At 46.0% G+C, this 61382-nt stretch overlaps 1 long non-coding RNA gene across 1 annotated transcript; it reads left to right on the forward strand.

Moving 5' to 3' along the window:
* Nucleotides 1-28237: 28237 nt before the first annotated feature.
* On the forward strand, nt 28238-59965 carry LOC136610886 (uncharacterized). Its single transcript, XR_010790189.1, has 3 exons — nt 28238-28577; nt 52642-53010; nt 59400-59965. It is a non-coding gene; the product is annotated as an uncharacterized lncRNA (long non-coding RNA).
* The last annotated feature ends 1417 nt before the right edge of the window (nt 59966-61382 follow it).

Consider the following 61382-nt stretch of genomic DNA (forward strand, 5'->3'; position numbering starts at 1 on the left):
CCTGTGTTTGCAGCTGCAGCTCTGCTGGAGATCATGTAATAGCAGCCATGGGGTGTGTTCACATGGCAGAGTTTGATGTGGACTTTTCTGCCTCTAAGGGTTTCTTTACCCGAGCATATACACAATTACATGTGACTCAGTGCAATGTGTTGGTGCCATGAACTAGTTTATTTTGCACGTGTATTGGCGTACCTTTTGCACCCGCAGGGCAAGTTCATTTGCACACGGCAGATAAACACGCCTCAATTTAAATGGCTATTTAGACTATTGAGTTCCAGATGTGTTCTTTTTCAGCAGAATTACATTGTTTTTCACGCATCTCCTTGCTTATTGATCGACTTCTATAGGGACCTTTGATGCACAAAACTAGACCATGTGTGAAAATCCATTGACATCAATGTGTTGTATTCTCTGCATATTGTGCCCTCGAAACGTGCCCATGTGATGGAGCCCTAAGTGCCAGGCAGAAATCTGCAGCTAAGGGCGGCTTCACGCAGATGTATTTGCACAAGGCATAAAAGCCATTGATTTCAATGGGTTTATTCTCCCTATGAGTCAATGGAGGGTGCACAAATGCTCACCGGACACCCGTGTGATCGTGCAAAACACTGCACAATTTTCTTGGAAATTGTAAACATTTGGCTGCAAAGCCATTGAAATCATGACATGGGTCTATCCCACACCTATGTGAACAGTCCTGCTCTACGTAAAAGTACAGTAACAAGTGCAGACACACGGCTGATGGTGCAATGTTCATTGCACAAAAACGGTATGCTATAGCGTGCATTTTGCTCTTACTCCCATGTGAAGCCGCCCTTAAGGTTTCTTTACATGGGCATATACATTTTTTGCATGTGACTCAGCACAAAGTATTTGCTCTATGAAGGAGTCTTTTTTGCGCTTCTATCGGCGTATTTTACTCCGCTTTTGCGCACGCAGGGCTTACTAATTTGTGTGGCAGACAAACACACCCCGATTTAAATGGCTATTTGTCCTATTGAGTTGCAGATCTGTTCTCCTATTCATGGAATTCGGCCCCTTGCATATTGCACACACATTTGTTCACCCCGTGTAGACTTCTTTGTGGACATTTAGTGTACAAATACGAAGAAATAGAGCATGTACTATTTTTTTGTGTAAGCACAAAATCAGGACATTTGTCCAATCTCATTGTTATCACTGGGTTCTATTCTCTGTATATTGCCTGTGTAAACGTTGTGTGTGCAATGCGCAGAGAATAGAAGCCATTGATATCAATGGGCTCTCCCACATAAACAATTTTTTGTGTGCATTTTCGTCACTATTTTGCTGAGTATTTCCATGCAAAAGAGCCCCATAGAAGTCTATGAGAGATGCATAAATGCGCCTTTAATATGCAAAATCATCCACAAAACGCTGTGCAAAACAGCAGGTAAAAGAACGCATCAGGACCTCATTATTTTAAATATTCTTTTAACCCTTTCCAATCCACTGTCTGATGTCTAAAGACATTCTGATTGAAGGCTGTACAGCTCCGATGTCGGAAGACGTCCGGCAGGGTATTCTTACTGTAGATTACTGGCCGCTCTGTTGTCGGGGGCCTCTCCAGCATGTCCCATACTGCAGTACTGGCTCTAGCCAGCAGATGGCAATATTGTATAATAGCAGAAAGAGAAAGCCCCCTAGGAAACCCTGAATCCAAAATTGGATTGCAAAGGGTTAAATCAAAGTAGGTGGTGATGGGGTGTTTAATGCACGAATATGAACAGGCCCTGCATGTGCAAAAACGTACAGTGTTATGCACAGACACAAATCAACCTAGTTCACTGCACAAATACGTTGCGTAAATTCAGGGTCATTTGAATAAGCCCTAGGGGATACGCTGCAAATGTTCCACAGTACAGATATTGGGGGTGAGATTTCAAGCTTGGTTATAATAGGTATCTATACAGTAATCTTGGTTCTGGTACAATATCTATAGAGTAAGCTCGGTTCCAATACCATATCTATGTAGTAAGTTTGGTTCTGGTACCATATCTATGTAGTAAGCTTGGTTCTGATATCATATTTAAGGGTTCATTCAGATCAGCATCGGAGGTTCCACTCAGAACCTCCATCGCTTATTTCTGCTATAAAACAGGATGTAATAGCACATAAAGCAGCTAGATTTCTTCCTGTAAATTCTGGCAAAATAGACACTGTACACATTGGGGAAATACCACCTAGTGCTCATCGCCTTTTTATGCAATTTAGAAGCAAAACTAAACTTTTTGTAAAAAAAAAAAAAGACTCTAACCCAAGAACGGCCTAAGATGTACAACAACACCTAAGAATAAAAGTTTTTGATCTGAAGAGTCCATACGTGCCTCTTATGTCAGTTGGAGGGCTCCGTTAAATTTAGAATCACAATAAGGCAACTTGGATCTGAGTTTCTATCTCCCTTCAGTTTAACTCCAATGCTCTGAGAGTTCCGCCATTGTAAACTAAAGAACAGCACAATGTCAACCAACTGCTTCTAAAGCCAGCAGGTCATTGTCATGTATTATAAGAGGCATGGACTTGTGGGACAGGACATGACATTACCACATGGTGTTGCCTTAGATGGAACATTCTGTTCAGTTTGGGGAAACAATTCTTAGAAAGAACGTTCTGCAGCTAGAAAAAGTACAAAGATATCCTGTATAGTCTTAAAAAGTGACGTCTAAGGGGGGGAGGGGCATATTAAATTCCTATAAGTATATACACTGAATGGCCATTGTACTACCACCCCCATCAAGTAACACGTTGAACTACTTTGGCCTTCATAACTGTAGTAATTTGTTGTGGTGTAGATTCCACTATGTGTTAAAATCGTTCTGCAGGAATATCGGCCCCTGCGGACAGGAAGCTTCTTGTAGTTGCTGCTGATTATATGGAGGTGCTGACATGTTCTGATCGGCTGACAGGAAGGGGTCAGCGATTTATGCTGCTTGAGTCAAATTCTGTCCATCCCATCAGCACGGTGCAATAGAAATTTAGACTCATCTTACCAGGGGATGTTTTTCTGCTGCTCAGTCATACAATTACCTTTCTGTTTCTCTTAGGACTCCTTCACACGGTTGTAGTTTTCAAAAGTATTATGTGAGCCAAAACCAGGAGTGGGTCCAAATTATGCAAGAAATGCAAATCTTCTGTAACCCTGTTGGGGGGGGAGGAGGATATATCTATATATATCTATATATATATATATATATATATATATATATATATATATATATATATATATATATATATATATATATAACCCTTCCCAACAGGCCCTAGCAGTAGCCTGTATGGCACATGGACACCTGGCACCTTCACTAATTGAAAGAATGGGCATAATAGTGAGTTTTCTCAAGTCCGTGCCTCCACTCATGATAGAGTCTTAGACTAACAAGGGTCTCTTCCTGAGAAATACCTTAACCATAAAGGATATCATACTTTATAAAACAGTAGTTAAAGATATAATCGATGCATACATATGTTACAATGATTGATATAGTGCAGAAGTATTCGTAAATAGTCCTGGTTAAATGGTGGCTATATACTCGAGTATATGCATATACAAATGTGCAGCGAGTCTCTTGCATGATGCCTCAGACATCAGAAGGATGAAGAGTCATGATGCAGGGGCGCCTGTAGCTGGTAGCAGATGCAGAATGAACCACACTCCAATACAGGTCAGGAATAGAAGAGGGTGAGATGGACTAGGAGCTTCTATATCAAACGATAGCCACACAGGATGTCGGATGATGAAGACAACCCTAACTACACTGTACTATTCTCTCTTCTCTATTTATTCTATCAGTGTGACCGGACCTCTACTCTCCCTATGGGCCAACAGTCACCTAATCTGACACTGTTCCTAAACTGAACACTAGTCCCTGTCTATAATTCTATCTAGTATAATGATCACATTGTGGCTAATATATATCCACATACGAGCAACCAGAGCTGCTTAGGAATTAGCAATCAGCAAACAATGCATAAAGCCTAAAGAAATCAAGCAGTGATGCAGCAAAATTGGTATCACCAGCTTTGCGTAGGGAGACTGAAAGTAATTAAACAGTACAGTAGCTGTTTTTTCACTATAGTTCAAATTCAGACCAACTATATAGCTGATGTGCTGATAGCTGTTACCTACGTGATCCCAGTTTATCCGACACATTATTAATAACCCTAGCCGGTGGGGCTCAGACCGTATGTGTGAATGTTTGTCCAAGTGTAGTAGGTGCGCCACTTCCTCTTGTCTTGGCGACACCATTTGTTTGTGTTATATGTTGTGCCCTAAGTGTAGTTTTTAATGAAACTTCAATAAAATGTATCTCTTTTACGTTCGTCTTTTCTGTGACAGGAAAAGAACATAATTATTCTAAAAGGGAGGGAACTATGGGCCGTCGTGATGACTCATCCCGACGGCCCCATTACAATGGAGTAATACCAAATTATAGGCGACTTTAGGGTGGGACTACTGCCTGGAGGACTTTCCGACGTATCCCAGGTCTTTGTCCGACTGGACGTTAACCCTGTAGTGCTTGATAAAGGGGTGTGTATACTAGACCAGGTGGCTGCTTTGCAAATTTGCTCGGCAGACGCCTGGCCTTTCTCTGCCCATGAGGAGGAGAGAGAGTGTGCTCTTATTTTCCCCAGGGGATCGAGGTCCCTGGCTTTGTATGCCTCCTGGATGGCAGTCTTGATTCACCTCGCAATAGTGCCCTTAGATGCCGTCTTTCCTTTGCCCGGCCCCTGAATTTGGACAAAGGTTGTTATTCTTTCGGAAAGAGTGGGTAGCCTCTAAATACGTTAGAACAGCCCTTCTGACATCTAAGCTGTGAAACTCTCGTTCTCTATCATTACGGGGGTTTTGGCAAAAAGAGGGCAGAGTAATTGTCTGCTCCCTATGAAATTTTGACACCACCTTCGGTAGAAAGGCTGGGTCTAATTTAAATGTAATTCTGTCGTCCTGTACTAGCATGTGTGGTTAGACACAGCATAAGGCTTGTAGTTCTCCTACTCTCTGGGCCGAAGTTATGGTGACTAAAAGAGCAACTTTTAGCGTGAGTAGTCTTAGGGGGAGTTGGGAGAGGGGTTCAAAGTGGGGTTGGCAGAAACTATTTAGGACAAGGTTTAGGTCCCAAGTAGGGAAAGTTTTCCTAATAAAGGGCCGAAGCCTGTCTGCCCCTTTGAGGAATCTACGATCCCAGCGGTGTTCCGCCAAAGGAAAGTCTAGGTATGATCCTAATGCCGCTGTCTGAACCCTAAGGGTTCTTGGACTAAGGCCTTTCTCTAGACCTGCCTGCAGGAATTCCAGGATTGTGGGTATGCCACTCTCTGGAATTTTGCCTGGATCTAGTTTACAGAAGTCTGAGAACTTCCTCCATATCCTGTCGTAGATGGCTGTAGTTACAGGTTTACGACTTTGGTCAAGGTAGTAATTACTTTGTGGGAAAGTTCCTTCCCTCGAAGTATCAGGCCTTCAGCATCCAGGCCACTAGTTTCTGTTTTTCGACCCCCGGGTATGTTAGCGGGCCCTGGACCCGGGATCGTTAAAGCCTTTAGTAGGGGATACCAGGGTCTTTTGTCCCACATGGGAGCAACTAAGATCACTGATGCCCCGCTGGCATGGATCTTTCTGAGGGTGTGCGGGATCAGTGGGAAGGGGGCAGAAAGCATTGGCCATGTTCCAGCTTTGAGACAGGGCATCTACTGCGCATGGGTTGTCTCTTGGGTTGAGCGAATAAAAGTCTCGGCATTTTGTATTTCCCCTCATGGCGAACAGGTCTATCTGTGGTTCTCCCCACTGGCAGGTTAGTTGGTGGAAGACTTGCTGGTTCAGACCCCGGAAGGACGCTCTGTCTGCTTAGCAAGTCGGCAACGATGTTTGTGGACCCTTTTAGGTGAATCGCTGAAAGGGACAGCACAGTGGATTTTGCCGAGCGAAGTATCTTTGCCGTCAGTTGTTGGAGGTGTGGGTGTCGCATTCCCCCCAGGTGACGAACAAACGACAGGGCTGTCATGTTATCAGTTAAGATTTTTATATGCCTTCCTCTTAAGTGGAGTTCTGCCGCATGAAGGGTCTCCCAGATTGCTCTCCCAGAATTCTCTATAATTAGACGAGCGTATTGCTACTTGGGAGTCCCAGGTTCCCTGTAGGGTTAGGTCGGCCACTTGCGCTCCCCATCCTGTTTTGCTGGCATCTGTTGTGACAGATATGGCGGGTTCCTGTGACCAGGAGGTACCTTTTTTCAGGTTCCTCTGCGAGGTCCACCAGTGTAGGGATTCTTTAACTTGGACGGACAGGCTCACCTTCTTGTCTAGGGAGGTCTCCCGTTTGTCCCACCTGGCAAGGATTAACCTTTGTAGTTGTCTGGTATGGACTTGTGCCCATAGAATTATCTGTATGCTGGCTGTCAGAATACCAAGCACTTTCATTGTTTCTCTGATAGATACCGTAGTAGCCCAGCACAGAGAGGTTACTACTTGAATAAGGTCTTCCCTCCTGAATAGTGGAAGCCGAGATTCCTGGATGTGGGAGTCTAGTAGTACGCCCAGGTATACCTTTCGTGTACCTGGGGTCAAATCGGACTTTTGTTCATTTATTATCCACCCTAAATCATTCAGGGTAGACAGGACTACGGACAGGTCTGCGCGTATGGCCTCTGTTGTTCTTGACACCAACAAAAAGTCATCCATATATGGAAAAATAAGAATCTAGTTTCGCCTGAAATAAGCTACCATCTCTATTACTATCTTTGTGAAGACTCGAGGAGCAGTCGAGATCACAAAGGATAGAGCCGTGAACTGATAGTGATGGATTTCGTCACCGTCCCGCAGGGCGAATGTCAGGTATTTGTGGTGAACTGCAGCTATTGGGTTGTGATAGTATGCGTCTTTGAGATCTATGGTGCACATGACGCTATCGGGATCTATTAGTGATACGATGGACCTCACGGTTTCCATCTTAAATTTTTTGTAGGAAATGAATTTATTTAGGGCCTTGAGATTGAAGATGGTTCTGATAGAGCCGTTCAGTTTTTTAATCAGAAAAAATCAGAAAATCATGATTGGGAACCTGCATAATGACCCCTAGGTCCTTAAGCTCTTGGATGTCTTTTAGGAGGTTTCCCTGTTCTTGCAGGGACCCAGGGGAGGTTAGGAGGAATCTCCTAGGAGGTAGAGAGTGGAATTCGATTCAGTACTCCGCTTCAATTATCCGAAGTACCCAGGGGTTAGATGTTATCCCCTGCCACTGGCTCAGATAGGTGCTAATCTACCCCCTGTTGAGTCAGAAGAGGGTTGAGCTTCCTTACCCCGACCTCCCTTGGGGTACGACCATCTTCCCGTCTTCCCTTTTCCTTTGATTTCAGGAGGTGGCTGCCGTGTCTTCCTTGGAAAAGATGGTTTCCTCTAAGGCTTTCTGTCTGGAAGGGTCTTGCTCTTGTCTCCGACCTTTTCAAGAATTTTGTCCAAGACGGGCCCAAACATGTATTCCCCTTGGAACGGAATGGTGCAGAGTTTGTTCTTGGATGTTACGTCTGCTGCCCATGTTTTTAGCCATAACGCCCTTCTCGCGGTGTTGCAGAGGACACCAGTTTTTGCACCGTATCTAACGGTCTCTGCCGATGCGTCAGCTAAAAAGGCGGTGGCCATTTTTAGGAGGGGGAAGACAACTGGCTAACTCTTCCCTAGGAGCCCGATCTTTGATGGATGTTTCCAGCCTGTTTAGCCATAGGACCATGGACCTGGCTACGGATGTTGCTGCTATGTTGGCCTCGACGGTAAAAGACGTCGCTTCCCAGGCCTTCCTCATCAGGCCATCGATTTTCTTATCCATCGGGTCCGAGAGTTGCGAAGCGTCCTCAAAGGGCAGGAGGGTTTTTTTGGCCACCTTCGCAATTTGTATATCGACCTTTGGGGTCTCTCTGTATAGGCGGACATCTTCGGGAGCAAACGCAAGCCGGTTCCTGATCTCTCTTGAGACAGATAGTCTCTTCTCAGGTTCCTGATACTTGTCTGCGATAACCTGTTGCAGGGTCTGGTTGACCGGAAACATGGTCTTCCGTCTTGACTGGAGGCCCCCAAACATCTTGTCCTGGTCTGTCCTGGGCGGGTGATGATCTTCAATTTGCATGGTTTCCCTCACCGCCTTGATGAGGTGCCCAATGTCGTCCGAGAAGAAATAGTATTTTTTCTCGTCCTCAACCAATGATGGCGGATCTTCTAGTTCTCCCACTGACAGGAGTTCCAGGGATTCGCCAGAAATTGAGCTCGCCGACTCTGTTTGTCTTGGCCTTTTAGGGACCCATGAAGGACCTGGCTGAGGATGGGAGAGGGATGCCATGGAGGCCTGCAATTCCTCTCTAATCATACAGCGGATGTCGGTTTTAAATGCCACTCTTTCCTCCGCTAGTATCTTCCCTGTGTACTCCGCACATAGGGTTTTTTTTATAATTTTCCTCGAGCCTCTTACTGCAGAGGACAAATTTTTTGGACTTTTTCCTGGGGTCTGTCTTAGCTTTCGGACCTTCTTTATCAATCTAACCCATATGAAAAAATGGAGAGGGGAGAGAAAAAGGGGAACATATATGCATCCAATTCGGCATAAATGGCAATTTGCATGTTCCATTTTTTTGCATATAGCCTACTCACAGTTTGTAGGGTCTCTGTTTCTCCCTCTCGTGCTGAGCTGTTGCGAGTAGACATGCTTTTGGCACTTCTGGGAGTCAGCAGGATAACTTCTGTGGAGTAGAGCCTGCTTTTTATGGAGAAACTTTCAAATTTGGCGCCATTTCCAGATTTCTGCTGGTAGCCACACCCCCTACGCCGAGCGCGTGATGTCACCACGCCGGATGATGTCACCGTATGTGCGTTGAGGAATCCGGAAGCACGGGGAGGCCGCTGCTGCCGTTCCCCTGCCAGGAGGAACTATCCCATCGTGGCAGCGGCGGCCTGAAGATGCAGACCCACACGAGAAGACCAGCGCTGCTGTGGCAACTGACGGCTTCCCGTGGCACAGGTCGGGGATGCAGGGACTGCAGCGGTATGCGGCCCCGACCTCTACCCTCCAGGGGATCGCACCACGCTGTGAGTACTTGCTGTTCCTGCAGTTCTTGCTTCATCTGGCCACCGTAGGGACAGGAAGACACTGAAGCATGGTGGAAAGGGAGGTGCTTCCGGGTCCGGAGATGCCGGAGGCTTGATCCGCTACCTCAGCTGTCATCTGTGACAGCTGTGGTAGAGAATTCTTTATTCCCTGCAGGGATGAAGAATTCCTTTGCTGCATCTGTCACAAATGTGGGATATGTGGGTGCAAGGTACATGAGGTAGCCGATAGCCTGGAGCAGTGACCGAGGGCCGCGGTGAGCAGTCCCCGGTCATTTGATCACTGAAATCCAACGGATAATGGCAATCACATAAAAGTTTTTAGAAAAGTTTACATTTTGCATTGGTGTGGGAAGATGAATCTTTTTACCAGAGGCCTCCTCATTTTAACCCCCTACCTTCTCCGGTTTCTGTGCATGCGCCCACCGGCAAAATTAAGTACACATGCACAGGAGATGGGAATGACCCAGGAAATTTAAAACCTCCTTGCTCCCAAATACCAGTGGCCTTGTTGAGCGCACCCCAGTCACGTGACAAAAAGATAGCGACCTACCTTAGGCTGTCTCACACGGTAATATGTGGATCAATCAAATGCATTCGATTACACAATTCCACTCACATTAGTGGGTCGGAACTACATAATCCACTCACAGAAAACAGAACGCAACATGTTCTATTTTACTGCGGATATCCGCAATATAGAGCCCATTGTACTCTATGGTCACGGATATACCCACAGCCAATATGCAACTACATTGTGTACGGGCTGTGGGTACCCGTGTCATCGCTAAGCATCCAAGTGGGAAATATAACCAAAAAAAGGTGTACTGTGCATGACCGCCTGTGTGAGTTCGCAGTTATGTGCAGTACATTACGCGGACGTACACACCGCCACGGCCAGACTCACAGCTGGGATCGCTGCAGGCCTCTGTGAGCAGATTCCACATATGGCCATGTGAGCCTGGCGTTATTCAGACCGTTACCTGTAATGCCTACGTATTTTACAAGAAGCCCTGGTAATGCTCGCCTTCCTGCAGTTCCAGGAGCAGCTTGTTGAGCGCCTTCTGTGTGAGACCACCGCACCTCAGCAAGCTTGCAAAGCCTCACAGAGCGCCACATACACCCCAAAAAGTGTTGGGTTTGCAGGAAGCATGGCAGGAGGAGGAATACCTCGTTTTATTGCCCCATGTGCCCATCCCAGCCAGGACTCCATAATTACCCCTGTTTTCAGACATACCACACAGTTTACATTATTACTCTTAGCTAAGATTTAAAGAATACCAAAAAGATGGGGGTGGTATTATTTTTAGGGAGTCAATTTTTTTCTGCACAAGTAAGCAATGGGGCCTGGAATTTATTTAGTTGTGCCCTGAAATCCAATGGGCATTCCCTCAATTATAAGCCTAGCCATGGGTCCTGACTATTTTCAGCACCAATGACACATTTTCTGGTGCTCTCCTGGTAAGTCTTGGGATATACAGTACATCTTGGATTAGATCTTCCATAGTGGTAGACACAGAGTGTGTCCTCATGTACTTTCTTGATGAGCTCTGTTACTAGTGCTGTTGGGGCCACATTTCTTCCATTCAAGAAGATGAACCAGCCTAGGCGTGGATTTAGACGGCCGTATATCGGTTGGGTTTTCACGACCAGCTGATATACGGCGTCTCTCTCTGCAGAGGGAGGAGGCTGGAAGAGCCGGGCGCAGTGCTCTGAGCTCCTGCCCCCTCTCTGCCTCCTCTCCACCCCCCTGCACTATTTTCAATGAGGAGAGGCGGGATGGGGCGGAGCTAATTCCCAGAACTTAGTGCAGAGGGGTGGAGAGGGGTAGAGAAGAGGCAGGGATGGGGCGGGAGCTCAGAGCATTGCTCCTGGCTCTTCCAGCCTCCTCCCCCTGCAGAGAGAGATGCCGTATATCAGCTGGGCGTGAAAGCCCAGCCGATATACGGTAGTCTAAATCCACCCTTAGGGCGCCCACCCACTGGCGTTTGCGATTTCCGTGCGTGAAAAACGCAGCGTTTTTGGCGCGTTTTTCGCGGCATTTTTGCGGCGTTTTCGCGGCATTTTTGCGGCTTTTCTGTTAATTTCCATTGACATTCATGGGTGCATTAAGAGAAAAATAAGGACACATATGCAACTGACAGTTCCTATGTTAAAAATCGCAACGGACCGAAAAAAAAAACGCCAGTGGACAGGAACACATTCAAAACTAATTGCTCTTGAGAAAAAACGCAAAACGCAAAGTAAAAAAAATCGCCAGTGGGTGGGCGCCCTTAGGGTGACTACCTACTACAGTTTTTTTTCACTGCGAAATTCACAGCTTTTTTTTTCAGCAGGGGTCTATGGGACTTGTAATGTTAAAATCGCGATTGCACAAAATCGCGATTTCACGGTAAATTGCGATTTTGCGCGATTCTGAAAGTTTCTGAATGATCTATGTAGTCTTGCGCTTATGTGTATTTTCACTGTCTTCTATGTGTATAAATATGATGTGTATTGCACTTTTGCAGCACTGAATGGGTTACTGGGAGATGTCTGGGAATGTATCTATTTGTCATGTGACCGTGTTATATATATGTGGGTGCAAGGTGCATGAGTGTGGTTGTTCTGCTGCTGCTGGAGTTGGTCTTGGTTGGACAAGTAGGAGAGAGAGAGAGTCGGAGCATGTACTCAGACACCTTCAGCCTGAGTACTAGAAGAGATGGAAGAGGCAGATCAAGTAGACTGCTAATGCCGAGGACCATTCTTCTTTCCCCATGTGGAGTGGAGTATATGAAGCATGCAGTGCATGTGTGGAGTGCAATTCTACAAAATTCCGTGAGAGTGGACCAGTAGAGTGTTGGTGGAGTTGTTCAAGAGACAGTGTCAGGGACCAAAGAACCACAGATAACTAGGCCTGTGTAAGTCACTCTGTTCTCCCGTGTTTTCCTCCCTATCTCAGCACGTGTTCCTCTGCACTACTGTACTGCCGGTGGATGTAAAGTGGACAGTAATTGTTGGAACTTTGCCAGTTGATTTACAGTAAACGGCTTCTCCGACCATTCCTGGTTTGGCCTATAAAATTTATCCCAATTGTGCGCATTCTTATATGTTTCTCTGAGGGATCACCGCCGAGGAAGGAACGGTGGTGTCACCCATGACAAAAAGACTAAGGTAATCCACCAGTGTGATCGCCCCCTGTTGGTAATGAGGTCGGGTCCCGAGCTACCCTTAGGAAAGAGACGGTAGAGCCCCATGACAAGGTATTTCTCTACCCCACTGTCTCCTCAGCTGAGGGCCTGGTCCACGGATGCTGCAACATCACCCCACAACCTGATGACGGAATGCTGTTTGGGAGACAACCACTGCCTGCACCTTCTGTCAGGCCATATAGATGCCACTGTCAGTACTGACAGCAACATCTAAATGAGTAAACTGATGAGATCGGAAATATCTCCAATCCTGGTGGATGTTGGTAAGGGGATAATGCTGGCAAATCATTGTTATTATCCTCAAATAATTAATTAGAGATGAGCGAATGTACTCGTCCGAGCTTGATGCTCGTTCGAGTATTAGCATGTTCGAGATGCTCGTTACTCTAGGCGAGCACCACGCGATGTTCGAGTTACTTTCACTTTCATCTCTGAGACGTTAGCGCGCTTTTCTGGCCAATAGAAAGACAGGGAAGGCATTACAACTTCCCCCTGTGACGTTCCAGCCCTATACCACCCCTCTGCAGTGAGTGGCTGGGGAGATCAGGTGTCACCCGAGTATGTAAATCTGCCCCGCCCGCGGCTCGCCACAGATGCATTCTGACATAGATCAGGGAAAGTGCTACTGATGCTGCTGCTGGTGTAGGGAGAGGGTTAGGACTTATCTTAGGCTTGAAGAACCCCAACGGTCCTTCTTAGGGCCACATCTGACCATGTGCAGTACTGTTGAGGCTGCTTTTAGCAGTGTTGCACTTTTTTTTTTTTTTTTTTCGGGCGTGCAGAGCATTGCGTCCTCAGTCTGCAGTCATTGTACATAGTATAGGGCCAGTACTGGTGAGGCAGGGACAGTGGGAAAGGTGAAAGAGATATACTGTCTATATAGGCAGTGGGCTTTTTCAAACAAATTTGGGAAAAAAACTATATTTGGGCTGCCTGTGACCGTCCTCAGTGTACTGCGTGTCTGCTGGGGGTAGTAGTCCTAATTAATACTCAGCTAAGTGTTACAGCAGGCTTGCGCAAAAGTGTTTCCTGGCTCTGCGTTGCCCGTTACATCACCGCCGTCATCCCGTCCACATTGAAACAGTATACATATATACGCTGCCTACAGTATCTGTCTGCTGTCTCAGCTCTGCCTTTCAAAAAATAGAAGCAAAATACTTAAGGCCTACTAGTGGCGTTTGGCCACTTGACTGCTTCTGCGCTGTGAATTCCACTAGCTCAGTCATACGCACCTACGTCTCACTACAGGCGTGCGCAAAAGTGTTTCCTGGCTCTGCTGTGCGTTCCGTAAGCGAAGTCAGCCTCTAACCACAGGCCAATAAGCGGCACATTTAATTACAACGTTCTGTTTCTGCACTACTGGTAATACACCATGCTGAGGGGTAGGGGTAGGCCTAGAGGACGTGGACGCGGGCGAGGACGCGGAGGCCAAAGTCAGGGTGTGGGCACAGGCCGAGCTCCTGATCCAGGTGTATCGCAGCCGACTGCTGCGGGATTAGGAGAGTGGAAAGTCTCTGGTGTCTCCAGATTCATCTCACAATTAATGGGTCCACGCGGTAGACCTTTATTAGAAAATGAGCAGTGTGAGCAGGTCCTGTCGTGGATGGCAGAAAGTGCATCCAGCAATCTATTGACCACCCAGACTTCTACGCCATCCACTGCTGCAACTCTGAATCCTCTGGCTGCTGTTCCTCCTTCCCCCCAGCCTCCTCACTCCATTACAATGACACATTCTGAGGAGCAGGCAGACTCCCAGGAACTGTTCTCGGGCCCCTGCCCAGAATGGGCAGCAATGGTTCCTCTCCCACCGGAGGAGTTTGTCGTGACCGATGCCCAACCTTTGGAAAGTTCCCGGGGTCCGGGGGATGAGGCTGGGGACTTCCGGCAACTCTCTCCAGAGCTTTCAGTGGGTGAGGAGGATGATGACGATGAGACACAGTTGTCTATCACTCAGGTAGTAGTAATTGGAGTAAGTCCGAGGGAGGAGCGCACAGAGGATTCGGAGGAAGAGCAGCTGGACGATGAGGTGACTGACACCACCTGGTTTGCTAAGCCTACTGAGGACAGGTCTTCAGAGGGGGAGGCAAGTGCAGCAGCAGGGCAGGTTGGAAGAGGCAGTGCGGTGGCTAGGGGTAGAGGCAGGGCCAGACCGAATAATCCACCAACTATTTCCCAAAGCGCCCCCTCGCGCCATGCCACCCTGCAGAGGCCGAGGCGCTCAAAGGTGTGGCAGTTTTTCACTGAGAGTGCAGACGACCGACGAACTGTGGTGTGCAAGGTTTGTCGCGCCAAGATCAGCAGTGGAGCCACCACCACCAGCATGCGCAGACATATGATGGCCAAGTACCCCACAAGGTGGGACGAAGGCCGTTCAGCGCCTCCGGTTTGCACCACTGCCTCTCCCCCTGTGCCCCAACCTGCCACTGAGATCCAACCCCCCTCTTAGGACACAGGCACTACCGTCTCCTAGCCTGCACCCACACCCTCACCTCCGCTGTCCTCGGCCCCATCCAGCAATATCTCTCAGCGCACCGTCCAGCCGTCGCTAGCACAACTGTTTGAGCTCAAGCGTTAAACGTGCACATAGCTTAATTGATCAGCCTGGAGATGCTGCCGTATAGGCTTGTAGAAACGGAGGCTTTCAAAAACATGATGGCCAGCCCAGCCCTGCACGACCACGTCTCCCGCAACATTGTACGCGCCCTCACCAACGAGGTTACTGCCAAGGTCCACTTAACAATGGACACGTGGACAAGCACAGGCGGGCAGGGCCACTACATCTCCCTGACGGCACATTGGGTGAATTTAGTGGAGGCTGGGACCGAGTCAGAGCCTGGGACCGCTCACGTCCTACTCACCCCCAGAATTGCGGGCCCCAGCTTGGTGCTGGTATCTGCGGCGGTGTATGCTTCCTCCACTAAACCACCCTCCTTCTCCTCCTCCTACGCAACCTCTGTCTCGCAATCAAGATGTGTCAGCAGCAGCACGTCGCCAGCAGTCGGTGTCGCGCGGCGTGGCAGCACAGCGGTGGGCAAGGGTCAGCAGGCCGTGCAGAAACTACTCAGCTTAGGAGAAAAGAGGCACACGGCCCACTAACTGCTGCAGGGTCTGACAGAGCAGACCGACCGCTGGCTTTCGCCGCTGAGCCTCCAACCGGGCATGGTCGTGTGTGACAACGGCCGTAACCTGGTGGCGGCTCTGCAGCTCGGCAGCCTCAGGCACGTGCCATGCCTGGCCCACATCTTTAATTTGGTGGTTCAGCGCTTTCTGAAAAGCTACCCACGCTTGTCAGACCTGCTCGGAAAGGTGCGCCGGCTCAACGCACATTTCCGCAAGTCCAAGACGGACGCTGCCACACTGCAACATCGGTTTAATCTGCCAGTGCACCGACTGCTGTGCGACGTGCCCACACGGTGGAACTCTACGCTCCACATGTTGGCCAGGCTCTATGAGCAGCGTAGAGCTATAGTGGAATACCAACTCCAACATGGGCGACGTAGTGGGAGTCAGCCTCCTCAATTCTTTACAGAAGAGTGGGCCTGGTTGGCAGACATCTGCCAGGTGCTTGGAAACTTTGAGGAGTCTACCCAGATGGTGAGCGGGGATGCTGCAATCATTAGCGTCACCATTCCTCTGCTATGCCTCTTGAGAAGTTCCCTGCAAAGCATAAAGGCAGACGCTTTGCGCTCGGAAATGGAGGCGGGGAAGACAGTATGTCGCTGGATAGTCAGAGCACCCTCATGTCTATATCTCAGCGCATTGAGGAGAAGGGGGAAGAGACAGCTTGGCCCACTGCTGAGGGTACCCATGCTGCTTGCCTGTCATCCTTTCAGCGTGTATGGCCTGAGGAGGAGGATCCTGAAAGTGATCTTCCTAGTGAGGACAGCCATGTTTTGCGTACAGGTACCCTGGCACACATAGCTGACTTCATGTTAGGATGCCTTTCTCGTGACCCTCGCGTTACACGCATTCTGGCCACTACGGATTACTGGGTGTACACACTGCTCGACCCACGGTATAAAGAGAACCTTTCCACTCTCATACCCGAAGAGGAAAGGGGTTCGAGAGTGATGCTATACCACAGGACCCTGGCGGACAAACTGATGGTAAAATTCCCATCCGAAAGCGCTAGTGGCAGAAAGCACAGTTCCGACGGCCAGGTAGCAGGGGAGGCGCGGAGATCAGGCAGCATGTACAGCACAGGCAGGGGAACACTCTCCATGGCCTTTGACAGCTTTCTGGCTCCCCAGCAAGACTGTGTCACCGCTCCCCAGTCAAGGCTGAATCAGCGGGAGCACTGTAAAAAGATGGTGAGGGAGTACGTAGCCGATCGCATGACCGTCCTCCGTGACGCCTCTGCCCCCTACAACTACTGGGTGTCGAAGCTGGACACGTGGCCTGAACTCGCGCTGTATGCCCTGGAGGTGCTTGCTTGTCCTGCGGCTAGCGTCTTGTCAGAGACGGTGTTTAGTGCGGCTGGGGGAATCATCACGGATAAGCGTACCTGCCTGTTAACTGACAGTGCCGACAGGCTTACAATCATAAAGATGAACAAAGCCTGGATTTCCCCAGACTTCTCTTCTCCACCAGCGGACAGCAGCGATACCTAAACAATGCGTAGGCTGCACCCGCGGATGGAAGCATCGTTCTTTATCACCATCAAAAACGGGGACCTTTTAGCTTCATCAATCTGTGCATTATATTCATCCTCCTCCTCCTGCTCCTCCTCCTGAAACCTCACGTAATTAAGCCGAACGGGCAATTTTTCTGAGGCCCACAAGGCTCAGTCATATAACTTTTGTAAACAATGTTTATACGTTTCAATTCTCATTAAAGTGTTGAAACTTGCACCTGAACCAATTTTTATTTTAACTGGGCTGCCTCCAGGCCTAGTTACAAATTAAGCCACATTAACCAAAGCGATTAATGGGTTTCACCTGCCCTCTTGGTTGGGCATGGGCAATTTTTCTGAGGTACATTAGTACTGTTGGTACACCAAATTTTTGGGGCCCTCGCCTACAGTGTAATCCTAGTAATTTTTAGCCCACCTGCATTAAACCTGACATTACCTCAGCTGTGCTGGGCACTGCAATGGGATATATTTATGTACCGCCGGTGGCTTCCTGGGACCCACCCATGCTGTCAGTCCGCATGGAGTTGTAACTGCATGTGTCCACTTCTAAAGAACCCCAGTCTGACTGGGGCATGCAGTGTGGGCCGAAGCCCACCTGCATTAAACCTGACGTTAGCTTTGCTGTCCAGGGCACTGCAATAGGATATATTTATGTACCGCCGGTGGCTTCCTGGGACCCACCCATGCTGTCGGTCCACACGGAGTTGTAACTGCATGTGTCCACTTCTAAAGAACCCCAGTCTGTCTGGGGCATGCAGTGTTGGCCGAAGCCCATTTGCATTAAACATGACATTACCTCAGCTGTGCTGGGCACTACAATGGGATATTGTTATGTACCGCCGGTGGGTTCCTGGGAGCCACCCATGCTGTGGGTGCACACGGAATTCCCATTGCGGAGTTGTACCTGCCTGTGACTATTTATAAAAAACCCCTGTCTGACTGGGGCATGCAGACACCTTGACAGAATGAATAGTTTGTGGCACATAGGTTCCCCATTGCTATGCCCACGTGTGCAGCTCCTGATGGCGGTGGCACAGGATTATATTTCTCATTGCTTCTGTACAGCATTGTGGGTTATCGCCCCGCCCCTTTTAAAGAGGGTCGCTGCCTAGCCGTGTCAACCCTCTGCAGTGTGTGCCTGCGGTTCCTCCTCATGGCAGACACACTTATAAATAGACATGAGGGTGGTGTGGCATGAGGGCAGCTGAAGGCTGCGCAGGGACACTTTGGTGTGCGCCGTGGACACTGGGTCGTGCGGGGGGGGGGGGGGGGGGGGCAGCATGTAACCCAGGAGAAGTGGCAGCGGAGTGTCATGCAGGCAGTGATTGTGCTTTCTTGGAGGTAGTGTGGTGCTTAGCTAAGGTATGCATTGCTAATGAGGGTTTTTCAGAAGTAAACATTTTTTGGGAGGGGGGGGGACACTCTAGTTGCTTAATTGTGGGACCTGGGAACTTGAGATGCAGCCCAACATGTAGCCCCTCGCCTGCCCTATCCGTTGCTGTGTCGTTCCCATCACTTTCTTGAATTGCCCAGATTTTCACAAATGGAAACCTTAGCGAGCATCGGCGATATACAAAAATGCTCGAGTCGCCCATTGATTTCAATGGGGTTCGTTACTCGAAACGAACCCTCGAGCATCGCGAAAATTTCGTCCTGAGTAACAAGCACCCGAGCATTTTGGTGCTCGCTCATCTCTATAATTAATGCTAAAATGATTTACTAATTTACAATTCAATTTTCCTCTCATTTCTCTCTGTGGGTCATTACAGGGACATGTTGGGCATCAGGTTACTGCATTCACCAACCAAAGACCCTCTATGTGAAGGAAGGAGAATCCATCACCATCCTGTGTTCTTACACCTATCTTGAGGACCGGAGAGGGAGGTCACAGATTACAGTATCCTGGGGGGAAGCAAATAGTTTTTATTGCTCCAGTGACAATAAAGAAATCTCAGCCCATTCTGATGAGTATAAAGACCGGATCTCTGCAGTTCACCATCCTGATAACCGGACGGCGTCTATCACAATCCGAGGACTGAAGGCTGCAGATGGAATTATATTCTGTTGTAATGTACGCATATTGACTTCTAACGTTCAACAACGCCCCTGGTATGACTATTCTGGGACTTCTCTAAACTTTGCAGGTAAAATCTATTTTCTATAATACATTTGTGAAAGTGGTTGGTTATGGTGATGGGGGTCGGCTTTCTTCTTCCTCTGCTGGTGTCCGCCTCCATATTCAGCCCAAACGGCCTACTTTTGGCATTGTAAATGAGTGGTGACAAATACATATGACTGTGGGCACTTAACGAAACCCTCTTGAACTCGCTCTTAAAATAAACGATTCGACTACTTCTTGTTGGGAAATAATTGTGGGGTAGGCCACAGCTTTTAATAACTCTAAATAATTTATAACTTCAAACTCAACTTTTAGATATTTAAACCCTTCCATGCTTGGAATACCGTAGAAAAACCATCCTGGGTGTTGGAAAGCCCCGTTCTCGTTCCGGGCTTGCTAACCCTCCACGAAAAACACCACCGGCATGGAAGCTCAAATACCAAACGGGATACGGCATATCCCTACGCCATAGGTCGCCCCACCCCCGCAGCTCTAATTAATGCTGCTTCCACTCCGTCCTGTAATCCAGACAAAAAGGTATCTAATCTAACATTGTTTAAATGAACCCCGTCTCGCCTAAGGGCTCCCCTTTCCCTATCTTCCAGCTCCCAATGCCTGATTGTGATTCCCCCCAAAGATTGCACGAATTGCGACATCTTCAGGTTAACCAGCTTTCTCACACGTTCGATAGCTTCCGGGTCTCTAGCTTCTCTCCAGTGCTGTCTTGCCACTATGTCGGATCAAACCATAACCGATTCCTGGAAACACTCTCTGAAACGTATCACGTTCTGCTTCATAAGGACCAGCAGCTCTCCCATCTTTATCCTTCCCAGGTCGTTCCCCCCGGCATGCACCACTAGGACTACTCTTCGGGGGGTCCACCTGCCAATCTGCATTACCTCTCGCAGGAGCCTGGGCCATTGAAGTCCTCGAATCCCATGCCAATGCACCTCTATGCCTTGCAAACCTAAATTTTTTCAGATTGGGCGAACCATTGCCCTCTTCTCCGCCCAATGCACGTAGGAGTGCCCGATAATCCACACTGTCCATCGTTCGACCACTGGAACAACAAAATACTAACTGATATACTTTTGCAGACGGAAACGCCGCTTGTGTAAAACCGGTAAATGAGTTCCTAATAAGAATACAAAAAATGTTTCCTTTTTTTTATATATATATATATATATATATATATATATATATATATATATATATATATAAATAGAATCAATGAATAATCAAATCTGGTCTCACATATGTTTTGTATGCATCAGACTTCCACCTACCTAGCTTTTTTACACCTTCCCCGCGCATACCGCACGCGTCTGCCATAGTGGTGCTTCGGCCGTGGATGACCCTTTACAGCCTTCTAGCAGCTTTAGGAGCCATCCGGTGCTGTCCTGCTGGATTGCTTCCCGGATTCTTGATTGAAGGTCTTCCATTCTTCCACCTATTCCTTCTTCTCTCTTGCTGCTTTGCCAAACGCTGAGGTTTAATTCACTTCTTTTTCTCCCTTCTTCTCTTCTTTCTTCCTCCACACGCTCCTTCTTCTGTCTTCCTCTCTTCTTGGCTCCACCTCTTCCTTCTAAATCCTCCTCCTCCTCTAGCTCATTCCTCCTGACTTAACCCTTTTCTGTCCCCCAGTCCCTATGCAGCCGCGTTAGGCACTGTGCTGCATTCCCAACCCCTTAGTGACCACCCCATGGTCTTTTTATGGAGAGGTAGCCGACAAACTGGAGCTGTCATGTGGGGTTGCGAAATGCGACCCCCAGTCATGCGATCCCCGTTATCCAATGCATAAGCTGGGATCCTGGAAATGTAAATTTTTTTTTGCTTCTGGCTACTAAAGGTAGCCAATACCCTGGAGCAGTGACCGAGGGCCGCGGTGAGCAGTCCCCGGTCATTTGATAGCCGAAATCCAACGGATAATGGCAATCACATAAAAGTTTTTAGAAAAGTTTACATTTTGCATTGGTGTGGGAAGATGAATCTTTTTACCAGAGGCCTCCTCATTTTAACCCCCTACCTTCTCCATTTTCTGTGCATGCGGCCACCGGCAAAATTAAGTACACATGCACAGGAGATGGGAATGGCCCAGGAAATTTAAAACCTCCTTGCTCCCAAATACCAGTGGCCTTGTTGAGCGGACCCCAGTCACGTGACAAAAAGATAGCGACCTACCTTAGGCTGTCTCACACGGTAATACGTGGATCTATTAAATGCATTCCATTACACCATTCCACTCACATTATCAGGTCGGAACTACTTAATCCACTCACAGAAAACAGAACGCAACATGTTCTATTTTACTGCAGATATCTGCAATATGGAGCCCATTGTACTCTATGGTCACGGATATACCCACAGCCAATATGCAACTACATTGTGTATGGACAGCAGGGACCCACATCATCGCTACGTGACAGCGTGGGAAATATAAACAAAAAAAGCTGTACTGTGCATGACCGCCTGTGTGAGTTTGCAGTTATGCGCAGTACATTACGTGCACGTACACACCGCCACGGCCGGACTCACAGCTGGGATCTGCTGCAGGCCTCTGTGAACAGACTCCACATATGGCCATGTGAGCCTAGCATTATTCATTGCTACCTGTAATGCCGATGTAATTTACAAGAAGCCCCGGAAACCCTCGCTTTCCTGCAGCTCCAGGAGCAGCTTGTTGAGCGCCTTCTGTGTGAGACAGCCGCACCTCCGCAAGCTTACGGAGACTCACAGAGCGCCACTTTTTACACCGCATCCCTGCCGCTGAGGTCAAGAAATACCCCCCAAAAAGTGTTGGGTTTGCAGGAAGCATGGCAGGAGGAGGAAATTCAATGGGCATTCCCTCAAATATAGGCCTAGCCATGTGTCCTGTAAGTAGATTGGGGCTGCAACGGGTATGTTTCTAAACACAAGACAAACAGGGGGATCCATTTTGGGGTGAAAGTCTCCATTCATATGTGTGATGTACAAAAAAAACTGTTTTTAAAATGACAAGAAAAAAATCATAATTTTTTTCTTTTTCTTTACTTAGATTCATTCAAAAACGGTGGGGTAAAAATACGCAGTACACCCCTAGATAAATTCATTAAAGGGCTTAGTTTTCAAAATGGGGTCATTCGTGGGGGTTCTCCATTGTTTTGGCTGCTCAAGGGCTCTACAAGTGGGCAATGGGGCCTAACTCACCTTCAAGCAAAATTTCTGTTCTGAAAGCCACCGGCTGCTCCTTTCGGTTTGGGCCCCGTTGTGCATACAGATATAAGATCAGGGCCACAATGGGTATGTTTCTGAACACAGGACAAACAGGGGGATCCATTTCGGGGTGCAAATCCTCATTTTCATGTGCACTATAAAAAATAAAAACTGTCTTTAACCCCTTCCCGCTCCAGGGCTTAAGTTTATGTCCTGGCAGCGGGGTACTTCCCTCAACAGGCCGTAAATTTACGTCCCGGGGATAGCGCGAGATCACTTATGATCTCGCGCTATCCTGCAGCGAGAGTCGGCTGTCAGTCATAGCTGGCCTCCGAGATGCGCCCCCCGCTGTTAACCCCTTCCCTGCTGCAATCAATGTAGATCGCGGCATAGGAAGGGTTCACAGAGGGAGCACGCTCCCTTTGGGAACTTGCCGGGCTCTCGCGATATAATCGCAGACACTGACGTCCTGTATTGCCATAGGCTGTGATCGCTTATAACAGCGATCATCAGTGCACTGTTGTAAGTCCCCCAGGGGGACACAAATTGTGTAAAAAAAAAAGATAATAAAAATGAATAAAGAAGAAAAATGTAAAAAAAAAAAGTAAAAAAACCCTTTATTAGAGATGAGCGAGCACCAAAATGCTCGGGTGCTCGTTACTTTCGCGATGCTCGAGGGTTCGTTTCAAATAATGAACCCCATTGAAGTCAATGGGCGACCCAAGCATTTTTGTATTTCGCCGATGCTCGCTAAGGTTTCCTTGTGTGAAAATCTGGGCAATTCAAGAAAGTGATGGGAACGACACAGCAATGGATAGGGCAGGCGAGGGGCTACATGTTGGGCTGCATCTCAAGTTCACAGGTCCAACTATTAAGCCACAATAGCGGCAAGAGTGCCCCCCCCCTCCCAACAACTTTTACTTCTGAAAAGCCCTCATTAGCATGGCATACCTTTGCTAAGCACCACACTACCTCCAACAAAGCACAATCACTGCCTGCATGACACTTCACTGCCACTTCTCCTGGGTTACATGCTGCCCAACCGCCCCCCCTCCCCCCCACAGCGCACACCAAAGTGTCCCTGCGCTGCCTTCAGCTGCCCTCATGCCACACCACCCTCATGTCTATTTAGAAGTGCGTCTGCCATGAGGAGGAACCGCAGGCACACACTGCAGAGGGTTGGCACGGCTAGGCAGCGACCCTCTTAAAAGGGGCGGGGCGATAGCCCACAATGCTGTACAGAAGCAATGAGAAATAGAATCCTGTGCCACCGCCATCAGGAGCTGCACACGTGGGCATAGCAATGGGGAACCTATGTGCCACACTCTATTCATTCTGTCAAGGTGTCTCTGCATGCCCCAGTCAGACCGGGCTTTTTAATTCATAGACACAGGCAGGTACAACTCCCTATTGTGAAGTCCCTGTGGACCGACAGCATGGGTGGCTCCCTGGAACCCACCGGCGGTAAATAAAAATATCCCATTGCAGTGCCCATCACAGCTGAGGTAGTAATGTCATGTTTAATGCAGGTGGGCTTCGGCCCACACTGCATGCCCCAGTCTGACTGGGCTTCTTTACAAGTGGAAACAGATGCATTTATAATTCCCTGTGGACCCACAGCATGGGTGGGTGCCAGGAAGCCACCGGCGGTACATAGAAATATCCCATTGCATTGCCCAACACAGCTGAGGTAGTAATGTCGTGCTTAAAGGGGTTGTCCCGAGGCAGCAAGTGGGGTTATACACTTCTGTATGGCCATAATAATGCACTTTGTAATGTACATTGTGCATTAATTATGAGCCATACAGAAGTTATAAAAAGTTTTATACTTACCTGCTCCGTTGCTAGCGTCCTCGTTCCCATGGTGCCGTCTAATTTTCGCCCGCTGATGGCCAAATTAGACGCACTTGCGCAGTCCGGGTCTTCTGCTGTTCTCTATGGGGCTCCGTGTAGCTCCGCCCCGTCACGTGCCGATTCCAGCCAATCAGGAGGTTTGAATCGGCATGGACCGCACAGAAGCCCTGCGGTCCACCGAGGGGAGAAGATGCCGGCGGCCATCTTCAGCCGGTAAGTATTAAGTCACCGGAGCGCGGGGATTCAGGTAAGCGCTGTGCGGATTTTTGTTTAGGTCCCTGCATCGAGGTTGTCTCGCGCCGAACGGGGGGGGGGGGTTGAAAAAAAAAAAAAAACGTTTCGGCGCGGGACAACCCCTTTAATGCAGGTGGGCTTCGGCCCACACTGCATGCCCCAGTCAGACTGGGGTTCTTTACAAGTGGACACATGTCGGTTAAACTCCGTGTGCACCTACAGCATGGGTGGCTCCCTGGAACCCACCGGCGATACACAAAAATATCCCATTGCATTGCCCAACACAGCTGAGGTAGTAATGTCGTGCTTACTGCAGGTGGGCTTCGGCCAACACTGCATGCCCCAGTCAGACTGGTAATATGTACCTTAACAGTAACCGCGTTGGTGGTAATGTGGTGGTGACTGCGGACCTAGTAGCGCGGTTTTATTTTGTTGGTTTTCGGAATGTGGCCAGGATTAAGTGGGCCGTGGCGGGGGGATGGTGGGGGGGGCTCTCTTGTTGTGTCGGTAAAGGTGAAATTCTTGGACTGCCACCAGACGAACCAATGCAAAGGCATTTGCCAAGAATGTTTTCATTGTTGGAGGAGGAGGGGGATGTTTTTGAGGCACTTTGTGTCCTCTCCACGTGTCCGTGGTTATATGCACCTTAACAGTAACCGCGTTGGTGGTAATGGGGTGGTGACTGCGGACCTAGTAGCGCGGTTTTATTTTGTTGGTTTTCGGAATGTGGCCAGGATTAAGTGGGCCGTGGCGGGGGATGTTTTTGAGGCACTACGTGTCCTCTCCACGTGTCCGTGGTTATATGCACCTTAACAGTAATAGCGTTGGTGGGAAATGGCCTCGCCGCCATCATGTCTTTGGGAAGCCTCTGTTTCCACACCCCAGAGACATACCATTAGCAGCGGTATAGGCAGAGCCCAGAATTAGTAACATTTCAGCCGTAGCATTAGCAACAGGCCCCACTAACATATCACTAGCAGCATTATAGGGGGAGCACAGTCTTAGTTCCATTTCAGTAATAGTAGCACTCAAGACAGGCCCCAGTAACAATTCCGAAGCAGCAGTATAGTGGGAGCGCAGTCTTCGTTCCATTTCAGTAATAGTAGCAGCCTACACAGGCCCCAGTAACAATTCCGAAGCAGCAGTATAGTGGGAGCGCACTCTTAGTTCCATTTCAGTAATAGTAGCAGCCTACACAGGCCCCAGTAACAATTCCGAAGCAGCAGTATAGTGGGAGCGCAGTCTTAGTTCCATTTCAGTAATAGTAGCACTCAAGACAGGCCCCAGTATCAATTCCGAAGCAGCAGTATAGGAGGAGCACAGTCTTAGTTCCATTTAAGTCATAGTAGCAGCCTAGACAGGCCCCAGTAACAATTCTGAAGCAGCAGTAAAGTGGGAGCGCAGTCTTCGTTCCATTTCAGTAATAGTAGCAGCCTACACAGGCCCCAGTAACAATTCCGAAGCAGCAGTATAGTGGGAGCGCACTCTTAGTTCCATTTCAGTAATAGTAGCAGCCTACACAGGCCCCAGTAACAATTCCGAAGCAGCAGTATAGTGGGAGCGCAGTCTTCATTCCATTTCAGTAATAGTAGCAGCCTACACAGGCCCCAGTAACAATTCCGAAGCAGCAGTATAGGAGGAGCATAGTGTTCGTTCCATTTAAGTCATAGTAGCAGCCTACACAGGCCCCAGGAACAATTGCGAAGCAGCAGTATAGTGGGAGCGCAGTCTTAGTTCCATTTCAGTAGGGGCAGTATAGCCAAGGCCCAAGTTACATTTATGTAGCTAAAGTGTAGGCCAACCCCACACACCTTTCTGTACCATGAGTGCAGGCGAAGAACATAGAAATTGCTATGATTACACTGTAGGTGAGGGCCCAAAAAAATTGGTGTACCAACAGTACTAATGTACCTCAGTAAAAATTGGCCATGCCCAACCAAGATGGCAGGTAAAACCCATTAATCACTTTGGTTAATGTGGCTTAAGTGGTAACTAGGCCTGGAGGCAGCCCAGTTTAACGAAAAATTGTTTCAAGTTAAAGTTCCAACGCTTTTAAGAGCATTGAAACGTATAAAAAATTTTAAGAAAAATTATATGAGTGAGCCTTGTGGCCCTAAGAAAAATTGCCCGTTCAGCGTGATTACGTGAGGTTTCAGGAGGAGGAGCAGGAGGAGGAGGAGGAATATTATACACAGATTGATGAAGCAGAAATGTCCCCGTTTTGGATGCTGAGAGAGAACGTAGCTTCCATCCGCGGGTGCAGCCTACGTATTGCTTACGTATCGCTGCTGTCCGCTGGTGGAGAAGAGAAGTCTGGGGAAATCCAGGCTTTGTTCATCTTGATGAGTGTTAGCCTGTCGGCACTGTCGGTTGACAGGCGGGTACGCTTATCTGTGATGATTCCCCCAGCCGCACTAAACACCCTCTCCGACAAGACGCTAGCCGCAGGACAAGCAAGCACCTCCAGGGCATACAGCGCTAGTTCAGGCCACGTGTCCAGCTTCGACACCCAGTGGTTGTAGGTGGCAGAGGCGTCACGGAGGACGGTCGTGCGATCGGCTACGTACTCCCTCACCATCTTTTTACAGTGCTCCCGCCGACTCAGCCTTGACTGGGGAGCGGTGACACAGTCTTGCTGGGGAGCCATAAAGCTGTCCAGGCCCTTAAAGACTGTTGCACTGCCTGGGCTGTACATGCTGCTCGATCTCCGCACCTCCCCTGCTACCTGGCCCTCGGAACTGCGCCTTCTGCCACTAGCGCTGTCGGATGGGAATTTTACCATCAGCTTGTCCGCAAGGGTCCTGTGGTATAGCAACACTCTCGAACCCCTTTCCTCTTCGGGAATGAAAGTGGGAAGGTTCTCCTTATAGCGTGGGTCGAGCAGTGTGTACACCCAGTAATCCGTAGTGGCCAGAATGCGTGCAACACGAGGGTCACGAGAAAGGCATCCTAACATGAAGTCAGCCATGTGTGCCAGGGTACCTGTACGCAACACATGGCTGTCTTCACTAGGAAGATCACTTTCAGGATCCTCCTCCTCCTCCTCCTCAGGCCATACACGCTGAAAGGATGACAGGCAAGCAGCATGTGTACCGTCAGCAGTGGGCCAAGCTGTCTCTTCCCCCTCCTCCTCATGCTCCTCCTCCTCCTCCTCCTCCTCCTGTACACGCTGAGATATAGACAGGAGGGTGCTCTGACTATCCAGCGACATACTGTCTTCCCCCGCCTCCGTTTCCGAGCGCAAAGCATCTGCCTTTATGCTTTGCAGGGAACTTCTCAAGATGCATAGCAGAGGAATGGGAAATCTCGTGGTTTTTCGCTGAGGCCAAACTGCGAGATTTCCGCCGGCAATCCGCCCTGTGTGAACCCATCAAAAGCCTGCATGGTGCAATTCACGTATCAGTGGACTGGAACCCTTCTTATGCTTTATCTATGTGCAAGTATAATACTAAGCAGCCAATTCCCCCCTCCAATATGTGGTCGGTGTTTTAGTGACTGTTCATCAGTATCTTGTATTTGGGCAATGCTCCTCCATATAGCAATCTGCCCCTCTGCATTCTGCTGGGCAGTGCTGTTTGCACCTGCCCTTGTATATCTTTGTATTAGTACATAGGTGAATATGTCTGCTGACAGTGATATTTAAGATGATTTTTCCGTTTGCAGTGATATGCTACTAAATACTAAACTCGTGTATGTAACCTTCTCAGCCCCTGGGAATGTGATGATAGAAATCATTGTCTCCAGTAATATTTTTACATCTAGTAGTGATCTGAACTGACCTTAGGGAGGAATAGGGGATGAGGATTACACGTCAGGTAATTCGAAAAACTGAGTTTAAATGAATATGACTAAGGTGCATAAGGACCCATGACTGCAACTGTGTATAAATCATGTCATTTTTTTCTGTTTATAGATGGAAGATGGGTGTCTCAGGTAGAAGAATTAATCGGCGTCCCAGGAGAAGATGTGATCATCCCCTGTCATTACCCACTGAAGACCCTGGGGAAGGTGCTAGAAGTCTCCTGGTATAGAGAAGTTGGTGGTGTTATTTGTTACACTAATAGTACAATTATTCACACCTGGACCTCAGCAGGCACACATGGTCAATTTTCATTAGTGAACTTCCCTGAAGACATGTCTCTGCGTATACACAGTGTACAGCCTAGTGAGTCTGACCGCTATTGTTGCAACTTTATCACCACTAATGCAATAGCAATGCAAACCATATTTGGCACAGAACTGACTGTCACAGGTAAGAAAACGTAAAAAAAAACACTTTGGAGAGAATTTATTAAGGGCCTTTGCACTCATTTTCTGGTGGAAAAAAATGGCAAATTTTGTTGTCCCCCATTTGTATTATGCAAATAATTGCAGTCGATATAGTTAAAAGTCCCCCGCGCTCAGAAACCCATAGGGATTGATAGCAGGAATCTCAATCCGTGGATACTACTTTATTCAAATGCGACGCATTCCAGCAAATATGGTTGTCTTTCTCAAGCATACATCACAAAATTACATTCAGTACCTATATATATATATATATATATATATATATATATATATATATATATATATATATATATATATATATATATATATGTATATATATATATTTTTTTGTATATACATACAAAAGAATTAAAGTGCACTTACAGTCCCCTTGTTCGCGGAGAACACCGGTGTGCAGGCGCCATCTTGCAGTCACATGATCAGGAGTGTTTCCGGACCACGTGGTTTGTTACGGTATTTTTTTATCAATGGGATGGGACGTGTCTCGCGTACCCATTACACATTCATTCATAAAAAACTACATTGTTTATCTATAGAACGGTATTCCCTGCAGTGATATTTACAGGAGATTTATAATAATACTAATCAATTTATATTTTCCCATTAGCTTATCTGTATATCAGTTGTTTAGATAAAATCAATATTATTAAAATTAGTTAACAATCTCCAATTACATTCATTCCACAATAGTCTCAATAAAATCATTTGATTATTCAACACTGAATTAAGATCATATATACAATATGAAAGACTTTCATAAATCAGAATGCTTTTTAGCCTTCTAGTTCAAAATAATATCTCCCACATTACCGCAATAGAGAACCGCTGGGAATTAGATTTAACACAAAATTGTGATATAAAATTATAAATATAAGGATCATTGTAAATAATGCTTATATATATATGCTAATAATTGCAACTTTTTTTATTTCTTTGCTGCTCTCAATACTTAAAAACAAAGTGGGTGGAGTTGGCCAGAAGGGGACGAGGATACTAACGCACTAGCAGATTATTATGTTTTATGCCAGCAAATGGTGCAAGAAAAGTATTGTCTCTCCTTGTGGAGAGCACCAAAAAGTGTGTGAGGAGACAACAAGAAAGTGAGTGAGATTTATAAGGCCATGCATTCTCCTCAGGAAAATATATGCAAATAAGAGAGATGAAACAATCCTTCTGCAGCTCCACCTACTGGAAGGCAGCATTCCTACAGATCAGTGTTAGACTCTTTATACAAGTCTTATAACACTGACTGTAAATTGAAATTCACTGAGACAGTATATTTCTTTTATTATATCAAAGCTAATCACTGAAAGAGAAAATTAATTAAAATGACTTGCTTTATTAAATATTACTTAAAACCAATCTTTGGACAGACCCAAACATACACGTAGAGTGAGGTGGGGATCTAGAAATCCTTACACCCCATAACTCATTCCTTGTGATTGTACTTTGTCATGGGTGCCCCATATCCACCCGACCAACGTGGGTATTGTTGCAATATGTAGAACAAACCCTGATGCCACAATTTTACAGCAAAATCACTGGATTAGGAAGGCACTTCCTTTTTAATTTGTCTGAAAGCCTCATTAGCTTTACAGACTACAGATTGTACAGGAAAAGTCTGTATATAGAGAAAACTGCTGGTAAATAATCCATGAAATCAGAAGTAGACAGTGATTCTTTTTCTTTTTATATGCTTCAACATTGTCCTCCAAACTCAGATACCCCTTATTTCTAGTTAGTAACAGGGTATCTGGATAATAGGGTTGGCCCGTCCAAATCCACAATTTAATTTTGATAATTTCTGAGAACCAGTCAAACTAGAGGGAGAAAAAAAATATATATTTTTTGAGTGCGTTAGTAGATATGAAAACCACACTCAGTTGTTCCCCAGTCAGTTAGATTAACTCCTCGTCCACAGAAACAAAAAGTGGAAAGGAAGGGTGTCATGGAATATAAAGTGTTAAGTTTCAGAATGCAATAAGTGTATGTTTCTTACCTTGTATTGGACTATTGACCCTTAAATAGAAGACTAAAACCTATGCTTTGTAATGCCGGTAACTAGGATTTAAAGATAAGAAGTCAACAGACAAATTAAGTAAGGCTGAGGCTATGTTAACAGAGAAGACACACAAGTAGAGCAGAAAAAGTGTCTAATGCCATAACAATATCCTGACTGCAATGATTTCCATGTCTAAGATGAGCTTTAAGAGCTTTGAGATTATTTGGTAGTTGTCAATAAGCCTTATGATCAATACGCTTTTTCACCTTTGTAACAGTAACCCATGTAACACTAATTTTTGTACCAAGTAACTCTTGAATCCGCCTTCTTCTTTCTGTATAAGAGTTGGTAATGTTGATAATAAAGTAGAATTCATTGAGTTCTCATGAAGAAGTGTCTTAACATAACATAGAGTGATTTCATGCTATTGATAGATAATGCTAGCAAATCTTCTCATCACGGGCTTCCATATCTACCAATTTGGCACCTGGCAATGAGGTCATCAGATCGGTACTGGCGGGGTCCGATAACAAGGGGTTAAATCATTCTGGACCGTAAAGAAAGCAGGCACATATGTAGTCCCAACCTGACTCTACACTTAGTGCCTCTCTTCCTGTAACTATATATTTGTAAAAGTGTCAGTTTGCAGGTCCAGCATTGAAGGGGTTAACATATACCCATGTATCTGAGTATGATGCAAGCCGGTGCGCTGATAATAATTCCCTTTCTCTAGTCCTCGTATAATACACTCCCTTTTTCAACAGAGAGATCCAAGGAGGATAGGGGATTTGGTGTTGGATGGACACCATGTTTGCTATATGAGAATTCTGGCTGGCATTAGCTCCCTTTAAAACCACCACACAATGATCCTGTTAAATACAGGTCACCTTATTTCCCCTTTGATATTTGCTGAAATGAAATGTAGTGCTGGAATATGTATTAGACAGGCACAGCATTGTAAACGTTTGAAGGGAGCTGTCCAGTGCTGATCTTCACACTGAAACCCTGCTGTGACATATCGTAACAGCAGAGGAGCTGTCCAGTGCTGATCAGTGGACTGGCAGTTCCACACACATTCCCCTAACACATATCCTGAGAAGGCAAGGGGGAAGTCCCAGGTGACGACTATGACCTGGGTTTAGTGGAGAGGGGAGTTGGCTCAGAATGAGGGAAGGAGGTTTTTTTTTTACATATAAGCGCTGTCAGGATCTGACGCGCGGCACTCACTAATGGGAATGCTGCCAGTCATCGCAGCTGCTCCTGCCTCACATTCTCTTTGATCCTGATGACACAGCGGACTGTAGAAATGTGTTGATGCAGATTAGTGAGTCATTTTAATCCATCTAGTAAGTCAGTGAAGTGTTAGCCGGTCGCCCAATACCATCCATCGGATGGCTACAACGGTGCCAAGCTAGCCAGTAATTCATCATGGCAAATAGCTGGGATAGCCAGCCAGAATTCTCACATAGAAAACATGGTGTCCATCTAACACCAAATCCCCTTTCTTCCTTGGATCTCTCTGATAGGAAAGGGAGTATATTATACGAGGACTTGAGAAAGGGAATTTTTATCAGTGCACCTGCTTGCATCATACTCAGATACACGGGCATATGTTAACCCCTTCAATGCTGGACCTGCAAACTGACACTGTTACAAATATATTGTCACAGTGAGAGAGGCACTAAGTGTAGAGTCAGGATATGACTACATATGTGCCTACTTTTATCTTCCCCTCCACTTTTTGTTTCTGTAGACCAGGAGCTAATCTAACTGACTGGGGAACAACCAAGTGTGGTTTACATCAGCTAATGCACTCAAAAAAATTTTTTTTTCTCCCTCTAGTCTAAATGGTTCTCAGAAACTATCAAAATTAAATTGTGGATTTGGAAGGGCCAACTCTAATATCCGGGTACCCTATTATTAACGAGAAATAAGGAGTAACTAATTTATATATATATATATATATATATATATATATATATATTTGTATCTGAGTTTGGAGGACAGTGTTGAAACATATAAAAAGAAAAAGAATCACTGTCTACTTTTGATTTCATGAATTATTTACCATCAAATTTCTCTATATACAGACTGTTCCTGTACACTCTGTAGTCTGCAAAGCTAACAAGGCTCTCAGACAAATTAAAACGGGAGTGCCTTCCTAATCCAATGATTTTGCTGTATAATTGTGGTGTCAGGGTTTGTTCTATATATTGCACCAATACCCACATTGGTCGGGTGGATATGAGGCACCCGTGACAAAGTACAATCACAAGGAATGGGTTATTGTTGCAGCTTGTCGGTCATGACAACATCGTAGCATGGTGGCTTTCACGGGTTATGACCTCCTGCCAGTTAAGCAGGCCTAGGGTTAATGCATCATGTGCAGAATCAGCTTTTGCTGTCTGCATTGATGCATAACTGCATGCTAGATTAGCCATGCCTGGGAGTTGGGTGGAGGTGTGGCCCTCTATTCACTCTGCCATAGTTTCAAGTGCTAACTAGCTATTTATTCTCTGCCCCCCTTGATAGCGGTGCTGCTTATTTTTGTACACAGTTAGTATATGGATTTGGAGCTCAACTGTGCTGGGTGTTCTGTACTTGCAGATAAGTAGCTGCTGTTTCCTTTTCAGTTGGTTTTGTTGCCTTTCATTTCTGTTTGGTTGTGTGTGTCAGTGCATCTCTCCTGGGGTTCCTTTAGGGACAATCAGGGCCCAGAAAGAAGACCGCTGGGCCGCCTTTATTGAGGCGATGTCCCCGCTTTAGGTAGGGACCCGTTACCCTTCCAGCTAGATTAGGGCCAGGTTCCATCCTCCACTAGAGTTGGTGTTACAGTTTATAGTTGTTCTACCGTATTTACGTTCCCTGTTGCCATGAGGAGTGGTGTACTCTGGCGTCGCATGGTCCCTACTATTGTGGTCATCATCACCCCGCGTTCATGCTGAGCATGGTGCTCAGGCTCTGCACGGATGTGACAGTTATGGGGTGTAAGGATTTCTGGTTCCCAACCATAAAGTGTATTCCCATCTCACTCTACGCATATGTTTGGGTCTCTCCAAAAATAGTTTTTAAGTAATATTTAATAAAGTTAGTAATTTTAATTAATTTTCTTTTTTCGGTGATTAGTATTGACTGGAAATTGAAGATCAAGCCAGAAAAAACGTATACAAACAGCTGTTTCAGGGTTTTTACCCCTCATCAGTGTGCAGTAAGGTTCTGACTTGGCCAGCGAGAGGCCTATGATGTGGGTTGGAAAGGGTAACCCCTTAGTGACCACCTAGGTGTGTTTTTATGTCCAGGCTGTCTGGGCTTTATTCTACATGGCCGTAAAAACACACCAGCTCTGTAGAATAAATCCCCGCGGTCTGTGTGTGTGATGGCTTTATGAAATCAGCTACAAGCAGTAGCCGAAAGCCTAGAGCTGTAACCGGGAAGCACGGTGTGTGGTCACTAGTCACACGATCACCATTATCTAGTGGATAGCAGCAATCTCATACGTTTAAAAAGAGTTAAAGTTTCATCTCCCCTCTCCGATCTGTGATGATCTGGTGTTGGAAGGACCTGTCAGAGGGTTCTGCATATATGCCTATTGGCAAAGTGTCGAGCGCACATGCAGAAGCCGGGAGAGCCCAAAGATTTCATGTGGATAGCACGTTATGCAGTCCCCAGTCACATGATTGCCGTAATCCAATGGAAATTTCAATTTTACATTCAGTACTCATCTAGATCATTTTTCTCCCTTTGCAGACAAAGTTTCCATTACAAAATAGCATAGTTCACTACAGTATTCTAAATTACAAATATAAAGGGAACAAATGGAACACTCGTAAAGAAAAGACCAAGATGGTGTCCATTTAACTAATGCAACCAAATGGTTCCATTACTTTTGTTCAACGGTTTTGCTAAAAGGCTGCTTTTGGCAGCTGTGAAAGGACCCCCTGACATAATCCCACAGCACAGTAAAAAAAAAAAAAACTCTTGAAATGCTCTTTTAGGGCCATTCCTAACAAAACTGGAGTCTCCATGTATGGGAAGGAGTGCAAAGCTAATTTGTTTGACAACAATATTATGCTTACTCTTGCTAAATCACTCATATTCCTTCTCCATTTTATGGATTTATTATTCAGATTTGGCACACTATCAGGCTTCTGGGGAAATACTAAAGATTTTATATTACAACATACCAAAATTCACCCAAAAATTAAACAATCTCAATTTGATTTCAGATGTAGAACCTCTAACTCCCATATCTGGGAAACAATTTGACAAAAGTATAAGTTATCATTGCAAAGTGGAATTACATGACTAGAGTTTTGATAGTTATGAGGGACCTCTGTTATGCTTTCAGGCTGATATCCTGGAACCATTTTTGTTCTTGCTGTTCTTCACCAACAGAAAAAACAGAAAAGCTTAAAAGCCCATCAAATGTTCCATTATCTTTGACCTTTTTTAGCCCTACCCTAAACCAGTTTGATATTTACTGATTTTGAATGATATTGTCTTTGCAATGCATCAAAAGGGAGCCTTGACATTTATTTATAGTTCCTCAATACACTGCTACCTAATCCCAAATGGGACTTCAGGTTGTTAGGTGCACTGTTCAGACACAATCTTCTGCTTCTGTGTCTGGCAAATATAGGTGTTGTCCCATTTTCTCTGTTCCCTGTGCTTATATTCACTCTCTTCCAGCACCCCTAGGGTTAATAGCTTCTAGTCTGCTGTTCAGCTGATGCTACTTTTTTAATCACCATCCTATATATCTGCCCTGGGCCTTTCAGACCTTGCTGCAGTGTTGTTGAGAGTTTTGTTCCCATCACATCCTGTCCAGCCGCTGCTTCGGCAGTTACTTTGCATTCTGCTTGTGTTCTGTGTTCTTCGTTCGTGTACTCTGTGGTCTGTTATTCCCATTGTCTGCTTTTCTGTTTATCCTTGTCCGCTTGTTCCTTCTTTGTTCCTGTATTCCCTTGTGTTGTTCTATTTTTGTCTTATAGGTGTTCTGGCCTGCCAGGTTAAGTCAGCACATAGAGGAAGACCATGGGGTCGTCTTTATTGGGACGAGTGCTCCACTTGTAGGCAGGGGTCTCCCTCTCCTGGTTATCAGTTCAGGGCAAGATACCTTCCCTAGTTTCCCTCCATATATGGGGCTGTTCATCTGTATCTTATCTCCCACGCTGGGGTTGGCTGTCAGCCATGCTGGATCAGTTCTTCACCTACCCAGTAGGTTGACACAGTGGTTTCACATCCACAGTCCTTAAAGTGCACTGCAGCCTTGGATCCCACTGACTCCAACTGCGGAGGTTTTCCTAAATTATTCCAGGAGATGATGCATCAACGTGAGACGCAAGAGGAAATCTTGGTGTGAGTACCCATCTTTCTAATATTCCCCCTGCCACAGCGGTACTGCAGTTCCCCACTGTTGCGGCAACCGCTGCATCGCCTCCACTGGCAGCCGCCGTTTTTGGTTCCCGACCTCACCCGGTGGCAGTGCCTCACCATGATGGGGATCCCAGACAATGTTGCATTTTTGTTAATCATTGTACCTTGCATTTTGAGCTTTTGCCACACTTTTCCCCTTCAAATCGCACCAAAATCGCATTCATGGTGTCTCATCTTACAGGTTAGGCTTTGGCATGGGTCAATCCCCTCTGAGAACGCAATGATCCACTGGTTAATAACCTCTGTCTGTTCATTGAGTCCTTTGAAAAGGTGTTTGACGAGCCCAGTTGTTCATCTTCAGCTGCGTCTGCCCTGCTGCATTTCAAATAACCTCACTGTAGGCCATTATGCTATTCAGTTTCAAACTTTGGCCTCAGAGCTGGGGTGGAACAATGAAGCTATGGTGGCGGCATTCTGGGAGGGACTAGCAGGTTGCATTAAAGACGAGTCGGTGGGTTGCGAGGTTCCTACACCGTTGTATGACTTGATTTCTCTGGCTACAAGGATTGACCTGCGGTTTCAAGAGAGGTCCAGGGAAGTTATGCAAGTGAGGAGGTCAATCGGTCTTGACCCTCACTTTCAGAGACCGCTCTTCTCACCGCCAACCACTACCCAGTCTAGCGATCCTGAGCCAATGCAGGTAGATTGGCTCAGACTATCCGAGGAGGAGCGCGCACACAGATGTTCTAGGAACTTCTGCATGTATTGCGGATCTCCCAGTCACCTTGTTCATGCTCGTCCTATCAAGCTGGGAAACTCCTCCGCCTAGGGCCAGTTGGCGAGGCTACCCTAGGTGAGGATTGCTCCTCTCCCAGGCTGAACTTGCCTGTAACCATGGTTCTTTCCAGTGCCCAGGTTTCAGTGGTGACTTTCCTGGATTCTGGCTCTGCTGGCAATTTCCTCCAACAGGCTTTGGGGGACTGCTACCGAATTCCCATCCGGCGTCTCGAGAAACTACTCATGGTTACTACTGTTAATGGCAATACCCTCTCTTAGACAATCCAGTTTGTCACAGAGCCGCTGGAGTTGAGGATTTGCGCTCTCCATCCTGAGAGGATTTCCCTGCTGATGATGCCTGAGGCAACCAGCTCTTTACTTCTAGGTTTGCCATGGTTTCCGATTGCACAACCTCACCCTGGACTGGAGTACCGGTGAGGTATTAAGTTAGGGCACTTCCTGCTATACCAAGTGCTTGCGTCCTGTGCATCCTGTCCACCGGGTTACTTTACCATCTAACCTCCAGGGTCTACAGGAACCTCATCATGGTTTTGCAGACATCTTTGACAAGAAAGAGGCTAAATGTCTGCCACCCCATCGTCCCTATAATTGCCCAATTGACCTTGTGCCTGGTTACGTGTCTCCTCAAGGTAAAGTATACCCTCTTTTCCTGCGCGAGACCCAGGCCACAGACGAATGTTACGGAAAACCTGGCCAGAGGGTTTATCCATAAGTCCTAATCTCCGGAGCAGGCTTTTTTTTTCTCAAAAAGGACGGATCGCTACGGCCCTGTTTTGACTATCGTGGTCTGAACACAATCACGATTAAGAATAAATACCCTTTACCCTTGGTCCCTGAGTTATTTAGGTTCAAAAGATTTTTATTAAACCTTTTACAATATACATGGTATCAATCAACAAGGGGGTATATAACAAGAAAAAAGTACCCCCGCACTCCGGAAGCAGGACACTAAGTTTTATATTAATATTAACACTTTATTGCTGCGACGCGTTTCGACGGTACATAGCCATCTTTCTCAAGCATTACATAAACATAAAAACATACATCTTTATAAATGCATAATTACCAAGAAGGAAAATGGGTTAGGTGGGGAAAAGGAGTGGTTTGGTGTAATATTCCACCTGGGGTGATGATGATGGCAGGGGATAGGAGGGGGGTGGGGGGCACAGCTCAAGCAAATCCTCTATCAGAAAATATGTTATGCTACCCGAAAGACAGTGGTCAGACATTATCTCTAGGCTAACTTTCTGGGATTTCTAAATTGTAGGGGTGTTCTTAGACATTTCCTCTATTATTTCAGGCTTGGAGACTTATGTTAACTGTGGAATAACCTAGGTTCAGCAAAGGGGAGTAAGGAGGGAGGGGGATGCGTAGATAGGATGTAGGGTCTATTCTCCAAGGGGGGTCCCATCTCTTCATAGGGTGACTGACTCTATCCACCTCCCTAGTCCATCCAATGACCTGAAATCCAACCATACCCTCCATGTACAGTAATTCTTCTCCCAGGCATCTGATTCCTCTGCTCCCAGCCCATCAAAGTGCAGGAGCATATTTAGTTCCTCTACCCATATCATCCGGGTAGGGGCAGTTGAAGAGAGCCACAGCCTTGGAATAATTCTCCTGGTTGCTATAAGAAAAAATCTAAGGAGGCTCACCTTGACAACACTTGGGAACATCCCCACCAGATGTGAGTCATTGTGCCTCTACAGTTGTTACACCTCCAACTAGTGGAAGAGATCTGGGGGAACATCCTCTGGAGCCGGTCTGGGGTTCTGTACCACCTGGAAAGAATTCTGTAATTCAAGTCTTGAATACTACAGGCTGATGAGAGCTTATGTGTTAACACCCACATTTTTTTCCAACTCTCATAAGGGAAGCTCTTACCCAGCTCCCTCTCCCAGGCCCCCACGTAGTCTGGGTCCTCTCCCTCAGCCTCATCTCTGAGTTATTCGATCACCTGCGGGTGCTTTCACCAAGCTTGATATGCATGGTACTTATAATTTGATCCGCATCCGCGAGGGAAATGAGTGGAAGACAGCTTTCAATAGCGGAGACAGACACTACGAATACTCGGTGATGCCCTTTGGTCTGGTTAACACTTCATATGTCTTTCAGGAGTTTGCTAACGACATTTTCAGAGATCTCGTTCAGCAATGTGTCGTTGTGTATTTGGACGATATCTTGATTTTTTTTCTCCAGATATACCCTCGCACCGGAGGCAGAATCGCATGATGCTCCAGCGATTAAGGGAGAATTGTTTGTTTGCTAAATTTGAGAAGGGCATTTTTGAATGCAAGTTGCTTCCCTTTTTGGGGTATATTGTCTCCAAACAGGGTTTGGAGATGGATCCTGAAAAAGTCTCTGCAGTACTGAATTGGCCTCGTCTCTCTGGCCTTCGGGCAATCCAGTGATTCCTGGGCTTTGCAAGCTACTACCAACAGTTTATCCCACATTTCTCCTCCTTGACTTCTCCCATCTCTGCTCTCACACATAAGTGAGTTGATGCCAAGCAGTGGTCCCCGGAGGCAGAGTCTGCTTTTCAAGCTCTAAAGGTAGCCTTCTTGTCTGCCTCCGTGCTGCAATGACCAGATGGTACAAAGCAGTTCTTTCTGGAGGTCAATGCCTCTTCCTCGGGTGCAGGGGCAGTGTTACTGCAAAAAGGGGCATCTGGCAAGAAGGTGACATGCGTTTGATGAAAAAAAAGTCATTTTCCACCGCAGAGCAGAATTACGTTATAGGGGACCGTGAGTTACTGGCTATCAAAATGGCTCTGGAATTTTGGTAGTATCTGCTGGAGGGAGGCTCGCATCCCATCGTAATTTACACCGACCATAAAAATCTGACGTATCTTCAGACTGCACAATGGCTCAACCCCCATCAAGCTCAGTGGGCCTTGTTTTTTGCACAGTTTGATTTCATATTGTATTTTCGGCTTGCCGACCAAAATATTAAGGCTGATGCACTATCCAGAGCATTTGACTGTAATGACACTGAAGAGGCTCCACAATTCATCATTGAACCTGCCAGATTGGAGACCGTAGCTCCTGTTTGGGTTTAGGATATCCCGCCAGGGAAGACATTTGTGCCTAAGGACCAGAGAAGAGGTGTCCGATCCTGGGGGCACTTTTCCAAATTAGCTGGTCGTTCTGAGCAATGCAAGACTAGCGAGTTAATTCGCCATTGGTACTGGTAGCCGTCCATGATGGATATCCGCAATTTTGTGTCCTACTGTACCTCCTGCACCCAGTATAAACCACAGAAACTGAGACCTGCATGGCTCTTGTGTCCATTACCCATACCTGAAGTTCCATGGCAGCATATCACCATGGACTTTATTACAGATTTACCTCCATCCAGTGACTGTACTGTTATATGGGGTCCATTTTGTGCCTCTGCATGGTTTCCCATCTGCCAGTCAACTTGCAGAGAAATTCATTGATCACATTTTCCGCCTCCATAGCTTTCCTAAGCACATTGTGGCAGATAGAGGGGTGCAATTTAAGTCTACATTTTGGATATCTCTTTGTAAATTGATGAATACATCATACGACTTCTCTTCAGCTTATCACCCACAGTCTAACGGGCAGGTGAAGCATACCAACCAGATCTTGACCGGATATCTCCACCATTTTACCAATGCTTACCAGGATGATTGGGTCAGTCTTCTGTCCTGGGCAGAGTTTTCTTATAACCAGCATGTCAGTGACTCTACAAAAACCTCTTCCTTCTCCATAGTATATGGGCATCAACCCAAAGTCTCCACGACTTCCGAAGGGTTCCAGCAGCAGCTTCTTCAGCAGAGAGTTTTGCAAAGTTTTGGCAGGGGACCAAGGTTAATCTGGAGAAGTTAATCACTTCCATGAAGAGGTTTGCTGATTGCAGGCGTCAGTCCTCCCCCCAATTTGTCCCAGGGGATGAAGTGCGGCTTTCCTCTAAACATATAAGGCTGAAAGTTCCATCTTATAAGCTCGCCCCACAATTTTTGGGTCTTTTTGAAGTGTTGGAGAGAATTAATTCTATTTGTTATAGGCTGTGACTCCCTCCCTCCCTGCATATCCCCAACTCCTTCCATGTCTTTCTCCTCAAACCACTTGTGCTCAATAGATTTTCCAAAAATCCCAGACCAGATGCCGCTAGGGTTAGTTCGGAGAACATATTCAAGGTGAAAAATATTCTTGATCTTAAGAAGGTCAGGAAAAAAAACCTTTTACCCTGTGGATTGGAAGGGCTATGGACCAAAGAAGAGCTCAAAGGAGCCATCTGAGAACATCAACGCTCCACGTCGGATTCAGGAATTTCTGTGGAAAACCAGCAGGAGAAAGAAGCGGCGTAAGGGGGGAGGTACTGTTAGGTGCACTGTTCAGACACAATCTTCTGCTTCTGTGTCTGGCAAATATGAGTGTCATCCCATTTTCTATTTTCCTGAGCTTATATTCACTATCCCAGCACTCCTAGGGTTAATGGCTTTTAGCCTCCTGTTCAGCTGATGCTCCTTTTCTAATCACCATCCTACTGTATATAGCTGCCCTAGGCTTTTCAGACCTTGCTGCAGTGTTATTGAGAGTTTTGTTCCCATCACGTCCTGTCCAGCCTCTGCTTCGGCAGTTACTTTGCTAACTTTTATTCTGCTTGTGTTCTGTGTTCTTCCTTCGTGTACTCTGTGGTCTGTTGCTCCCGTTGTCTGCTTCTCTGTTTATCCCTGTCCACTTGTTCCTCCTTTGTTTTTGTACTTCGTGGTTCTATCTTTGTCTTTAAGGTTTTCTGGCCCACCAGGGTAAGTCAGTGCCTAGAGGAAGACCATGGGGTCGTCCTTATCGGGACGAGTGCTCCGCTTGTAGGCAGGGGTCTCCCTCTCCTGGTTATCAGTTCAGGGCAAGATACCTTCCCTAGTTTCCATCCATATATGGGACTGTTAAACTGGTATTTTACCCCCTACGTTGGGGTTGGCTGTCAGCCATGCTGGATCAGTTCTTCACCTACCCAGTAGGTTGACACAGTGGTTCCACATCCACAGTCCTTACACAGGTATGATTGCAAAAGTGATCTAAACATTACTCTTTCTCTTGACATCTGGTATCAAAACTGCACAATAAGAGATCACTGGTAGAAGGCTCACTTAATCTTCTACATAGGCTATACAGTCATGAGAAAACTAAGTACATCTTATCTAATTTCTATGGTTTTATGTATCAGAACATAATAATCTAGTCTTTTAAAGGTCTTAAATTTAGATAAATACACCAGCAGATGAACAGCAACTCATGACAAATTACACCATGCCATTTTAAATTTAACAAAAACTAGGCCAAACTACGGTGTGTAAAAAATTAAGTACACCCTTACTGCATAGGAATTAAGAAGGTAAGTAGCAGCCAGGTGCTGCTAATCAAATGGCATTGATTCCCTGATCATCAGCAAGTGTGGCCACTAGTATAAAACCAGAAGTTTCAGTTTTGCTTATCTGGAGCATTCAGGCGTGTGTTAACATAAAGCCAAGGAGGAAAGACATCAGCAATGATGTTGGAGAAGCAACTGTTGCTGTCCATCAGTCTGGGAAGAGTTATAAGGCCATCTATAAACAAATTGGAGTCCATCATTCTATAGTGTGAAAGATTATTTGCAAGTGGAAAACATTCAAGACAGTTTTCAATCTTCCAAGAGTGGACATCCCAGCTAATTCACCCCAAGGTCAGACCATACAATACTCAAAAAAAATGCAAAAACCCCAAGAGCAACATTTCCGATTCTAAAGGCCTCAGTAAGCATGCTAATATTCAAGTTCATGATAATAGAATTAGAAAAACACTGAACAAGTTTGATGTGTTTTGCCGCAATTTTACTTTTGCTTTTGGGGCAGTGAGGTTTAGCGCACCCAATCATTGTTATGTGCACTACACGGACAAATATAGAGCAGACAGCATTTGCAAATCACGGCGCTAGGAGGCGTCATCCAGCGCCGCAATCAAACACATGTGTGGGAGGCCCCATTGATTTCAATGGGAGCGTTATACCATGATTAACGCGCAGTTCAAAATGCGGCATTAATCACAGTGAAAATCGTCTGTGTGAGAGAGGCTTTAAGCATGAATAAATTTTGCTACTGAACAAACCACAAGACCTCTGAAACGATGTCCTTTGTGAGACTAAAATTGGGGAATAAATAGTTATATGCTGTGTTTGGCTGCAAAACTAAACACAGCATATCAGCAGGAACACCCATAACAGCTGTCAAGCACAGTAGTAGAGGGGGAATGATTTGGGGATGTTTAACAGCCATAGTATCTGGTCACCTTGCAGTCATTGAGTCGACTATGAACTCCTCTGTATACTAAAGTATACAAATGTAAGGTCAACTATCCAAAAGCTAAAGATTGGTCAAAACTGTGTTAAGCAACATGACAATGATCCCAAGCACACCAGCAAACCTACATCAGAATGGCTCGGAAAAAAAAGGTGCTGCAATGGCCTAGTCAAAGTCCAGACCGCAACCCAATTGAAATGCTGCGGTAGGATCATTGGATAGCTTGTACATAAATAAATCCCCACAAACCTCAATGAACTGAAGCAATGTTGTAAAGAAAAGTGGGCCAAAAATCCTCCTGAATGATGTGAGAGACTGATAAAGTCATATAGAAAATAATTAAAAGCAGCTAAAGGCTCTACAAGCTACTAACTCATGGTGTGTATTTAATTCTTTACACTGCTTCTGCCTTTTGTCCTAGTTTTTCCCATAACTGTATATCATACCCCCAAAGTCCACTGATTTTATCCTATGGTTTCTCCAAACTGGGTTAAACAGTATAGACCTTTGGAAACTACATTAGATATTTAGTACTTTGCACATTTGGTGGTCTTATGCAAGAGTATCGATTCATAGAATGGTAGAGTTGGAAGGGACCTCCAAGGTCATTGGGTCCAACCTCCTGCTCAGTGCAGGATTCACTAAATCATCCCAGACAGATATTTGTCCAGCCTTTGTTTGAACACTTCCATTGAAGGAGAACTCCCCACCTCCTGTGGCAACCTGTTCCATTCATTGATCCCCCTCACTGTCTAATATCTAATTTGTGTCTTTCCCTCTTTCAGTTTCATCCCATTGCTTCTAGTTTTTCCTTGTGCAGATGAGAATAGGTCTGATCCCTCTACACCGTGACAACCCTTCAGATATTTGTAGACAGCTATTAAGTCTCCCCTCAGCCTTCTCTTCTGCAAGCTAAACATTCCCAGATCCTTTAACCGTTCCTCACAGGACATGATTTGCAGACCACTAACCATCTTGGTAACTCCTCTCTGAACTTGCTCCAGTTTGCCTGTCTTTTTTAAAGGTGGTGCCCAGAACTGGACACAGTATTCCAGATAAGGTCTCACTAAGGAAGAGTAGAGGGGGATAATTACCTCATGTTATCTAGACTCTATGCTTGTCTTAGTACATCCCAGAATTGTGTTTGCCTTTTTGACTGCTGCATCACATTGTTGACTCAAGTTCAGTCTATGATCTATTAGTATACCCATGTCTTTTGCACATTTGATGCTGCTTAGCCCAATTCCTCCCATTCTGTATGTGCTTTTTCCATTTTTCTTGCCCAGATGTAGGATTTAGCATTTCTCCTTGTTAAATACTAGAGATGAGCGAACGCGTTCGTCCGAGCTTGATATTCGTGCGAATATTAGGGTGTTCGGGATGTTCGTTATTCGTGACGAACACCATGCGGTGTTCTGGTTACTTTCACTTCCTTCCCTGAGACGTTAGCGCGCTTTTCTGGCCAATTGAAAGACAGGGAAGGCATTACAACTTCCCCCTGCAACGTTTAAGCCCTATACCACCCCCCTGCTGTGAGTGGCTGGCGAGATCAGGTGTTCGCCTAATATAAAAGTCGGCCCCTCCCGCGGCTCGCCTCAGATGCGGTGTGAGTTAGATGAGGGACAGTGCTGTTTATACCGGAGCTGCTGTAGGGAAAGAATTGGTAGTTAGTGTAGGCTTCAAGACCCCCCAAAGGTCCTTATTAGGGCCACTGATAGCTGTGTGTTGGCTGCTGTTAGCAGTGGGATTTTTTTTTTTTTCTCAAAATCGCCTCTGCAGACCGTTGCACCTGGCATTAGGGACAGAAGTGCTGCATAGGCAGGGAGAGTGTTAGGAGTGAGTGTAGCCTTCAAGAACCTCAACGGTCCTTTCTAGGGCCATATTTATCCGTGTGCAGTACTGTCCAGGCTGCTGTTGGCTGTGCTGCATTTTTTTTGGGCTTCTCAAAATCGCCTCTGCAGAGCATTGCACCCTCCATTGATACTGCAGGGAAAGAATTGTATAGGCAGGGCCACAACACAGTTATTATTCATAGAATATACGCAGTGCTGCCTGTTGGTGGGAAAAAACTGAAAACAAATCTATTTGTCCAGCCTGTGTCCGTCCTTACGCCTGTGTAGACGTGTGAGCTGCGTGAAAAACATTGCTAAATCATACGCAGCCAGCTACGCTTTACTGCTGGGTTCGCCATTTGCTTTCCTTAATTGGGAAAAAAAAATACCTGCTCTCCAAGAGTTATAATAACTCTGCTACCCTCACGTTCTGTGACACATAAGCAGGGACACAGCGCAGTTATTAAACTTCGCAGGTTCATTGAATATACGCAGTGCTGCCTGTTGGTGGGAAAAAACTGAAAACAAATCTATTTGTCCAGCCTGTGTCCGTCCTTACGCCTGTGTAGACGTGTGAGCTGCGTGAAAAACATTGCTAAATCATACGCACCCAGCTACGCTTTACTGCTGGGTTCGCCATTTGCTTTCCTTAATTGGGAAAAAAAATACCTGCTCTCCAAGAGTTATAATAACTCTGCTACCCTCACGTTCTGTGACACATAAGCAGGGACACAGCACAGTTATTAAACTTAGATAATTCATTCACTAGAGGCAGTGGGGCCTTTCGTTTTCCAAAAAGGGCAAAAATTATATTTGGCCTGCAGTCTTGCGCCAATTTATTTCCTGCCTGGGAAATCTAATCACTGGTAATACAGCATGCTGAGGGGTAGGGGTAAGCCTAGAGGACGTGGACGTGGACGTGGCCGAGGACGCGGAGGGCCAAGTGAGGGTGTGGGCACAGGCCAAGCTCCTGATCCAGGTGTGTCGCAGCTGTCTGCTGCGCGATTAGGAGAGAGGCACGTTTCTGGCGTCCCCACATTCATCGCCCAATTAATGGGTCCACGCGGGAGACGGTTATTAGAAAATGAGCAGTGTGAGCAGGTCCTGTCCTGGATGGCAGAAAGTGCTTCGAGCAACCTATCGTCTACCCGCAGTTCTGCGCCGTCCACTGCTGCCAATCCGAATCCTCTGTCTGCTGCTCCTCCTTCCTCCCAGCCTCCTCAGTCCACTACAATGACACCTGCTCAGGAGCGGGAACACTCCCAGGAACTGTTCTCGGGCCCCTGCTTAGATTGGGCAGCAGCGGTTCCTCTCCCACCAGAGGAGTTTATCGTCACTGATGCCCAACCATTCGAAAGTTCCCGGGGTCCGGGGGAAGAGGCTGGGGACTTCCGCCAACTGTCTCAACAACTTTCTGTGGGTGAGGAGGACGATGACGATCAGACACAGTTGTCTTGCAGTGAGGTAGTAGTAAGGGCAGTAAGTCCCAGGGAGCAGCGCACAGAGGATTCGGAGGAAGAGCAGCAGGACGATGAGGTGACTGACCCCACCTGGTGTGCAACGCTTACTCAGGAGGACAGGTCTTCAGAGGGGGAGTCAAGGGCATCAGCAGGGCAGGTTGCAAGAGGCAGTGCGGTGGCCAGGGGTAGAGGCAGGGCCAGACCGAATAATCCACCAAGTGTTTCCCAAAGCGCCCCCTCGCGCCATGCCACCCTGCGTAGGCCGAGGTGCTCTAAGGTCTGGCAGTTTTTCACAGAGACGCCTGACGACCGACGAACAGTGGTGTGCAACCTTTGTCGCGCAAAGCTCAGCCGGGGAGCCAACACCAACAGCCTCACCACCACCACCATGCGCAGACATATGATGGCCAAGCACCCCGCAAGGTGGGACAAAGGCCGTTCACCGTCTCCGGTTTGCACCCCTGCCTCTCCCCCTGTGCCCCAACCTGCCACTGAGATGCAACCCCCCTCTCAGGACACAGGCACTACCGCCTCATGGCCTGCACCCACACCCTCATCTCCGCTGTCCTCGGCCCCATCCAGCAGTGTAGTTCAGCGCACCGTTCAGCCGTCGCTTGCGCAAGTGTTCGAGCGCAAGCGCAAGTACGCCGCCACGCACCCGCACGCTCAAACGTTAACCGTCCGCATCGCAAAATTCATCAGCCTTGAGATGCTGCCGTATAGGGTTGTGGAAACGGAGTCCTTCAAAAGTATCATGGAGGCGGCGGCCCCGCGCTACTCAGTTCCCAGTCGCCACTACTTTTCCCGATGTGCCGTCCCAGCCCTGCACGACCACGTCTCCCGCAACATTGTGCGCGCCCTCACCAACGCGGTTACTGCCACGGTCCACTTAACTACGGACACGTGGACAAGCACAGGCGGGCAGGGCCACTACATCTCCCTGACGGCACATTGGGTGAATTTAGTGGAGGCTGGGACAGAGTCAGAGCCTGGGACCGCTCACGTCCTACCCACCCCCAGAATTGCGGGCCCCAGCTCGGTGCTGGTATCTGCGGAGGTGTATGCTTCCTCCACTAAAGCACCCTCCTCCTCCTCCTCCTCCTCTGTCTCACAATCAAGATGTGTTAGCAGCAGCATGTCGCCAGCAGTCGGTGTCGCGCGGTGTGGCAGCACAGCGGTGGGCAAGCGTCAGCAGGCCGTGCTGAAACTACTCAGCTTAGGCGATAAGAGGCACACGGCCCACGAACTGCTGCAGGGTCTGACACAGCAGACCGACCGCTGGCTTGCGCCGCTGAGCCTCCAACCGGGCATGGTCGTGTGTGACAACGGCCGTAACCTGGTGGCGGCTCTGCAGCTTGGCAGCCTCACGCACGTGCCATGCCTGGCCCACGTCTTTAATTTGGTGGTTCAGCGGTTTCTGAAAAGCTACCCACGCTTGTCAGACCTGCTCGTAAAGGCGCGCCGGCTCTGCGCACATTTCCGCAAGTCCCACACGGACGCTGCCACCCTGCGCACCCTGCAACATCACTTTAAGCTGCCAGTGCACCGACTGCTGTGCGACGTGCCCACACGGTGGAACTCTACGCTCCACATGTTGGCCAGGCTCTATGAACAACGGAGAGCTATAGTCGAATACCAACTCCAACATGGGCGGCGCAGTGGGAGTCAGCCTCCTCAATTCCTTTCAGAAGAGTGGGCCTGGTTGGCAGACATCTGCCATGTCCTTGGTAATTTTGAGGAGTCTACCCAGGTGGTGAGCGGCGATGCTACAATCATTAGCGTCACCATTCCTCTGCTATGCATCTTGAGAAATTCCCTGCAAACCATAAAGGCAGCTGCTTTGCGCTCGGAAACGGGGGCGGGGGAAGACAGTATGCCGCTGGATAGTCAGGGCACCCTCCTGTCTATTTCTCAGCGCGTACAGGAGGAGGAGGAGGAGCATGAGGAGGATGAGGAGGAGGGGGAAGAGACAGCTTGGCCCGCTGCTGACGGTACACCGGCTGATTGCCTGTCATCCTTTCAGCGTGTATGGCCTGAGGAGGAGGAGGAGGAGGAGGAGGATCCTGAAAGTGATCTTCCTAGTGAAGACAGCCATGTGTTGCGTACAGGTACCCTGGCACACATGGCTGACTTCATGTTAGGATGCCTTTCTCGTGACCCTCGCGTTGCACGCATTCTGGCCACGACGGATTACTGGGTGTACACACTGCTCGATCCACGGTATAAGGAGAACCTGCCCACTCTGATTCCCGAAGAGGAAAGGGGTTCGAGAGTGTTGCTATACCACAGGACCCTTGCGGACAAGCTGATGGTAAAATTCCCAGCCGACAGCGCTAGTGGCAGAAGGCGCAGTTCCGAGGGCCATGTTGCAGGGGATGTGCGTAGATCGAGCAGCATGTACATCCCAGGCAGTGCAACAGTCTTTAAGGGCCTGGCCAGCTTTATGGCTCCCCACCAAGACTGTGTCACCGCTCCCCAGTCACGGCTGAGTCGGCGGGAGCACTGCAAAAGGATGGTGAGGGAGTACGTAGCGGATCGCACGACCATCCTTGGTGACGCCTCTGCCCCCTACAACTACTGGGTGTCGAAGCTGGACACGTGGCCTGAACTAGCCCTGTATGCCCTTGAGGTGCTTGCTTGTCCTGCGGCTAGCGTGTTGTCGGAGAGGGTGTTTAGTGCGGCTGGGGGAATCATCACAGATAAGCGTAGCCGCTTGTCAACCGACAGTGCCGACAGGCTAACACTCATCAAGATGAACAAAGGCTGGATTTCCCCAGACTTCTGTTCTCCACCAGCGGACAGCAGCGATACGTAAGCAATACGTAGGCTGCACCCGCGGATGGAAGCTACGTTCTCTCTCACCATCCAAAACGGGGACATTTCTGCTTCATCAATCTGTGTCTAATATTCCTCCTCCTCCTCCTCCTGCTCCACCTCCTGAAACCTCACGTAATCACGCTGAACGGGCAATTTTTCTTAGGGCCACAAGGCTCACTCAAATAATTTTTCAGAACAATTTTTATAAGTTTCAATGCGCTTAAAAGCATTGGAACTTTAACTTGAACCAATTTTTCGTTACACTGGGCTGCCTCCAGGCCTAGTTACCACTTAAGCCACATTAACCAAAGCGATTAATGGGTTTCACCTGCCCTCTTGGCTGGCCATGGCCAATTTTTGGGATGTACATTAGTACTGTTGATACAGCAATTTGTGTGGGCCCTCGCCTACAGTGTAATCAAATTAATTTTTAGCCCACCTGCATTACAGCTGACGTTACCTCAGCTGTGTTGGGCAATGCAATGGGATATTTTTGTGTACCGCCGGTGGGTTCCAGGGAGCCACCCATGCTGTAGGTGCACACTGAGTTTTTAATACATCTGTACACTTCTAAAGAACCCGTCTGACCGGGGCATGCAGTGTGGGCCGAAGCCCACCTGTATTACGCACGACATTACTACCTCAGCTGTGTTGGGCAATGCAATGGGATATTTCTATGTACCGCCGGTGGCTTCCTGGCACCCACCCAGGCAGTGGGTCCACAGGGAGTTAAACCTACATGTGTCCACTTGTAAAGAATCCCAGTCTGACTGGGGCATGCAGTGTGGGCCGAAGCACACCTGTATTACGCACGACATTACTACCTCAGCTGTGTTGGGCAATGCAATGGGATATTTCTATGTACCGCCGGTGGCTTCCTGGCACCCACCCAGGCAGTGGGTCCACAGGGAGTTAAACCTACATGTGTCCACTTGTAAAGAATCCCAGTCTGACTGGGGCATGCAGTGTGGGCCGAAGCCCACCTGTATTACGCACGACATTACTACCTCAGCTGTGTTGGGCAATGCAATGGGATATTTTTGTGTACCGCCGGTGGGTTCCAGGGAGCCACCCATGCTGTGGGTCGACAGGGACTTCACAATAGGGAGTTGTACCTGCCTGTGTCTATGAATTAAAAAGCCCGGTCTGACTGGGGCATGCAGACACCTTGACAGAATGAATAGTGTGTGGCACATAGGTTCCCCATTGCTATGCCCACGTGTGCAGCTCCAGATGGCGGTGGCACAGGATTCTATTTCTCATTGCTTCTGTACAGCATTGTGGGCTATCGCTCCGCCACTTTTAAAGAGGGTCGCTGCCTAGCCGTGCCAACCTCTGCAGTGTATGCCTGCGGTCCCTCGTCATGGCAGACGCAATTCTAAATAGACATGAGCGTGGTGTGGCATGAGGGCAGCTGAAGGCTGCGCAGGGACACTTTGGTGTGCGCTGTGGGGGGGAGGGGGTGCGGTTGGGCAGCATGTAACTCAGGAGAAGTGGCAGTGGAGTGTCATGCAGGCAGTGATTGTGCTTTGTTGGAGGTAGTGTGGTGCTTAGCAAAGGTATGCCATGCTAATGAGCGCTTTTCAGAAGTAAAAGTTGTTGGGAGGGGGGGGGGGCCCACTCTTGCCGCTATTGTGGCTTAATAGTGGGACCTGTGAACTTAGGATGCAGCCCAACATGTAGCCCCTCGCCTGCCCTATCCGTCACTGTGTCATTCCCATCACTTTCCTGAATTGCCCAGATTTTCACACATGAAAACCTTAGCGAGCATCGGCAAAATACAAAAATGTTCTGGTCGCCCATTGACTTCAATGGGGTTCGTTGTTCGAAACGAACCCTCGAGCATCACGGGAAGTTCGTTACGAATAACGAACACCCGAACATTTTGGTGTTCGCTCATCTCTATTAAATACCATTCTGGAACATATTAGAACATAATAGCGTGCATAAATTTCTGGGTCTCCATACACCCTCTGAGAGACAGGGAAGGGAGGAAGGACTTGTTACTTGTATAGCATCAACGTATTCTGCAGCGCTTTTAGGTAATTTGTTTATTACCCCCCAGCAAGGTCATTTTACCAACCATGGAAGGATTGAAGGCTGTGTCAACCTTGAGCCGGCTACCTGAACCATGCAGGGATTGCTTAGGACTGCATTCTACTGCCTTAACACTCTGCACCACAGGAGCCATGATATTAGCCAACTATTTAGAAGAGTTCTTGAAATATCTGTTCTTTTTACCCCACTTGCCTATGTCCTAAGAGAGAAACGGTCTTAGAAATATTGACTTTAAATTACTTCAGATTATTTTCCATAAATACTGGTGGAGATCTCCTACCTGATCCCATCTGACAATTATTCACCATGTGAATCAGATTATGCAGTGTAAAAAATAAATGGATGCCAGGGGCCTTTTCCCTTTATTCCCACGAGCGCATATCGGTCGCCATTTTCATGGCTGGCCGATATACACTACGTTGGGAGAGAAAAAACTGGTGAACGGGCACACAAATTAAACGTTTGTGCGCCCGTTCATACGGCCTGGTGAGGTTGGCGCATATGCGCCGAGCTCACCATGTCGTTGCCCATTCCCCGTCTCTCCCCATCATAGGCTCACCTCTCGTCTCCTTCCCGCTCGTTCTTTGCAATGGGAGGGGGCGGGACAGGAGCAAAGCTAAGCAGCAGTCTGCCCTGCCTTCTCCTATTGATGGCTATGGGGCGGCCAATATGCGCCATCGTGGGAAAGAGCCCTAAGGGACACAGATGATGGAATTGTTTTGTAATGTGCAACGGAATTTAACTGAGTGGAACCCTGCACCAAATTCCTCAAGTCTACATGCAGATTTTGTTTTGGAATTCCAGGCAGAATTAAGCCATTTTGAAATCTGAATCAAAATCCACACATTCAACATTTGGTTTTTAGTGGAATTTGGCTGCCAATTCCAACTCATGTGAAAGATCCCTTTTCTGTATGTAGGTATTAGTCACCTACCCATTTAATGTATAATGTCTGACTAATTGTCAATAACTAGTTTTGATATGAATTAATTTGGAGATAATTATAAACCCCTAACCCCTTAATGATATAGCCCAAATTTTTTTTACATTTTTGTTTTACCCTCCCCACTTTCAAAAAATGATAAATCTTGTTTTTGTGGGACGAGTTGTGGTTTTGAATTGTACTATTTAATGTGCTATATAATATACTGCAAAACCTCTACATTAAGTGAAATGGAAAAAAAAATGTATTTCCGCTATCTTTGGTAACCAAACAGCACCTCGGAAATGCCGATCAGGGCATTTAAATACTTTCCCTTCCATTGAGAAAGAGTTAAGGAGAAAAATTTTATTCTATAAAGCCGCCATGTGTGATGTTTTCTCCTGTAGCCTAATTTGGCTCAATCAAAGTTGGAATGTAATAATGTATTGCGTTTCTCTAGGTCCCCCGTCCTCCTCTGCACTATTCATGGTTACACAGCCGTATAACATCACAGGTCAGAGAGGAGCATCTGTGATACTAAACTGCTCATACAGCGGATATAAGGAGAGTGATGTCCTGGGGGCTAACATTTACTGGAGACTCGGCAACATAATCGGTCCTTATGTCTACCACCCTAACAAAGAAATGGTACATCCTGATTATGCAGATAGAACGGAAGTAACAGGACCAGCAGATCTCCACATACGGGGGCTGCAGATGTCAGACGACTCCACCTATTACTGCTTTGTGATGCTCAGACTGTGTATTGGAACTAATAAAAAGGAAAAACAAATTCAGTTTGGAGAAGGAACACAACTAATTGTGACAGGTAAAACATAAACAGGAAATGCCACTTTTATAAAGCACAATACATATTATAATGGAATACGAAATTACTTTAACTATATATATATAGGTGAAAGCCCTCCCTGACTGACTCACCACTAATTCTCTAACTTCCCGCTGCCGTACAAACATTAAATTTGGCAGAAACATTCTTTAGGTCCTAAATAGGAAAGGTTAAGAGGTCACAACTCAACTATTCAATGCTAATTGCAAAAGTCTTGGCCCCCCTGTGTAATGTACCTAATCTAATTCCCTAACTTCCCAATGTTGTAGAAACATGAAATGTGGCATGACCATTCTTTAGGTTCTAAATAAGAAAAGTATAGGGGTCACAACTTGATCATTCAATGCTAAGTGCAAAAGTATTGGCAATCCTATCTAATGTAACTTCCCGGTGTCATACAATCATGAAATTTGGCTCGACCAAAAGTATTGGCACCCCTGTGTAATGTACCAAATCTAATTCTCTTACTTCTCAGTGTTGTACGAACATAAAATTTGGCACAAGCATTCCTTAGGTCCTAAATAGGAAAAGTAAAGGGGTCACAACCTAATTATTCAATGCTAAGTGCAAAAGTATTGGCACCCCTATGTAATGTACCTAATCTAATTCTCTTACTTCCCAGTGTCATACAAACATAAAATTTGGCAAGAGCATTCTTTAGGTCCTAAATAGGAAAAGTAAAGGGGTCGACTCACAACTCAATTATTCAATGCTAATTGCAAAAGTAAGTGCACCCTCATGTAATGTAACTTCCCGATGTCGCACAAGCGTGCAATTTGGCGTGAGCATTCTTTAAGTCCTAAGTGAGGAAAGTGTGTGTGTGTGTGGGGGGGGGGGTGGTGGTGGCACATTCTGCACAGGGACATCGGTACATGCAGCCTGAGAAGAATCTAACATTCCTCTATGTGAATACATATTTTGTTCCTCGGTTTCTCTAAAGTAACCACGACTTGATAAACTTTTCTGTGCAAACAACATGTAAACACCGGTATCAAATTAACTCCAGCGAAGCCAGGTATATCAGCTAGAAAGTAATAATAAATTTCTAAATAATAGTCAGCTACCAGTTCTACATATTGACATTGATTACAGTGCAGTTACCTTCAGTGATCACAGGTAACATAATCTCTATTGTTGATCTCTCAACTTGTCTCTGCAGAATTTGACAAGCATAGATATTTGGCTCCTTGCTTTTCCATCACCCTCCCTACATTTTCTACATCTCTATATAATCCATAGTGTCCCAGATAGCAATTATGCTGCATGCAGTAAGTACTGCTTTTAGTCCCCCATCAGAATAATGCTGCCTCTTCTACTTCATATTTAACTCCTTAACGCCACAGGGTGTTACCAATAGGCGACCTCTGGCTGCAACAGCAGGGGTACATAAGGACAGTGCCCGCACTGTTAACCCCCTACATAGTAACATAGCATGTAAGGCTGAATGAAGACAATGTCCATGTAGGTCAGCCTGTTTATCCTTCTTGTTGATCCTGTGGAAGGCAAAAAACCCCAAGAGGCGGAAGCCAATTAGCTCTTTTGGGGGAAAGAATTCCTTCCCAACACCCTGATGGCAATCAGACTAATCCCTGGATCAACCTCTAATAGTTCCTACCTGTCTGTATACACGGATCAACAACCTGCTGGTTACCTAAATTTTATATCCTGTAGTATCCTTCCCCTCTAGAAAGACATCAAATCCCCTTTTTAAACTCCTCTATGGATTTTGCCATCACCACATCCTCAGGCAGAGAGTTCCACAGTCTCACCGCTCTTACAGTAAAGTACTCCCTTCTGTGTTGGTGATGAAACCTGCTTTCTTCTAGACGTAGAGGATGCCCTCTTGTTACCGTCGCAGTCCTGGGTATAAACAGATCGTGATGGAGATCCTTGGATTAATTCATAGTTATTTGATCGCCCCTTAGCTGTCTTTTTTCTAGGATAAATAATCCCAGTTTTGATGCCTCTCTGGGTATTCCAGTCCCGTCATTCCATGTATTAGTTTAGTTGCCCTTCTTTGAACCCCCTCCAGCACTGTAACATCTTTCCTGAGCACCGGTGACCAGAACTGTACGCAGTATTCCATGTGAGGCCTGACAAGTGCCTTATATAATGGAAGGATAATGTTCTCATCCCTCGCCCCTATACCTCTTTTAATGCACTCCAAGACTCTATTAGCTTTTGCAGCAGCTGACTGGCATTGATTGCTCCAGTTTAATCTACATTCCACCAGTACTCCCAGGTCTTTTTCCATCTCACTTTTCTCTAGCAGTACCCCATTTAGTGTATATTGGTGACATCCTTTTCTCCTGCCCATATGCATAACCTTACATTTATCAATATTGAACTTCATTTGCCATTTTTCTGCCCAAGCCCCCAGCTTATCCAGGTCCATTTGTAGCTGCACATTGTTCTCCATTGTATTAATTGTCTTATATAATTTTGTGTCATCTGCAAATATTGATATTTTACTGTGCAGCCCTTTTATCAGGTCGTTGATAAATATGTTGTACAGAAAGGGGCCCAATACTGAACCCTGTGGCACCCCACTAGCGATAGTGGCCCAATCAGAGTATGAACCATTTATTATCACCCTCTGCTTTCTATCTCTGAGCGAATTCTTTACCCAGATACACACGTTTTCTCCCAATCCGAGCTGTCTCATTTTATATATCAGCCTATTATGGGGCACGGTGCCAAATGCTTTAGAGAAGTCCAGATATACGAGATCAACAGACTCTCCCAGGTCCAACCTAGAGCTTACTTCATCGTAGAAGCTGATCAGATTGGTGTGACATGATCGACCCCTCATGAACCCATGCTGGTGAGCAGTTATTCCGTTGTTCTCCTTGAGATATTCTTAGATGGCGTCTCTCAGAAACCTGACAATGCGCCAATCCAGTGGTACAACCCCGGTCTTGATAGTATCCACAAATATTAGATATAGAGGCCTAGCTATCACTTCACTCAGTTCCCTTAGAACCCTTGGGTGTATTCCATCTGGGCCTGGCGATTTATCAATTTTAATCTTCTTTAACCGGTTCTGCACCTCCTCCTGCGTTAGCTATGAGATATTTTGTGAGGGGTTCATTTTATTCCCCTGCATCTCCTGTGACATTTCCTTTTCATTCGTGAATACGCTTAAAAATAAACTATTTAATAGGTTTGTCTTCCCTCCATCATCTTCAATGATTTTGTTAAAAGGCTTTAAAATCCTTTTGCTGTTAATATAGTTGAAGAATAGTTTCGGGTTGTTTTTGCTCTCTTTGGCGATCAGTCTTTCTGCCTCCTCCTATCTTTGTATATTTGTTTTTTTCCCTGTACGATTTTAGCGCTTCTTCGCTGCCTTCTTGTTTTAGTAGTTTAAACGCGGTCTTTTTTACGTTTATTTCCCCCCTTACCGTTTTGTAGAGCCACATTGGTTTCCTTTTACTTTTATTTTTAAAGGGAATGAACTGCTCACATGAGGTGATTAGGATCTTTTTAAACTTTTCCCATTTGTTGTCTGTACTGATATTTTTGAGGACGCTATCCCAATTAATGTTACTGATGTGATCTATGCAGATTGCAGCATATAAAGGGTTCACAGAGGGAGTGCGCTCCCTCTGTGATGTCAACGGCCCCCTACTATGTAATTGTGGAGGGCCAACGGGTTGCTATGGCAACAGGACGCCAGATACAGGTGTCCTGCTTTGCCATTGCCTATAATGGCTATTGCAAGCAATAAGGCATTGCAGGATAGAAATCCTGCAATGCTTTATCATAGCGATCATAGCTGCTTTCTCTCTGTGATAAAAGTGATTAAAAAGCCATATGTACCCCATAATGGTGCAAATAAAGTCTACAACTTGTGATGCTAAAAACAAGCCATCACAGAGCTCTGTCCATAGAAAACTTAAAAATAATGATCATTTCAAAAAAAGGAGAGGTTTTATTGTGCAAAAGTCGAAATGCCTAAAAAATGTATTGTGTCATTTATACTGCATGATTGCCGCTGTAAAAAAAATTAAATAATGGCAGAATAAATGTGTTTTCTCTCCCTGCTCTAAAATAAATAAGTTTTACAATACATTATATGCACCCAAAAATGGTACCAATAAAAAACTAGTTTGCCATGCAAAAAACAAGCCCTTATATGGCCATGTCGACGGAAAATTAAAGTTATGGTTTTTGAAAAGTGGAGATGAAAATCCTAAAAAATCATTGTGGCCTCAGCGCCAAAGTAGGCCACGTCAATAAAGGGTTAAAATGTCCACATTTTGCCCCCATAATTTAAAATACTGCCTTTGCTGCTCCTGTAATAAACAGTGCCATTTTTTTTCTGACCCCACAATAGATAGGGCCAGCACTTCTGTCTCCGAAGTTAATAATGCCACCTTTGCTTCCCCCAGTACTAATGATGCTGCTTTTTCTGTCCCCGAAGTTAATAATGCTGCCCTTTTCTGCCAACATAATTATTAATGATGCCGCCTTTTCAGTCTCCTTTGTAATAATGTCACCTTTCTGCTTTTCTTGCTAGTTAAATGAAAAACAAAAAAAACTGTGGTATATTCTTCTTGCAGAGCGCTGCCCTGGGCAGCTCTGGACAGCTCTTCATTCTCCTCCTTTCTTTAGGGGTCAGAGTGGTCACTTAATATGTGCTCTGATATGTGCTCAGTGCTAGTGTATCCAGCCCAGCGCCAGCCACGTGTCATGTCACATATTACGTGACAACAGTGCCTCCGGAAGAAAGGAGGAGAATGAATGGAGCTGCATGGGGGAGCATTAATCAGCAGTAAGTGTGAATACCCACTGGCGTTATTCTTGCACTTTTTTTTTCACACGATTGTCAATGGGACTTTCTAATGTTAAAAACGCATCACAAGTATGTGCTGCACAATTTTTGTGCGATGTGTTTTTAACATTAGAAAGTCCCATTGTCAATCGCGTTAAAAAAAACGCAGTGACATTGCGTGAAAAAACGTGCAAGAAAAACGCAAGTGCGCAGGAGCCCCAACATTGCTAGTCCAGAATCTAGGCGAATATAATAAATGCCACATTCAATATGCACAGACATCCGTTATAACGGCGCCACAGTAGCGTAAAATCATAAACATGCCCAGAACTGGTAAAATAATAATTAAAGCAATTATAACAGAGCTAAAGAGGGGAGGTGAGATTTGAAGCAATAGTATGAATATATGTTATCTCACCAGTGGGGAAGTGAAAACCACGTGGGTCACGCAAATCATACTCGCGACGGTGCTCAGTGCCAGGTAAAACTCTCTCATTCTAAGGATAGACAGAAAGGCTCCCTGAAGTCAGCAGAAACAATATTGTTTGAGGCGCCCCGCTGGCAGCGTCTAACTCGTGTGTCCGCGATATAGAGGCTGGTGATGTCATACAGCTGCCACAGAAGCCGCTAGAGCCCAAACTAACGCGTTTCCAAAGAAACATGCTTCTTCCTCAGGATTTTCAGTTCCATTTTGCTTGCGTTTCCCCTGCAGCTACTGGTTCTGTATTCCGGACGTGTTACAGATGACATTACAGCCGCGGATCATCAGTTTTTGCCTCCATATATTTTATTGGGCAAATACTGATCTGTATTTGCCAAATAGAAAAGAATAAAAATATGGAGACAAAAAGCACAAAAATAGGTCAAAGTGTGTTTTTCTAAAAGCAACAGTGAAAAATATACGTCCCTGTGACTAGATACATAGATTCACATTAGCTCTGTATTACGGACCACAAAACACGGACCCAATATTCACTTATCTATGGCCCAAGTCTGTATTCACGCCGGCAAGGGCCATTTTGGTAAGTAAAAAACTGATCATTTCCCATGCAATTTTCCCCTGAGTAAAAATGTGTTTTTTAATTTTGTGTTTTTCTCTGCTTTACAGTGAAAATAGAGAAAAACACTGGTACTTTTTTCATGTGGTCTCCATAGTAAACTGTATTTAAAAAGCATCACACTTGCATGGAAATCACATGCTAATCGCATTCCATGTGATTGTGATGCATTTTTTTAAGGCTCCCATAGAAAACAATGCGTGATTCTTAAAGAGGAATTGCACAAAAATAGGACATGTAGCGATCTGATCACTTGTGCAGTTAACCTCTCCAAATTAATGGGTTAGTTTTCTGTGTGAATTCGATCCATCTAGGATTTTTCTTCGTAAATCGACATGGGAAAACAAACTTACAGAAATGTTTGGAATTGAACGTCCATTTGACACATGGGATTTTGGCTGATTCTGCATCATGGACATGGATTGTGAAATAAATCTATGGGACATTCAGAGAAACTGTTGCATCGTCTATTTATCTACCTTCTGTCTTCTGCCATCACCTTACTGACTGTCTCCTGATTTTTTTGTATTTTACAGATCAGGTCCGGACGGATCTAAATACAGCGGTAGTCAGCTTTGCCTCTTACCTGGGTTGTAAATTATTCATCTCACTTGTACTTTTCTTATTGGCTCTATTCTATCTGCAAGATAAATCAGCCAATGAGAGTGAGCCTACCACGTCAGCAGACCCCCATCAGGTGCAAAGCAGTAGGGGAACACCTGTGGCTAACACATAAGAAAGAAGTATTCTGAAGGATTCCCAGATACAAGGGACTGTACTTCAACAACAGAGTAAAAACATCTTCACAAATGGCACCACTTACACGTTTTGAACAACGGTGTTCATTTATTAAAGATTTTACTGGCTGATATATCCTGCTTTTCCCAAGTTACTTGGTTCAGATGTTTATGTGTTGTTTGCTTGGATTTTTTTTTTTTTTTGTTAACAATATTTTTTATTGAAAGTTTTCTACTTCAAAGGACCCGAGGACTACACTATATTCACCATTTTGCATAGTTCTTCGTGTTCCCCAGGAACCCCCACGTGGAGGTGACCATGCAACGTTTCCTTTATATAAAATAAAAAAAATACATTTGTGAAAAACAAATCAGAAAACACTTGTATTTTATAATGAAATAACTCCTCGATCAAACTAATACTTTTGCACTTATCATTGAAAAATCAAGTTATGACCTCTTTACTTTTCCTATTTAGCACCTAAAGAATGCTATTGCCAAATTTAATGTTTGTACGACATCAGGAAGTTAGAAAATGTAATTCGGTACAGTACACTGGGGTGCTAATACTTTTGTTCTTAGCAGTGAATTTTCAAATTGTGACCCCTTTACATTTCTTACTTAGGACCTAAAGAATGATCATGCCAAATTTCATGTTTGTAAGACACCGGGAAGTTACATTACACAGGGGTCCCAATACTTTTGCACTTAGCATTGAATAATCAAGTTTGGACCCATTTACTTTTCCTATTTAGGATCTAAAGAATGGTTTTGCAAAATTTCATGTTTGCACGACACTGGGAAACTACATTAAATAGGGATGCCAATAGTTAATACATGACAAAGAGCACATTACAATTCATATAAGATCAAATTAGTTGATTCTCAATGTGATTGCCCACTTCACATATTTTATGTTGTGTTGATTTTTAGAGACAAGCTGGCAGTCTCTGTCCCAAAGTTTGTGCCTTTTTTAGGTAGTGAAATCTAATATTACCATTACATAGGTGCTAAATGGGACACTCATCTAGCATGGCTGCTATATCGATGACTTTATCATGATTTGGGGTGTTGATGTGTCAGACATACAAGATTTCATCAGTTATTTGAATGACAACAATTTGAATTTAAGATTTTCTGCAGAAACACAGAAACTTATTATTACCTTTCTGGATTTGCCTATCATGGCTGATGTAGAGATTGGATTGTTTACTACTACTACTTACTACTACTACTAGGGAAATTTTGAAAAAATGGTCATTTTTTTCACATTTTCAACTGCAATATGTCAAATATGTGCAAACATACTGTACAAACTTTTGATAACATGTATATTCACATCTGTTTACTTTATTCTGGAAGCAGATTGGAAAAGCTTCAGTTTTTTTTTAAATCATTTAGGAGATGTACAAATTTAACATTAATTTTCAACATTCTGAGGAACACTTTGTTTTCCTACATCAAACCCAGATTGCAAAGGCTCATAGGTGTCAGAATTATAGATATCCCCACAAATGACCCCATTTAAAAAAAAAATGCACATCTTCATGTATTCACTAAGGGGGTTCATGAGTATTTTGACCCCAAAGTTACTTTTCATGAGTTAATCCAATTCAGAGGAGGAAAATAGATTAAACTGGAGAACTTACTTTCCCCTGCTATGTAATTGTGGAGGGCCAACGGGTTGCTATGGCAACAGGTTGCCAGATACAGGAGTCCTGCTTTGCCATTGCCTATGATGGCTATTGCAAGCAATAAGGCATTGCAGGACAGAAAAACTGC

This window comes from Eleutherodactylus coqui, chromosome 2 (genome assembly GCF_035609145.1).
Source record: "Eleutherodactylus coqui strain aEleCoq1 chromosome 2, aEleCoq1.hap1, whole genome shotgun sequence".
In the NCBI taxonomy this organism is placed as follows: Eukaryota; Metazoa; Chordata; class Amphibia; order Anura; family Eleutherodactylidae; genus Eleutherodactylus; species Eleutherodactylus coqui.